Here is a 64,152-nt window from a genome sequence, read left to right as displayed (position 1 = left end):
TGAGGTTAGTTTTCAAATTTATTTTTGTTTTTGGAGGCTAATTTATCTTGATTTTTGTTTTTGGGGCTAATTTTCGTGTTGATTTTTGTTATTGAGGCTAATTTTCGTCTTGATTTTTGTTTTTTGAATCTAATATTCGTCTTGATTTTTGTTTTTTGGGGCTAATTTTCATCTTGATTTTTGTTTTTTAGGCTAATTTTCATGTTGTTTTTGTTTTTAATGGCGAATTTTCATCTTGTCCCTTTAAGGCTAATTTTAGTCTTGATTTTTGTTTTTTGAGGCTAATTTATCTTGATTTTTGTTTTTTTGAGACTAATTTTCGTGTTGATTTTTGTTATTGAGGCTAATTTTCGTCTTGTTTTTTGTTTTTTGAGGTTTATATTCGTCTGGTTTTTTGTTTTTTGAGGCTAATTTTCATCTTGATTTTTGTTTTTTAGGCTAATTTTCGTGTTGATTTTTGTTATTGAGGCGAATTTTCGTCTTGATCTGTCCTTTAAGGCTAATTTTTGTTTTGATTTTGGTTTTTGAGGCTAATTTTCGAATTGATTTTTGTTTTTAGGCTGATTTAAAGATTTCAGGATTTTCAAGTTTATTTCGCCATTTCTAAAATCATTTTTCTCTAGAGTGTACGAGATTTTTAAGAATGTGGTCAGTTATTACTAATAGCATAAGTAACAAAATAAACATAAGTATGACACAGATCGAGTTCGGTTAACGATAGTCTGTCGTGGAGTGATTGCGAAATAGGAACTTTCCGAACCGGAAACTCGTCCTTCCCTACTCTTTCCGTTGGCAAATTAGTTGGTTAGTTTGATGGCGAGAAATACGAGCGTACACGCGTTTAGGTTTGAAATTCCGAAAACTAACTTCTGAAATGGAGCCAGTGTTTATAATAGTTATTTTTATCTTCCGATTCAATAATTAATCATAATTTTTAATTAATATTTTCCAAAAGTTTGAGTTATTTACACTTTTGAAGCATTTATATTTTCAATAGGCCTTGACTGGTCCGTCGAAAAGGCTGCCGACGTATTATCGGAGATTTTCCGGCAATCCTCCAAAAACTTGTAACAATTCGTGAAGAGTTGTCAGTCCGTCGGTACGTAATGGTTTACGTTGTCATTGGCGAAACAGACTATCATTAGCAAATTTGCATTGGGTGAATAGGAAGTGTCATACTTATTTGTTATGTTACTTATGATACTACTAAGATTTTAATGATTACTTCCTAGTTCTAGTTCATAGTTTAAATCGCCTTTGGTTACTTATGCTAATAGCCATTTCTACTACGAGCACACATTATAGTGGATTTCAGACTATGGGTTGATTGAATCATTAATTAATCAACTTTAGGCCTAATACGTGATCTCTGTAGAACCGGGTTAGAGATATATTGATTTTTAAGTTGCGTATTTTCTCCAAGAAAGCGTATATTAATAAGAATGATAATCAGCAATGCTAATACCCAAGGCCCAAGTAATTTAATGCCTTTAAATCAGGTGAACGGGTTACAATGCTTAGGAGGGTGCTGGCAAGTAACTAAGAAATATGAACGATAACATTATCCACTGCTGCCAGAATGGAAACGCCCTAAAACTCTGTCCGTAGCGCCATCTGTACAATAAAAAAGTGCGATATTTTCCCACCACTCTGATAGAATTAGGATTCAAAAATGATAAGATAATTTTTTGATTTTCATTCGCTGACTGAATAATAATAATAATTATAATAATTATAATTTCAATTTAGAATTATAAAAATAAAAATAATAACAATAAATAATAATAAATTATAATTTATAGACTCCATTTTCCATTCTAGAGGGCGCCAGTCAATTGCCTAAGTTTGAAAAGTGCCAGCTTTCAATATTTTCTTATTTTCATGGTTCTTATTAACTTCTATACGTTCTTCGTATGACGTCAATGTGACGTCATTCTACATATAGCTATCATCAAAAGTGACATAATTACCATTAGTGTGTCAATGGAAATTTTTTTTCTAATGAATGTTACGAGCGAATTAAGAAGGGGGAGTGGAGAGGAGAGGGAAATAAGTTAGGAAGTAAAATTAATGCCACCTGGTGAGGGCTTCGAGAACTAAGGAAGCACTGAATAAGGCTAGCAAGCGTTTCGATTTTTTGCCACTCGACGGAAACGCTACTGCCATCTACCTACGTTTTAATACAAAACCCGAAAAAACAAACCAGAAAAAAGGTGCACCGTCCATCCTAGCCTAGCCCTCTATGTGGTCTATCTCGATAGCTACATTCAGTAAATCTTTAGCATTGGAAGGTATAGGAACTTGTACACTTATGGTAATTATGTCACATTTGCTATCATTAATTTTGACTATCTGACACACTTATGGCGATAGCTATATACTTACGTTCTTACAAGGAGTCTACCCGAGGTGTTACACCGATTTTGTTCAAACTCGGGAGATTGGTGTAACTTGAAAAATCCTAAAGGGATTTTATTCAATGGGCAACCGTTTTGCCATGGCAACGAAAAATGTTTTTGACAACATAAAATAACATGGGATTTTGACCAATTTCCCTGTGAAAAAAAAATTTAAAAAATTTATAAGAAATATGAGCAATTTTGATTTTTTTTCGTCAATTTTTATCAATTTTTTTATAATTTTGGTATTTTTTTTTTTTTCAATTTTGTAAAATGTTGGAATCGGTCAAAATCCCATGTTATTTTCAATGGGAAAATTTCCATTTGTTGTTGTCAAAAACATTTTTCGTTGCCATGGCAAAACCGTTGCCCATTGAATAAAATCCCTTTAGGATTTTTCAAGTTACATGAAGGTCTACCAATGCCCCGAGTTTGAACAAAATCGGTGTGTAACACCTCGGGTAGTCTCCTTGTTAGTGAAAGGGCTGACGTGATCTACGAAGTGCGAACAAGTCGGTGAGTTATCGTGAATAATGGATTGCTGGATTTCTAATCGAAAAGATGCTTTCAAAGGAACCGTTTTCCAAAACTTAAAAATAAAATGAAACGCGTTATATATAGAATTTTCTCCGCTTTCTAAACAAAGATATAAATTAGTATTTATTTAAATCTAAATGTTACGCATCGAAAACTCTCATTGTTGTATTACCTGCTATTTTGTTTTGAATAGTAGCTCTTCCATAAGCCCCCTTAACGAGATTTATTCGGAAATATTTCTTACCTGAAATAATTATTTGTAGATATATTTTAGAAAGAAGTATGCCCCTCTATAAATAACGTAATAAAATTTAGTATGACAATTATCAAAAATTATGACTGAACTGATTTTAATTTCGCATCAAGGTATATAATTATCAACACAGAGCTCCCTAGTGTCTAAAAATTCCTAAGGTTAAATATACGACTACTCAGTTCGGTGTCAGTGTCGAAAAAATATTCGGTCATAAAATGTGCATTAATGGAATAGGATGTGTCATACTTATTATTATTACGTTACTTATGATACTAAATATATTCTTTTGTAATACGCACCAGATTTTTCGAAATAAAAATAGTACTGGGGCGAAATAAGTCATTTTAAATAAATATCCCTACGTGGTACAATTTTAACATTTGGTTCCCATTGTTACTTTATGGTCTCCATGGATACGGACACATCTTTCATAATATATATTGTCAGAAGTAGATAATATAAGTCTTACGAGAAAAATATTTATCTACCTAATATTATTCGCTTGAAACATGTACCTACGTAGGCTCCGGTTGATTTTTCAAAAAACGTTTGGGAAGAAAAAATAGTGCGGTACAAAGACCGCCATATATTCAATTCCTAATACTATCAGAAATACATGAAAATATGATTTACGAATAAATAAATATCCTTACGCTGTGTAGTTTTATACATTTTACACCTTAAAGCGAAATAATAATCTCGGTAAATTTCAATGCGTAATGCGGTGTATACATCCGCTATTTGTCGGAATCCGCGTCGAGGCTGCGAAGGTACATGTTTCATTTTTATAATCTTGTAGAAGATATAGTATTCGCGACCGAAAACTATCGCTACGCCCTCTTTGTTTCGCCATTGAAACCTAGATTGGTAGCGGCTAAAGTAGACGCTATTAATTTTTCCTCATTTGACTTTATAAATAATGATACTTGCATTTTAGTATAATTTTTGTATCGTTTGCTTGGTTTGAGTCTATTTGATCGATTCCCAAATGATCGAATGGGTCCCATTTGTACTAGTTTTTGGGAGTAAATCGAAAAGGCAACGGTGCATACGCGCATACGGCGCGCGTACATCAACCTAACCTAACCTAACCTAACCTGACCTGACCCTATTTATATATATCAAAAACAACGGGCCGTTATCGTCGATGTCATAAAACATTCCATCATATAGTGTATAAAGTAAAAATCTCTTCATCTTTGTGGCTTAATACAGTTAAAGCAATGAATTATTCCATCATTATTCCTTCTGCGCTTAAGCAATGAATTATTCCATCATTATTCCTTCTGCACTTAAGCAATGAATTATTCCATCATCATTCCTTCTGCACTTCATATTGACATTCGGTAAAATAAAAACATACCAACTGGTACTATAAATACTTTTGAATTCGATCAAATAGTATTCGATCATTTGAAGGTTCGATCTTATGAAACAAATGACAAATGGGATTCGATCAAATGGAATTTCGATCAATTGCAACGTATAATGATCGACTGACGATCACATATTTTTCGATCAAATGGACCAACACCGTTTGCTTATATTTTGATAAGTCTCTTTAAGACAAAACGTTCTTATGACTTTTTAATTGGTCTGTAGCAGACGCTAGATCATAGGCGCTACCTCGGAGAAGCTAGCGCCGTTTCGTTCGCGAATAAACTTCTGATATAATATACTTTTGTCATTATTAATGGACGTTTGTCCCAAAGGGCACGCGTAAAGGTTAGAAACTAGGAAGATATTTCTTTACCGTCACCTCATGACCTTGTCCTATTCATTTTTTAGAAATGCCACTAAAGTTTAATGGTTTCAAATGGGAAATATGCACCCTAGCTGGCTCATTTCGTATTCAACAATTCGTTTTCCGAATCGGCGGGTTTTTGATTTCGCCCCTCGCGCGTCATTGGAGATCTCCCGTTTATAAAAAGAAAGAGCTCCGAGGTGAAATCGATTTGGAAATAGTTTTAAAGGTGACTTGGTACTGGTTCCTAAAAATTCCAATTACCAAAGACGTATCAGCTATCCGTAAAAGTTGGCTAAAAGACGCGTTTTTCTCAAAGTTGAAAATACATTTTTCGCGTCGAATCAGGGAAAGCATTATAAACGTATCAGCTATCCGTAAAAGTTGGCAAAAAGACGCGTTTTACGCCAAGTCGTAGAGTTGTTAATTTTCCGGAAAAATAAAATGCGGAAAAATTTCTAGAAAATTTTCAGAAAAATGTTCAGAAATTCGGAATAATAAAAAATTGGAACATAAATTAATTTTTAGGGGTTTTTAATGTTTTTATCTATTTATCAATATAAAATGTCTCGTAACAGTAAACATACTACCAAACATTAATAATGTTACATTGTTAATCAGTTTAAAGCTAGTCTAGAGGTTTAGTTTTACTTTTAGATTCGAAAAAATGCCGCTTTATTTAAATTGGCAAATAATATATTAGACTAATCATGGAATGAAAACGTTTTTCATTTATTTCGGAAAAATACGGAAGATTTTCCGGAAAAAGGCCTTGATCATTTTCCGACTTACAACACTACAAAGTCGCAGATACATACAGGGAAAGCGTTATAAATATACATGATTTAATATGGGGTTGGTATAAGCCCCCTTAACTGTTAAAAAAATTCAATACGCCCATAATTGAAAACGCGAGGATACCGACAATCGTTCATGTAATCCAGGTCGATAACGTTCTTGAACTTGAATTTCAAGTCGACGTAAAAAATAGCCCGAAACTATAAGATGGGGTTTTGTATATTTTTGTGTCGACGTACGTGACCTACATTGCTGCTCTGTGAAAGACGCGTCGGAGCTTTTGCGTCCAAAAAGAACTACTTTCGACGCATCGTAAACTTGATATTTTCAGTGTTCCAGATTTCAAGTTTTGTAATTTGCATTTTTAAGCAGCTGTTTACTGGCCCTAAGCTATTTTTTTAAAACACAATAGATTTTGATTATGAAATTAATTAATAGATTTTTTAACCGCTATTTTGCTTTTTATATATACGGAGAACGAGTTTCAATATTAACCACGCCATCTATCGGCTATAAAAAGAAGTATTTCTCAATGCATTATGGGATGGCTACTTTTATAGTGGGGTGGCGAATGAATCACTGCGCATGCGTAGACTGTACCACTGAAATGGTGTAATGATAACGCTCGCTTATTTATTTTTGTCACTACCATGAAACTAAATATTATAAGCAAAAATGAGAAATTCTTTTAATCCCAACAGTTAAAGGTCTACAGAATAATTTAAAAAAATTGAACAAATTTCGGGTAGCTCCACCTCTCAAAATTCAATTGATTCTGTGGTCTTTTAACTGCTGGAATTAAACGAATTTATAATTTTGGCTTATGTCATTTGGTTATCGAATAGCCAGAAACTGCTATAAAGAGTGCAATCTCAACCTAAAAAATGTTGATCTTTCAAACTGAAAGCCATAGCAAGCTCGAAAAAGGTCTGGAAAGGTAAATTTTTCAAGCTAATAATCCGTTATGTACTTCTGGTAATACCAGGAAACTATATAGGTATACACTTGGAATGTCTAAGGAAGATTTTTACGGCCGTGATGAAGCTCGTAGAAACGGGCGTGTCTTAAAGCTTTAAAACTCATGAGATAAACTCTCGCGCCTCGCTACCCTCATTCGACGAAAACTCGTCATTAAGCCTAGTCATGGTTATTATATTATTAGCTTATCCGATTATCTCTTTTATAACCACACAAATACCTGAAATTAGGTATCACTACACTTCTTTCGCGAAGAACATTATAATTACTTCAAAATATTAAGTACGATAACAAATTGAGGTTTTTAAATCCACTGATTTACAAGCCTTTTTTGCGCGGGAAGATCGCCTATTTGTTACCATGACGACGCATTCTTTTCGCGTCAAACCTCGAGCCAATGAATTTGAAATGTCGTGTTACGTTTTACACCTGACTTTTTCTCGACGCGCTTTCGTATCACCAATGGAACCTTAGACATTCCAAGTGTATACATGGACTAATTAGTCCATGGTGTATACCTCTATAGTTCCCTTGTAATATATATATATCTTAGAATGAAGTATTTGCTTGAAACATTTACGTTAGTATTATTGATTTTGGAGAAGGAAAATATGTGTGCTTCTGCGTAACATTTCCATAGACAAAATGTCAATGAGACCTTGTTTCACTTTCACACGGAAAAAACAATACCCAAATACTTAAAATTCTTATACTTCTTGTGCTAATAGGTGGTTTCTTTTAACTTGTTCGGGAATTTGGGAGTAGGGTATGAAGAGTAAGGCTATGACGTCATTTTACTCCGATACTGTTGTGTTGAATAGTTTGAGTCGGAGTAAAAACGTTTTTCCAAAATGGCTGGCTGTGGCCCTCGCCTTTTTAGCAGATAAATTCTGGCTAGCAGAGGACCAAATCCGTTTTACTCCTTTACACCTTCTTTTCAGAAGGAGTAAAAAGAGTAGCCCTAATACTCCGGAACAGGCGAATAAAACCTTTTTAGGGTAATAATAATAATAATAATAATAATAATAATAATCAGCTAGGCTAATAACCAAGGCACCACGTTAGGCCTAATCATCAAGCGACTTTTGAAGCCATTAATTCAGGTGGCCGGGTTACAACGCGTAAGAGGGTGGTGGCAAGCCCTGCATGCCACGCGAGCCAACAGCTCCCTACACTAACTATTAATTACCGAATTGTTGGAGTGGGAGTAAAAACGGTTTTCCAAAATGGCTGCCGGTGGCCTTTTAAGCAGATAAATTCTGGTTAGCAAACGACATAATAAGATTTACTCCTTTACACCTCCTTTTCAGAAGGAGTAAAAAGAGTATCCCTAATAATTCCGGACAAGCGAGTAGTTTATGGGGCGGAGTAATTAGCATGCCCGAAACAAGCGAATTAAACGTTTTCCGATAAAAAAGAGTACACTTTTAGTTCGAGAACAGGCCGAGGAACAGGCGAAAAGAAACCACCTTGAATTGTGGGCAGAAATCTTACTTAAAATTATAATTTCTTAATGCAACCGAAAAATTAGTTAAGAAATGATCAGCACCAACTACAAATATAATTTTCAAACAAGTCGGTCTTAATGTAAAAAAGTACGTTCAATTAAATTTGAAAATCACCCAAAATCACTAAAATGTGAACAATGCCGGCGATATGATATTTCTGACGTCGGCGGCGGCGGACACAGTACGTGAAATCAATACACACAAATCCCCAAGGGATTGTGTGTAAAGAACGACTATAAAACTTTGGTTACTGTACCAATGATCTTAAAGAAATAATGAAGTTAGTTAAGTATTGCGTTACGTCTAGTTACTTTGTATTTTATATATTGTCAAGTATCGGGATTGAGTATGGTTAACTAGTTGTGTAATATAATCATTAATTATATCGAAGCTGCATTGCTACAGTCAAGCAGTTCTTCCTTTAAAGTGTATAGAGGATACGTGGATGATTATTTGGTTATAACCGATAATAATTTTTTTAAAAATTCCAAATTTTGTTAAAAATACATTTATTGAAATAAATCCGGCAATAAAATTTACTCTTGAATTAGAAAAAGATAGTAAACTGGCTTTTTAAGACGTTTTAGTTCAACGGAACGAGTTCAATGTTTTGTTTCAGAGTTTTAGGCCCATAAAAAAAAATATTTTTCATTGGTTTTTTAACGGTGAAGCTATAAACACAATAGCAAATACTAAAAGTTAATTATTGTACTAGCAGAAGTGTGCTAAATCTTACAATGATTTTATTAATGCCAAGTTTCATTATTTAAAAGAAATGGTCAGAAAGTTTGTAAATAAGCAACTTGTACGAGGTGAATGCCAATTCAAAGTATTTTCCCAGATGGATGCTGGGATAGGGCTTCTTATTTTGGAAAGCGCACAAGAGCGAAATACCGGTGTTCAGGAAACGGAATGGTTTTTTACTGTTGAAGACACGGAATGGTTCTTGTTAGTGTTGAATACGCGAAATGGTACTTGCGAATGCTTGCAATTGCTTCCTTTTAGTAATCATTTGTTTTTTAATGGTGAAACGATAGTGACTATAACTGATGTCATTAATAAGTTCTACAATAGATAAAGTTTTTTTAAAGAATTGATATACATTTTAATTACTTAGAATTGAAGTTAGAAATGCAAATTTCTGTTTAATTAAAAACGTTACAAAAATTGTTCAAAATGGCCAACTTCGGTTCTAATACAGGTACGAGCTCGTCGTACAAACGGTTCTCGAACTCTATCAAAGATTTTAACTGTGTTGCGAATAGTTTCGAAGCCAACAAATATGCGTTGTCGCAGGTCGTCAACGTCCCGAACTTCAGTCTTGTAAATTAAGTCTTCAAGATAGCCCCAGAGGAAAAAGTCGCGTGGGTTTAAATTCTGGAGATCTTGCTGGCCACAAACTGGTCCACCACGACCTATCCACCTTAATGGAAAAGTCGCGTCAAGATGAGCTCTTACGTTGCGACTAAAATGGGGGGAGCTCCATCGTGCAGAAACCACATGCACCTTCTCGTTTCTAATGGCATGTCTTCAAGTAGCTTGGGTAAATTATCTTGCAGAAATTGTCAGTATGCCTGCCTACTAGGCGCAGGCCTATGGTCCCCCATCAACAGAAGGCCCCCACCAACGGCAATTTTTTTTAGTGTAGTGAAGAATCAGTGGACTTTTAGTGTTTCACTGGTTTTGCAGTTAAAATTTCACTCACTGATGAGATCAATAGATTTTTCAATGATTCAGTTTAAGATAAAAACATATCAGGGTTGTTGCTTGTCATTTGAAAAATTATTATTCTCGTGACATAAGCTGTGCTTTCCTTACATAGCCCCCCCCCCCCATCTTAGTGCCTAGGGCCCCACTTTCAATAAATGCGGCAATGCCTAGGTGGAAGAAAAAAAAGAACCAACTAAATGGTGACCAACAATACCACACCAAGCATTTAGGCTAAACTGCACTTGATGAAATCTAACACTAGTCGCGTGGGGTTAACTGGACTCCACTGGTGAGTGTTGTGTAAGTTGAATCATAGACGAAGAACGGGTTATACCATCACGGGAAAAATTGGCGTAATTGTCTGTTAACAGAATACTCGAGAACTGATGGTCACGACCTACTTTGTCAACAAACCACTGAGAAAAGTCAACATGTCTTGGATAGTCTGCGTTGTTCGGAGTTTGAACCTTTTGAAGGTGTTCAGGGTGAAATTGATGACCATGCAAAATTCGCCAAACCGTAACATGATTTACACCCAATTGTCTCTCAACTTGCCAGGTTCTTGTTCCAGGATCGTTTTAGACAATGGTAAGAACCTAAAGTAATTATTATTTAAATCCACTTTGGTAAAGTAGTTTACTTAACAAAAATGTAAGACGAATCATATCGAATAACATGTCTTAATCAAAAACTAGTTGAAGGAAATTTGATGTAAGTACCTGTTCCTCAAGGTCTTCTGGTACGTTTTGCACTCTCTCACGAGTTTGTCCTGCTTGAATTGGTCCGTGTTCTCTCAAGCAGCTGTCAACAGCGGCAAATGTGCGGAGATCTAGTAACGGTCTTTAACTCGATTCTTTGAAATAATTGAACTTTGCATTAATACAATCATTGTAGGACTTAGCACACTTCTGCTAATTCAATAATGAACTTTTGGAATATGTTATTGTGTTTATCACTTCACCGTTAAAAACAAATGAATAATAAATGGAAACAATTGGGCTCAAGGCAGAATACCGAACTTCACATTACGGGCTATTTCGTTGTTTTGGGGCCGGTTTTGTGGGCCTAGAACTCTATAAAGCATTAATAATAATCAGCTAGCTAGCTAATATGACATTTTTGACTCATTAAAACCCAAAGAACACGCCTTAAATTTATGACATACCTCTTGTATATGAAATAGTATGTCAGTAATGCGATTTTGTGTATATACTTACAATTTTTTATTGTTTTAATTTATTCATGCAAACAATAAAAGTGTTTTTAATATTAGTTTAATATCACAAGCATGAAGTTCCACACGATTTTTTTTACTTACGTTAGCAGACGATTTTTTGAAATACAAATCAATAGGTATGAAATAAAAAGCATTCGCGTTCACAATTTCAACTTGGGAAAATAGTGGACAAGATATTTGGTCCTTAAATATATTTATATCTCGATGGGAAACCAATATCACGGTTTGGCTGATTTGTTTTAAACAAGAGGGATCTGCAAAGAAACATGTTATGAGTAACATCAGCGGTATACGAAGATCAGGAAACTATATGTGCCACGAATGCGTCTTGAGAAATGGGCAAGATTTGAACCTGGCGCGTTTTTACAAATTGATTTTCTGGCTCGCTGGCTGCCGAAGCTAAGAAGCCGCGCCGCCGAAAGAAATTGCACGAAGGACACTCAGTCGGAAAATTGATTTACCACTAAGTTACCAGAAGCCGAATGTTTAAGAAAACCCCGATTAGTTCCCACACTGAAGATCGTGGTGAATCTGTCACGTTCTTCATGTTCAATTTCCGCGTAAAATCACGAATCTACATGGTTAAAAAGAGCACAAAAGTGAAGTGAATTCGAGACAATGCTTAACGCCAAATCGGTGCCGAGTTTAGCTTGCCACATCACGCCTGTTTCAAAGATAGTCATCAAAGCCACCATAGTTTTTCTTAGCCATTGCTCCTAAACGTTTGAGTCAATTGTTAGTAGTGTCACGACTCTTCTTCTTCTTGTAGAAGAGTCGTGGGAGTGTTTTTCAAAGTACACGCCATTAAAATCGCACATTTTGTTGTTTAAAATTCTAAACTAGTAGTTAAAAATCTTCTGACACTAATCTTGTTATCCAAATTTACAAACTTAAAGTTATATTCTATTCTATTCAAATTAACTTTAATTATAGTGGCTACAACGCCGCAATAAGAGGACGCAGCCTAGTTCTTTATAACCGTTTCACAATTGCAACCATGCGAGGAGCTCAACCAATTTTAGGTCACGTGACATGTTTTTCGCCTCATTTTTTAGCAGACGAGTGACAATGGCGACCGTTAAGAGATCCAAAAGGCTAATGAAACTGGACAAGAAAAATGAAAATTTATCGGGTAAGGCTGTAAAATATTTTATAAATTTACTGTTTATTGCAACGCAATTCGTTTTTCAACAAAATTTTGCCCTTTTTCTTAAAATCCAACGATAATCTAATGTTTTTAACTCACTGTTCTGCTACGTCGACTGCTATGGCGCCCTTTTTACACCTACGGGATTTGTGGGGGCTTACAAGGAAACCTTTCTACGACCCTTTAGGCTTAGCTAACGAAAAATTATCAGTTTTATGTGCAGACGACTATTTTACGAGTACAAACATCCAAATCGACGTTACTTATATTCAATTCCTGTGTGTAATAAATGTGAAATAATGTTAAGCAAAGAAGGTTTTTGTTCGTATAAGGAATTTCCTTTCATTATATTTTAATGGTTTGAGGGTTGAACCTAGCTTAATTTGCTCCATGATGTTGTTTGATAGGATTTTTATTTTGTACTTGATATTCTGTAAACTTTACTTAAATATGTCCAATAGTTAAGGAACCAAAAAAATGTGCCTTGTAAATGTTTTATGGTAGTACTTTTTTCTTGAAAAATATTTGTGATTAATGGTTGGTATTGTTGTAAAAAATTCCTATTATGAGTTCAAAACAACTTGGAACTACTAAGGGTGACCTGTTTGTAAAATTTCAGGAACAGGGAAAATTACACGTAAATCTCGCTCTGGAATGAGTAGGGCGAGTCGTAGTGATTTAAGTTCAGTTCCTCTATTGGATATGTTAGCCGAAGTCGCCTCAGCAACTCTTCAAAATGATCCAGCTTTCCACGCGAGAAAAAGAGCCGCAGCTGCGGCTGCCAAGAAGGCAAAATTGTTGGAGGCTAGAAACAAAACGGCGTTAACCGCTAGCGAGAAGCTCATGCTTCAAGCCGAGCTCCTCAATCTTGATCAAATTCGGGTGCTTTCTGACAAAATGCTATTGCAAATGTTTGCCGAAATGAAAAGCGACGAAATTCGGCGCCAATATTCTTATAAGTGTTATTTGGTGCCTGATAAATGTTCTGCAATGTTTAAGAGCTTTGGAAATGAAGCTAAAGCCAGGTTGCAAATGAAGTCCCATCTCCTTACACACATAGCGGAGCTATTGGCAGAAGCCAATGGTTAGTTTTCATTAAATGAAAGAAAGGAGGCCACTTCGTATATTAAAATTCTTATGTTTGTTTATCAGTTTCAACAAGAAGCCACAAAGTTAAATTTATGGCAGAACCTTTACAGGCTAGGATGAAAAGACTTCAAGGTTGATTTTTACGGTTTATGCTTGTGATTAGAATTATATTTGGTGTTTGTTTAGCTACTACGCGAGGACAATACAATTAACATTTGTGACATTTTATACTTTATTTTAACTTTGTGCAGAGAGTTTGCTAAAAGGAAAACGAAAAAGTTCAATAGCTTTGACACCTCCATCTACCACCACTACTCCTAAAAGAGCGACTGCAAATAAATCCAAAGATAAAAAGGACGAATCAGGCAAAACTAAAGTTTCAAAAACCAAAAAATCTCCAGCTGTTGAAAAAACAACCAAAAATGTCAAGAAAGAAACAACTAAAGTGTAGGTTTAAAAGGAGAAAATATTTTATTTATATTTTATGTATTATAAACTTTCTAACTAATTCGCAGGTCTGAAAAGTCAAAAAATTTAAATACAGAATATATATTGCCTTTTATTATAAAATCTGAGCCCACTGATGATGAGGAAAGTGAGCCTGATACTGAAGAATCTGAGTCCGATGATGATGAGAATCAAACTGATGATGATGACGTAGTAGAGGAAGAACAAGAAATATTTGAAGAAATTGAAGTGGATGAAAATGTTGATAACATGACTACGACGAACATGTTGGTTAATATTATACAGTTTTATTACTTTTTTCTTTGGATTTAATATTTATATGAATTTAGAATTATTGCTGGAGCTGCTTTGGAAGATGGAGGAGAACGGGAAGATGATTCAATTCGACACGTAATAGATACCTTGGAACAACCAGGCCACGACCATAAATATACTTCAGTATTGGGCAAAAAGAGAGGCATTGAAACAGTTCACTTTGAATATTGTGTCTCATCTGATGAAGAAGAGGCTAATCCGAAGAAAGATGCGGAGCCTCCTAATAAAACAAGGGGAATTATGTACGAAAACCCTCAACTGATTGTTGCAACTCCCTCATTTCCTTTTGTATACGTTCCACTACTTCCAAATATCGCTCAGATTACTGAAGTGAAAGAAAACAAACCAACTTCAAATCAAAAAAGTAAATTTTTTTATAGGTTGCTATTTAGACACTATCTAATTCAATTTATTTAAACATTTTAAGGATCATCTGCAACTGACAGTAGTGGAATGCTAAGAGTGTTAGATTCAACGTCTGAGAAACCTGTTCAAAAGAAAAAGCAAACTAGAGTTCGCAAAATGCACAAAATTATTGTGCCTGAGGAGATGGAACCCATTTCCGATGAAGCCCCTGAAGATCCTAACATAGTCGCAATGAGACTTTATCAAAATAAAATGGAAGAATTAGAAAAGCAAAGAGCTCTGGCTACAATTGATCAGATTGATGAAGACCCCCAAGGGATGTATGCAACAAATGAAGATGGCACTATTATACATTTGAATGGCTACCAAGAAGTGGTAGAGGCCAGTATTTCCGCAGAAACTATTACTCCCGATATCTCTTGCCTACCACCTCCGTTGACAAAATTTATGCCCCCAGATGGAGTGGAAGAGTCTGAAAGGGTAAAATCAAATAAAACTCATTTCTTGTTATTGGCTAAGAGTGCTATAACTACAATTATTCTTTTCAGAAATTGGCGTTAAAATACATAAGATTGTTAAGGACCAGACGTAAGGAAGAAAGGGGTGCTCTCGTATGCAAAATTTGTCAAAACAGAACTTTTACGGCCCAAGCCACGTTGATGTATCATTACCGTAGCCACGCTGGAATTAAACCATTTATATGCAGCATTTGCGGAGCCACTTTCACCAGGCAACACAGCTTGAACTACCACATGCTGATTCATAACAACAAAAGCCGGTTTGTTTGCGAAGATTGTGGACGTAATTTTCGTCACCCGAGTCATTACAAAGAACATCTTCGAAGACATACTGGAGAAACTCCTTATGAATGCACCGATTGTGGATTACGGTAAACATTTTCAACCTTAACTTTATTTGGTGCGTCTCTAAATATATTACTCTGTAGATTCAAAACAAGAAACACTTATAAAAGGCATTTGAAAACTCGTCACGGCAAAATTTTAACAGCACAGGGTATAGTGACCCTGTCTCTGGAGGAATTCTACAAAGTCCGTACGAACCCCCGTAGGAAAAGTGGAGCGAATTCGCCTTCTAAGCAAATGCCTATCATTTTCAATAACAGCAGCGCCATGAAAAAAGACCAAGAAACTCAATGGCCTGAATCAATGGCTACTTGTTTGGAACCTGAAGTTCATTTTCAAGAAATTGAGATCAGGTCATATTTGGAATCCCCTCCAGAGGCGGTAGCTTTTCAAGTCATAAATGAGCTTTCCAATGACTGAGAATCTACTTTTGTTATTTGTTTCTTATTTGATATCTTTTTTTAAATATACAAAACATAATTTTTCAATATAGGTGGTTAAACAGAAGCCTGAAAGTAACCGGTAGTTTGTGTTATATTAAAAAACATCTCCTTTTTGGAAGTAAAAATGTTACTTCAACGCAACCCCTTTTCCACTGGAAAAATTAAAATAGTTTTTTGAGAGTAAGGTACAATTGTATATATATAAATATTCAACAAAAGATTTTCTCATACTGTACAGAATTTACCTGTTAAATATTGTCAATGTTTATGCCTATTTTTTCAATTGCTCCTGTTTCTACCAAAATAGAATACAGGAAATCCTCATTTCTTTTTTGCGATATTTTTAAGTGCATTTAGTATTTTTGTTCTATTTCAGTACAGTTAAAAAAAAACTTAGAGTAGAATTATGGAAATCTGTACAGATAAAATGTTAGGATATCAAATTGTTACATCCATTAGAGCCCAATAACTACTATTTTTTTCTGCATTTGCAACTTATTAACCCTTTTCTCCAGGTTTAAGATAAAATTTCATTAATTTATTTAACCTTAAAAAGAAGCCAAATTCTGCTAGTAAAAAATTATTTACCCAAAAGTTTAATTTTCCAGTAGGCACTTTTTATTTTTCTATACACAAAAGATGATTATTAAATCATCAAAATATTTAAATTTCATTACCAAGAGTGAAATAAAAGTTATGATTGTAGTCTTTAAAAAAAAAGGCCAGTAGTCCATTTACTTTAGCTTTTTTCTCTTTAACATTATCTTATATTAATACATTTTTGTACATGTACACTACTAATATTGGTAGACACTGTCAATTAAAAATGTGTAAAACGAACTATAAAAAAATGTAAATTATGGCAGGGTTACAGTTTGACATGATTTAAATAAGTACATGTACAGAAATTTATACAAAACCATAGGGAAAGTAATCTAGTGGTTCTAAATAAGTTAACGGGGAAAAATCGTTGGTGATTTAATTGTACTCTTAACATTTAAAATATCTGACTTTTTATTTGTATATCTCATCACGCTTAAGTGAGTTCTCTAAAAACAGATCTATAAAATTCCAAATTCGTGCCTAAAGCTATATTATAAAGCTTTTCGAACCATTCGCTTTGATTATCCAATCATTTTAAAAGCTATAAATAAATATGTTCCTCTTTATACAAGATTGTTAGAACCACTAGTGTGTCGCGCAATTATTTGCTTTATAAAATTATTCCAGGACTCCTCGGATTATATACAAATATATGTTTAAAATAGGCCTAGCTTGTAATCAACTTGTTTTGAGCACCCCTCTCAAATCATCAGGCAATGTTTCAATGATGCCAGCCATATGCCCTTGGAGTTTTTCCACCGTAGACTCTGAAACTGGCAACTCTTCTCTGGACGCAGCTGCCAATTTATCTTTCAACCTCAAAACCAGATCAACAACTTCAACTTCTTCCTTGCCTCTCACCCAGTGAACTAAATCTGCATCTGACATGGCTTCCAGATGAAGAGCTTGTAGTTTCTGTGAAACTTCTTCGTAGCGAGCATTGAACCAACCAGCAAAATTGGTGCAACGGAAGAACTGACGATACAGACCAGCCCAGTCGCCTTTGATGCCTGTTGTTAACTGAGGTCCAGATTGTTCCAATGTTTTTAGAAAGTCATCTTGATTGAACGGTTTTGGAATTGGTGTTCCTCTATTGAAACAAAAAAAATAATCATAATCATCTTACAAGGAAGGTAAAAAGATTCGGTATATAAATTAATACTCTTACTTATAGGGAGATATATTTCTTTGCAGAGGCATCAAGCTAGCCATATATCGTTCAAGAGGAATGATGAAGCTCTGAGTAAGTTCTAAGAGATACCTTCTCAATAGAACATTTTGAACTTCGAGAGGTCGTTTGTTTTGTACTCCTTTCAATAGTTTCTTTAGTACCACTTTGTCTTTATGAAGAAAAGGTTTATAACAGGTGTAAAGTCCTGGCTTCGAGTCTAAAGTTTTAATACTTTCAGCCCTTTTTATTTTATGCTTATTTCCTGATGGAATTGATGTAGGATTAGAATTGCTTCCAAAAACTACTGAAGAATCATTGAGTCGTATAATGTGGGGCCAGTGATTTAGAGTCTTTGTAAAAAAAGGATTAGTCACTCCTAATATGACAGAAGGTGGTGCTTGAGCTTTGGTCGTATATTCCTTGAATTCACTATCGTGAATCGTGAAGAAAGGTCTATAGTCAGCGCAAAATTTTAAAGGCCATATTGTGCTCAATAAAGCCTGGACTATCATTGAGCACACTTGCGGTGATGTTGCCATTACTACTATTGGTTCAGCTGTCAAAACTAATTCCCAAAGCAACTGAATATGTGAGAGAACTGGGACGAAACAACCAAACAAATCAATATCGTGTAGGGCTTGCAATACAGTCGGGGCAGTTATCACAGATCTATTTATAGATGGTTGCGAGGGTGTGAAAGAACCAGTGGGAGAAGAGCCACCTGGTCTATCAAGACGACTAGGTATCCTCACCTAAAAATATTAACAAATGGATGATTCTCAATACATTACTTAATTAGTTCGCCTAAATATTCAAACCTGAAAAACAATTCCAACAATTGGAAGATTCAACGTAGTGCCAGGTTTAGGGGATGGCCAACGATCCATATTTTGGCAAGCAGCCTCTATGCTAGGTTCACCATGCTCAAAATACTGCGGTGCCAATATATCCATGATTTCAGTGAAGAGATTGAAGAAAGGAAGCTTGGTCAAAAGCACAACCGATTTTTGGAAATAGCCTCGTCGGATACTACGATCTTTGACTTGGCGAAAATAAACATAACCAAACAGATATTCGGAGTCCACTTGCAAGGCAATTTGACAAGACCTGTTATACTCCCGATGAGCTTTAAGCAAACCCAGTCTGTGCACAGCTGTTTTGCACTGACGCACGCGGAAGTGGAACTGAGTGTCTCCCATGCATCCTGAGTTAGAATCTGGAAATGCTAGATAGCAAATGCTCGTCTTTTCTTTCTCTGTAAGACGGATGTGGGAGGGGTAGACATACTCCAATGCCTGACCAAGTTCTAGATCGAAAGTCACAACACAAATTCCGTATACCCACTGGAAAAATCGGTCCCAAGGTAAAATGGAAGCTTCTGTCAAATCAACACTAGTTGCCCTAAGCCTTGGTTTTGATTCCATAATTATTTAGAAATTGTAGTTATTTTAATAATTTATACTATTTGACTAAAGCACCTTATTTTAACATTCGAAAAAATACTTATCCGCATCATTTTAAGGAAAAATGAAGGGTTTCGCTCTCCAATGTATAGGAAAATATTAACAACGGAGGAAATAACAAATTCCTTCAATTAATACGGAGAAATACTACAATATCTGGGATTAATCATACTAAAGTATCAATTGTGTTTGTCCTTTATCCAATGACTTTTTAATACTGAAGCCTGCAGCATAGCCTATACTACTATTTTTACAATTCCCAAGAAATTTCTACGCTACCCTGCAGATTCGATTCGAAGAAAGAAATACTCGAGAAAGTCCTTGAAAACAGCACTCAATAAGAAAATGTAAGTTAACTAAAAAATATTATATCGATAATTAAATTTAAAATTATTTCAAAAGTATGGCTTTTATTACTTATCTTTCATACAATTTAAGGTAAATCATTTAGGGTACATGAAACCAATCTAAACTTAAAGCTTATAGGCCTTGGATTTTGGTTTTTGTTTGACATTGTCAGTCATTGATGTTTTTGGCAGCTTATTTTGGCTTAGGGAAATCGTTTTCGTGCGTTTAAGTAGATCATGGCAAGACTTAAGTTTTTTTTACTTGTAGGTGGTAAAAGGAAGCTAAAACTATAAGGGAAATAGGCAGAAAATGTCTTCGGTTTGGAAACGATTGCAGAGAGTTAATAAACATGCTGCCAAGTTTCAGTTCGTAGCTTCATATCAAGAACTGATTGTCGAAGGATCTAAAAAATGGTTGTGTAACAAATTTCTAATAAAAACATTAAATTAGTACAAATTTTTATCACTTATTCAAGGCAACCAAACAAATTAAGCGTAGTGTGGACCCGAAGAAGCAGAAGATATTGCACTCCGGCAAGACCATGGGAACCGGCTTTGAGAAATCCACTTAGAGGCATGCTTGTATGGACTGTTCCCGAAAATGTTGAAGTTACCGTTACTCTTTTCAAAGATCAACGGACCAATATTTTTGAGGATAAAGAATGGACTTTTGTCATAGAAAATGTTAATTAATTTCTATAATAGAACTTTTTTTTTCTCGTGTAGCTATGAAACTTACATTTGTTGTGTATTGAATAAAGGTATCGACATCTGGGAAAAGGCAGCAGGTAGCTGTGGGCACAATTAATATGGCTCAGTATGCCAGCATCGAACCAACTCAAAATGAAGTTCGTCTTAAATTAAAACCTAGCTCAAAGAAAGTGACTGAAGCCACCTTAACATTCACGCTTTCGTGTGTATTTTTGAAAGAAGGAAAAGCAACGTGAGTTTCTGAATAATTACAATGTGTGTTTTAATGTTTGCCATTTTATTTTTATTTAGTTTATTTGAAAAAAATATTTTGGAATTTTCTGAATGACTTAAATTCTTAATAGAAAATAAAAAGAAAATTTCGAATTAAACGTTATAAGATAATTTGTTGAAAATTCACATGTGAAAAAGTTTAAACTAATTAGTTTTATAATATTAATAAAGGGATGAAGATATGCAAAGTATTGCGAGTTTGTTAAGTTTGGCGGCCCCAATAGACCATGATGTTGGAAATTTAGACGACTTTGATGATGACGCGGCTCCTGACCCACAGAAAGAAAAAGCTCAAGCTGAAATATCCCAGTTGGCATCTCAATTTGCGTTACTAGCAAGTGGAAAAAGTGATAGTGAGAAAGATATACCTAGTGAAACAAGTACGCTTAAAAGTTCTTTGTTTGTCGCTGCTGCATTCCATTTTAACAATATTTTTAACGTTTAGATAAATTGCCACCCGATATTGATGCAAACTTTCTTAAATGTGCACGAACGAGTGAAGAAGCTGCAGTTCAAAAAGACATTGAAATTTCAACCGGAATTACCTCCATTACTCAAACAACATCAACGGAAAATAGTAACACTAGTGAAGATTTGCTAAGCTGGTGCAAGAATGTTACTAAAGGGTATCGTGGGATTAAAGTGACAAATATGACAACTTCTTGGCGTAATGGACTAGCATTTTGCGCCATTATCCATAATTTTCATCCAGAACTAATATCATACGACACCTTGTCACCCCATGATATTAAAGGAAATTGTAAAATGGTTGGATTAACTTTATAATTTATGCCTCAAAGGTAGAAAATATTGATTTATCTTTTCAATTACAGGCTTTCGACGCTGCTGCGACTTTAGGCATTCCAAAAGTTATAGAACCAGCTGACATGGTGATTCTTGCGGTTCCGGATAAGCTGGCCGTCATGACTTATCTCTACCAATTAAAAATGCATTTTACGGGTCAAAAAGTCAAAGTGAAGCACATTGGTAGGAGAAGTGGCGAATCGACTTATGTCCTTGAACAGCAAGATTCTGTTGGTTCTGGTAGTCGCCGTAACAGCAACCAGCAAGAAGAGGACGTGGTTGATAATGCCAAAGAAATAATCAGGAAATTAGAGACTGAATCCATAGCAATTCCTAACTCCGAAAGCAAAAAGACTCCTAAAGAAAAGGGCTCCCTCGATTCGGAACAGAAAGAGATTAACAAACCTAATGAGACTGAAAATTTTGATAGTTCCTATAAAGAGAAAAAGTTTTATTTCGTTAATCAAGGAGTAAGCAAAATAGCTCTTCAATCTCTTTCACAAATAGTAACTCTGTGGTTTTGTTTTATTAAATTGCAGCGTTCGAATTCAACTGATTTTGACAATAGGTGTAAAGAAGAATCGGTGCCCCAGTCTCACAAAGATAACATTTCCTCAACCTTCTCTAAGCTTGAGAAACCCCTGAACGAGATACGCGGTCGCTTACCCAAGTTTCTTAACTCAAGGAAGGTTAAAAGTGTCAACCAAAGCTCTCCCATGTCCAGAAGCCAATCGGCCGATAGTTATTGCAATAAAGAACGTGATACTGAACAAAATACAAGTGTTCCTGAGAAAAAGGTTGGTGAATATTAACTGAATAACATTTAATATTTATTAACTTTTAACCTTAAAGGAAAAGAAAATTGAAGAAAAACCGAAGCTAATGACCCGCAAGCAATTAATGAATCCATTTGATTCTGACGGGGAAGAGGAAGAAAATTTGATGGGCTCACCCATGTCTCTTTCACCTGATCCTGTTACTAATCGAGAATTAGCTCCGAAAGACGTTACTGACGATTTTATTCTCGATCTTTCCCCAACAAGGATAGGCAAAACTCAATCGTTGAATAGTCAAGATGATTTGACCGGAAAAAAAGATGGTAAACTCGAACGTGAAGATAAGCTAAGGGAGACTGCAAAATTATTGATAGAAGAAGCCAAAAGGGGTAATTTCCATGTTTTGAGAGAGCTTAAACTCGCAAGTAATTCCAGTAGCCGTGGAGGCCTAAAATCATCTAGGAGCAACCATTCATCCCTCAATAATAATCCTGTAGTAAACAACAATGCCTTTAACAGTAAATCATTAGGTAACTACCTGCATTTTGTTTCATTTGGTGTCCATTAGTAATTTGTAGTTGTCTGGTTGCAATTTCACAGTTATTTTGTGAGCTGATTGGTTTTATTTAAATAAATTAAAATTACACAATCAGTATTTTAAAGAAATTAGTCAACAATTGCTAATGGACACCATTAGATAATTAGTTATAGATTAAATTGTTAATACATTATTAGTAGTTTTATTTGGTTGTAGTTTACTTTTTTTCAGTTTTTTGTTTGCAGTAGATTTTTGCCTGAATTTTGTTTTCTATTATTTTGTTCCAAATTTGTTTTTGTTCTGCTTTCCATCCGTCATTGTTATAATACGCAGCTGGTGGATCACTTGGTGTTTCGTTCTACCAATTCACTAAGCCAAATTTAGGTGAGCTGGAAATAAACAGCTTTTTAAGTGGCTTAAAAATATAATTGGGGCTGGTTTTTGTCATTTTGCTTTTTTTACTTCTAAATATATTTAATAAATGTTTAGGTTACATATTTTCATAATGGATTTTATTATCTAGAAAATGAAAATAGTGGAGGGACTATGAATAACTCTCGCAGTTCTTCGGCTTCTCCAAATCGCGAAGGCAAACTTTCTGATTCTCAAAAGAATGGCAATTCTACGAATATTAATCTCACGACACCCGATAGGGTAATTTTTAAATTGTGATGTGTATATTTTGAAGATTTTTAAATATCATTTTTACCGACCCGTAGGAAAATGCCAATACCACAATAAAAAACGAGAGAAGCTCCTTTTTTGACGAGTCTCGTAGCTATCTCGAAGATGAGGATGAGATTGATATTGACAGTGAAAGAACCGCTTTGGAGTTGGAGCAAGAGAGGATAACGAAAGAAGCCGCTGTTTTAGAAGCTAAGATAAAACTCGTGATGGCCAGTGAGAAAAGAGGTAAATTTTTTTGTGAGCTAATTTTTGAAGTTTTTCATCTATATGAAGTGGATTAGTTTAATGGCGGGCGCAAAAAAATATGATATTGCTTTGTTCAGTTAATCAGCTTAATTTACTGATTAATGGGGACCAATGAAGATTTTACTTTATTATTTAAAACAATTTTCTAAGCTAGATAACTTGGATAAGTCAGGCATATAAAAAATATCGTAAAAATTTTGGGATTTAAATAATATTGTAAAAAGTCAGGGATTTTCTTAGTCAACAAACTTTGCATCGCAGAGAAAATGAAGTCTCTTCTCTTGCGCGCTCATGGCTGGCACCTTTTCTCGAGAGAGGAGAGAGATGATCTCAGTGTTTTCTTATTAAATATAATTCATTTTGTGATATTTGAAAACATGAAATGATGAAAATTATCAAGAATATTACCAAAAAGGTCAGGGATATTGGCAAAAATTGATCAGGGATAACCTGGATAAGTCAGTGATTTGAAATCCGAAAATTTCGTACAAACCCTGGTTATATAACGTACATAGCTAAGCGATCTTATTTATTACATTGATTTGCCATAACAGTACGAAATCTGTATCAGTATTAATTGCACTATCAGTAAAGAAAGAGCAGTATAAATTCAAACCTCAAAATATGAAAAAAATATTGTTTTAAATGTTTCTCTACAGAAAGGAGGAATAGTGAGAATGAAGAAGATGAAGAGGACGAACCAAACAGCGCACTTTGTGACGATCTCATGCAGCAGTGGTTTGTGCTAGTAAATAAAAGAAATGCTTTGATTCAACGAGAAAATGAGCTAAATATTATGTAAGTATTCTTTTCTCTTGTTTTTATGGTTCGTATTTTGTCCGTTTTGAATTTCCCGGCGGTTTGTTGCTATACTTTTCAGACTTAGTTGTATTTAATGCCCCTAGATGTCACCTAAAATATAAGTCCTAGTCGGTTGTATGTTTTTGTAGCTAGATGGCGCGAGGGGTCTTACTTTAATAGGCAAAGGCCATATCTTTTACGAACCTTGGGCAAACATTTAAGGCGGAGTATGCACTAAAAATCTAAAGAAGCACCAGGGCTGGACATAAGGAATTTTTTTTTAGTATTCAGCCTGACTAGTGAGCCTCCAAATCTGAATTTATTTTAGTAGTCACTGACTAGTGGGTATAAAAACAAGAAAGACAGCCAACATTTTGCTTAACCCATCAGAATTAAAATAGGAATTTATTATCACTTGACTTACATAATATTTTTTTTATTTAGGTAAATTTTTCACTAGTCAATTTGACTAGTGAGCCCCCAGATTTCAATTAATTTTAGTAGTTAAATGCTGTGACTAGTGCCTTATGTCCAACCCTGTTTAGCACCCACCGAAAATTTAACAAAACGAAGTCGGGCGCCATTAAAGGGGAATTATTTTATCTTTGATCAAATTACGATCGAGAGCAAACGTACGACAACGATTATGACAAGTAGGCAGACCTTCGTTAATAACTTTGGTCCCATTGACGGTCAATCATGCTTGGCTGATTTAAATCAAGGAAATTTTCATCATTGTTTTAAATAACGCAATGTATTTAAATGGAGGAAATCCGAGGAATAAAAAATGACAAAAATAGGGAGCTGACAGTTCTACGTCACACGACGTCACCCATGCTTTTTCCTATTGATAAAAATTCTACCAAACATGGCAGCCACAGCCAAAGCTACGGAGTGTTAGTTATACATAGAAAAACTTAGCAAACTTAACTATTAAATAATAATTAAATTTAATTAAAATTTAATTTAATTCAAGATTATATACAGTATAAGAGCCATTAATTGTATAAAAATCATTAAATTAAATAGGGAACTAACACTCCCTAGCTTTGGCTGTAGCCGCCAAGTTGGGTAGTTTTTTTTCAATAGGAAAAGCACCGGTGACGTCGTGTGACGTGGAACTGTTAGCTCCCGATAAAATCCAAAAAATCCGATTTAAATTAAAAAAAATCGTATGATTTTATTTTTATTAAAATAATCAAAGAAGTGCCAACCCCGCGGCTAAAGTAGGAACTAAATCACGTAACAAGCGCCAATTAACCCTAGCTGTTGTTAAACCGGGCGGCATAAATGCGAAATTCGTTGATCCACAATAAACATGAAGTTCATATTCCGTTTCGAGCTAAACTTTCGGTAGAAGTTAGTTTAATCCCAAAAACGGACAATACCCTTCGCTCCAATTTCCGCGTGACAGAGGCGTCCTTACCTCTCAACTTTTAACTAGAAACGTCGAAGGTGGTCGCGCCGTGTCGCTATCCGAAGAAAAGGACTCCTCCAGAAATTGAAACCCGCCACGAGGGAAAGGTGTTCTTTTCTATCGAGATTCATCGGCACGTGAAATTAGTTTCCGCGACACCCGCGCGCCCTGGTGCCGATTCGCTCCCTCCCGCCTCCAATCCGACGAATAAAACGCTCGGCTGCCCTCCACGACCCCTGTCGGCCGCAAAACGAATTATCATTCTTTTGAAATTCCAGGCGTGACATTATACTTGCGTGCCGAGTATTAACGCTTGGCGAAATCAATTGTGTGTTCATCCCCACCCCTCTCGTTATTATTATTCGCTAGTTCCGGGCCTGTCCCCCCTCCCGCTGATGCGTGGGTGGTCTCTCAATGTCCCATCCAAACAAGAGTGTCGCTTTTTACGATCCAACTAGGCTCGTATGTAGGTTACGTTACCTCCCAAAAAAATTATATTCTTTTATATTTGAAATTAATGGTTTAAAATTAGATGTTGTCCTAAGTACCGCTACAACTACTGACTACTTATGGTAAATTGTGTTACTTTTATTTTATTCAAAATACGAACCCTTAACATCGTCGTAGTTAACTTGTACATCTTATTTTGGAGAAACCATTATTTTCACAATTTCTATTTATTTCTCCATGTTTTTTATTTGCATTGATTCCTCATAATGTTTTTCTGTTTTCCATTGATTTCTCAATTTTTTCATTCCATTGATTTCTAATTTTTATCTCATTTCCATAAATTTTTTATAATTTTTCTGATTTCCATTAAATTTTGACAATTAGTTTCTAATTTCCATGGATTCCGTAGAATTTTATTTTTGATTTACATTGATTCTTTACAATTTTATTTTTGATTTTCATTGCTTCCTTACAATTTTATTTTTATTTCCATTGATTCCGTACAATTTTATTTTTGATTTTAATTGATTCCGTACAGTTTTATTTTTGATTTCCATTAATTCCTTACAATTTAATTTTGATTTCCATTTATTCCTTACAATTTTATTTTGGATTTCCCCTTACAATTTTATTTTTGGTTGCCATTGATTCCGCACAATTTTATTTTTAATTTTAATTGATTCCGCACAATTTTATTTCTAATTTCCATTGATTCCGCACAATTTTATTTCTTTCCATTGATTCCGTACAATTTTATTTTTGATTTCCATTTATTCTTCACGATTAGCTTTTTCAGTGAGCATAGAGCCAACTCGAAAAGTTCACTGTGTAGACGAAATTTGATTAACTTCTCACGTTGGCTCTACCTAAACTGAAAGGGATTTTTTTAATTATTTGTATTGGTTTATCGCAATCGCGCTTACAATATCTCATTATGGACATGTAATTAGTAGTATCATAAGAATAAGTATGACATTTACTTTTGTCTCAATGCTAATTTCCGCACTACCTTTTTTCGACACTCACAACCAAACTAAGTAGTCGTATATTTACGCAATATGGGGCTCTGTGCTGAACGAAACTTTGATTGCGTATCGACTGAAAATCATCTCGGTACTAATTTTTGCTAATTTTCATACTTATTTGAATTGTTTACTTATGTTAGTAGTATTTCTTACGCCTTGGTTATATTTCGGCACTAGGGGTCTCGGTGCTGAACTAAATCTTGATTGCGCATCGACTGAAAAACAGGTTTATGATCATTTTTGCTTATTTTCATCCTTATTGGTATTATGTTACTTATGGTAGTAGTATATTTACTTATTTTGACACTTGGGGTCTCTGCTGAGAACTAAACCTTTATTGCGCATTAACCGTGAAAATCAGTTTGTTGATTTTTTTTGTAAATGACATACTTATTGTTATGTTTACTTATGGTACTTATAGTAACATAATTTTTGTCTTGGCAGAGAGCAAGAAAGGCAATTGGCGAAAAAACTCGAAATGCTCAAACAGGAACTCGGAGTCATGCTGTCCATTGAAGGTAAGAAAAAACATTAATTTCGCCCCATAATTGACGCCTCAATTTTTTTGTTTAATCCTAAAAAACTGGCGTCAAACGTTTTAATTTCCTTTTCTTTAATCTGAAACGAAAACATCTTTAAGAGGCAAACCGGCCGATGCTTGTAGGGATCTCGATATTTTGTATAAAAACTCTAAACGAAACCGTGGTCTTCTAACTTCAATTTAAAACTATTTAACTCGGGAAGGTAGCTTATGAAGAAGAAGAAAACGCTCTTTCATTGAGAGATGGTGAAAAGGACACGACTGGTAGCGAGGGGGTGCGTTTCATCCTAGGCGTAAAAGCGTGACGTTATTGTGGCGCAAACCTCGGATTCCTTATTACGGCCGTAGAATAAATAAAGGTTCCGCGGATTAAGCTTCCCCCGTAACGGGAGTCCCCGCTAATAGCTTCTCCCCGTCGACGAGAGAGGGCGTTGCTAGTGGGAGGATGGCGAGGGCGCGCGCCGAGTTGAAAGGCTCGTAATCCCCTACAATGACGCTCCTCCGCAGTAACGAGGGGGCTGACAGGGGGGGCGCGAGAGTCGGAGAGAGCCTCGCGGGGATGTTTAGTTTTTGGCGGCTCTTTACTTGGATGGCAAGAGTTGAGCGTGCTTTTCGCCTACTTCCTCCGTAGTCCGCTGGACGGGTGAAGTTTGTACCCGCCGCTGCCGGAGCGGGACGCCATCTAGCGGGCGTCGTAGTTTGCCATTAGCGCCGGCACGCGTTTTTCCTCTTTTTAGTCGGCGCTGCTAATCCTCGTCGATATTTCCCAGGAGACATTGCAACCCCGGAAAGGGCCGATGATGGAACGGACGGACGGGGGGGGGGGGTAACTCGCCTTTTTAAGATGCCAATCAACTTATCATTTCAGTTTTTCGTCCTATATCTTGGGAGATATTTTTCAGTCAACTTTTTACAACTCCCCAAAGTGTTCCTGCGCTTATAGAATTCTATAAGAAAACCGTATTAAGATGAAGAGATCTTTATAACTTTTAAAACTACCCGAGAACGGTATATCGTTTGGCACTAAAATAGTTGATTTTATAAAATGTCTTTACGCTTGTCCAGCTTGTTGAAATGTTGCCCTGGAATAGTTCAGGCAATGCCTAAGAATGAGTTCATAAGGTCTTTAGTGGGAGAGAAAACGGATCCACAGCTGAAGCGGGGAGGCAACATTTCAACAAGATGGCCAAGGTTATTTTATAAAAAGAACTATTGAATACATTAGGTATATTTTATCTATTAACGTCTTGCCATAGACTATATAAGCTATCGCTACATAGACTGGCGTCTCCGCGTCGTAGAAAGGTTGATAATTTAACACCTAGCGCCACGTTGTATCCACGGCAGGAACTAAATGAGTTGCACTTTTCTGCCATCTATCTTTGGTTTATAGAACTTGAAATGGGTGATTATAGCTACAGCTGATATAGTCTTTGTAACCATCCTACCGGCAGCGATTTTTTTAACGAAAATTTCCTTCCGCGACTACTTGATGGCGCTGATGCTTTTCTCCGCAGAACACGCTAGTCTATGTAGCGATAGCTTAGATAGTCTTTGGTCTTGCTTCACCACAAAAGTTCAAGTTTAAATTTAGGAACTCTAAATTTAAAATGTAGACCTTTTTCATTTAAACGTGGTCTTTTGGTGACTGCTAGGTCATATATTTTGGAACTTCCTACAGCAGGCAGTAAGGCATCAAGTTAAAAACATAAATAATAACTAAGCTTGAGTAATTTAATAAACCATAAGTATGTCACTGGGATTAATTGATTTATAAGTATGGCACAAGGATTAATTTATTTATAAGTATGTCACAAGGATTATTTTATTTATAAGTATGTCACAAGGATTATTTTATTTATAAGTATGTCACAAGGATTAATTTATTTATAAGTATGTCACAAGGATTAATTTATTCATAAGTATGTCACAAGGATTAATTTATTCATAAGTATGTCACAAGGATTAATTTATTCATAAGTATGTCACAAGGATTAATTTATTCATAAGTATGTCACAAGGATTAATTTATTCATAAGTATGTCACAAGGATTAATTTATTCATAAGTATGTCACAAGGATTAATTTATTCATAAGTATGTCACAAGGATTAATTTATTCATAAGTATGTCACAAGGATTAATTTATTCATAAGTATGTCACAAGGATTAATTTATTCATAAGTATGTCACAAGGATTATGTTATTCATAAGTATGTCACAAGGATTATGTTATTCATAAGTATGTCACAAGGATTATGTTATTCATAAGTATGTCACAAGGATTATGTTATTCATAAGTATGTCACAGGGATTAATTGATTTATAAGTCATAAGTATGAAGGTAAAATTTATAAAAATAAGTGCAAAAATACAAAATTTCCCCAGCCGGTAAAACGATAAGCAGACTACAAAATACCAAAATATGAAACCGGTTTGCGAAGTAGGAAAAATGTTGCAAAATATTTCTTTTGGGTATAAAATCTCCAAACACAAATAGAAGAGTATAACGATTTTTCAACTAAAAGTTTTAAAAACTAAATTTATTTTAAATTAATATTGAAAATATGCAAAATGTGTATAATTAAGTATGTTTCAATATCCATTCATCAAATATTTTATTATAATATTTGGGGAAATAATAGGTTATGATCACACTTATCCCCTGATCACACTTATCCCCTGATCACACTTATCCCCTGATCACACTTATCCCCTGATCACACTTACCCCCTGATCACACTTACCCCCATTGACCATAATTGAAAATTTTCTCTGATTAAAATTCATGCTTGAGGCATTATCATAATCCATGAGACTATTGTATTTAAGTGTTGCCATATTGTCGAAATTTTTATTTTAACTTTCGTTCTGCTAATTGAAACTGAAGACCACTTAAATTGTTAGACGATATTATATTGAAAGAATCCTATTTTGAAAATTGTTATACTTACTTGGCACTGATGAAATGGATAAGTAAAAAAATTGCATTGGCCATATAGCAATCACACTTGTAGTTCTTATACGCCTAGAACAAGTCTGGTTCACACGGTCACGAATCTGTTGTTTGGGTGTGAACCAGGTTTTAGTTAGTTCAACTATTCGGTTGCGGCGAAATATTTGATGTGATGGCATCCCATAGTTCCAGTAATATCCTATGATTGTCTAATGACAATATAATATCAAAATATCATTTTTCTATCTTGTATTTTCTATAGTATTATCAAGTTGGTTTGTAAACCAACTTAGGAAGAAAAAATAACTCCAACAGTAAACCGTTGCGCTAAAATATATCCTATGAAATTATTATCTATATTTTAATCATAGAAAATATAGAAGAGGAATAGCAACGATTTATCGAGGTACTTTAAGTCTATGACTTCCGGTTGGGTTATGACTTAAGCCTCGTCATTATATATTAACCGGAAGTGGCGGCTTCAAAGAAAACTCGTAGGATGCTTTTCCGTATTACACCAAAATGACCCCGTAAAGTATCGCCCCCTATCGTAGCCGAAGCGCGAAATGTTTTAATTTTATCACCCGTCGAGATTTCTCAGTTTAACCGGCGAAGATAAGTACTCTTAACTCTTTCAAAAATACTTAAAACTACTACAATATCTGTTGATATAAATATAAAAAGATGCGTACCTTATATTATTTTAACTTATTTTTTTTCAATTGAAAAGACATGGATTATAATTTACAAATAAAATTTGACGCTAAGCCTCGGTCGTAAAATGATGGACGTGATAAATAGATCGATTTCAATTTTTAACGGACAAAGATGACTTTAAAGGGGTAAAATTCATCCGAGGTAACGTGATGATGGCGTTATTTGTTAGTAGATGGCGCTCTGATAGCAACATGACGTCATAATTTTGATTTTCAACGATTGGTTTAAAGTTTTCAGTTTTAGTGGAGAACGGTTTGGTCGAGATTTAAAATACAAAATTATCTTCCCTGATTGGATAGTTTAAAATCGTATTATAGTGCTATCTATGGCGGATTGTGTTAACTACTGTTAAATTAATTTGTTAATTTAAATTACAAAAATTATATATTTTTAATAAGAATTTAAAGTACTATAATTTAGTAATTAATTAACTTTTTAAAAAAGTTTATTTTTCATAAACTTTATAGTGTCGCCATCTACCTCAAACATTATTAAATAGGAAGGTACCTCGGGTGGATTTCGCCCCTTTTTGCATATTTCCCTGTAGGCAATATGTGAATGCGTCTATACCAGAGAGTAGACGGTACAATCCTAAATCGCGTCACAGTTATGTAAGCCTTGCAAATCTCAACCAATCGGATCTAATATACATCGCCATCTATTCAGCTATCCAGGTACTACATTAGAGCTGTCACTTGCTTTAAAATCCAGTCAAACCTATTCTCTTCCCTGTTTGCCATATTTATAAACTATAAAACTATGATTTAGTTATTTTATTCCTATAATTATGATTTAGTTATTTTAATCCTTTAATTATTATTTATTTATTTTATTCCTATAATTATGATTTAGTTATTTTATTCCTATTATTATTTAGTTATTTTATTCCTATAATTATGATTTATTTATTTTAATCCTATAATTATTATTTAGTTATTTTAATCCTATAATTATGATTTAGTTATTTTAATCCTATAATTATGATTTATTTATTTTAATCCTATAATTATGATTTATTTATTTTAATCCTATAATTATGATTTAGTTATTTTATTCCTATAATTATGATTTAGTTATTTTATTCCTATAATTATGATTTAGTTATTTTAATCCTATAATTATGATTTATTTATTTTAATCCTATAATTATTATTTAGTTATTTTATTCCTATAATTATGATTTAGTTATTTTAATCCTATAATTATGATTTATTTATTTTAATCCTATAATTATTATTTAGTTATTTTAATCCTATAATTATGATTTAGTTATTTTAATCCTATAATTATGATTTAGTTATTTTATTCCTATAGTTATGATTTAGTTATTTTATTCTTATAATTATGATTTAGTTATTTTAATCCTATAATTATTATTTAGTTATTTTAATCCTATAATTATTATTTAGTTATTTTAATCCTATAATTATTATTTAGTTATTTTAATCCTATAATTATTATTTAGTTATTTTAATCCTATAATTATGATTTAGTTATTTAATTCCTATAATTATGATTAAGAATGTATTTGTTTGCTTCATGGTCTAATTTTCCCTCGGCACTAGCGGGGAAATTTGAGGGTTCAGAAAGTTTTCCGTAATGAGCACAGATTATAAGGTTTCTTTTAAAAATGTATCTACCTTTTTTCACAAATAATAACAATATTTGACTGGACTTTATTACACCTTTTATATGATAATATGGAACCAATTTAGTTCAAATGACAATCATGAAAAGAGCTAAACTTTAAATCTTATTTTTAATTGTGGTAATCTTGCACCTGGAAATATCCGTGGGAAAACCGGGATATATTAGGGAAATCGGGTTGCCAATTGTTGTATGAACAATGGTTAGGAAATTTTAAGAATTTATAAAAAGTCGGGTAGTTTCATTTTATTAATTTTTCAATAATCTGTTATAAATTCTGTGATTATTTATTATTTGGTTCATTGTAATACCGATCATTTTTTAAAATCGCCTTCAAACGTTTTGTTAAAAACTATAACCATAATTCTAAAATATGTATTGATTAAATTTCATAACTTCTGATAAATGTAAAATATAAAGTTTAAAAATTGTTTAATTTTGGGTTTTTAAAATCGCTTTTCCCTGCTGCTTGGTTTTGCGCTGATTGCAGCCTACTTCCAGGCGCTAGTAGGCCACACTTTGAAGCTCTCTGGCGCTCTTTTAACTCATCGTAGGAAAATGGAAAAAAATAGGCATACTTCTCAACTCTCCCCTTACAACTCCTTCAAATTTTTGCATAACCTTTTTAAACACCCTGTATATATTTGTGGGCAATATTGCGAGAACAATGTCGTCGATGTTTGTGGAAGGAATATTGCGTAAAAAACCAAGAATGGTTCTTTTCGAGACAGGTTTTGTTTTCTTTATTTTTTAATCTCTGCTGGTGGCGAACTCCGGTAATCCCCGACAGAAAGAGATTTAGACTTTTCGGCTTCTCCATTCCCACGTGACTCGCCTCTTTCCGGGGCGGGCGAACGTAAACAGAGCCCGTGGCGCCAGAGGGAGCCGCGGGAACCAGTGGCTAACGGCGACCCTCTTGTCACAGTCACTCTCGGAAAAGACTTTTCGCGTGTCACCAAGCATCCACTCAACTTTGCTTTTTCTCTCCTCCAGTTGCCTTTTCTCTTTGGTTTTTAGTTAATGGACTTCTAACCCGGAACGCCTACGGGGTAGGCTTCCCGGCGCGTATCGCTCTTCCTCCTCCTCCCCCCCCCCATCCCCATCCCCATCCCCCCTATTAACACAGCCTACGGCGAGAAAATATTCTCTACCCGGAACCACCTACCCACCCTCGAAACACGCGTTAGTTATATCCACGGCTGAAATTTGTTTATGGATATCGTTTCTGGCACCGGATGTCCCGGACAATTTTCCTTCGTTTTTGTGTCATTTGCAGACGGCATGACGCGTGATATTGTGTTGACATAAAAAGTTGTAACCGCTATTGTTTTGATTTGGAATTATTTATCAAACGGGATCCGTACTTAAGCGTTAGTAGGCCAAACTCCTGTAAATTAACTTCGCCCTGCACTCCGAAGCGCTGCGTGTCGAACACTTCTACAGGCGTTTTGGTCTATTTGGTATTTTGTCGCTGTAAAAGTGTAAATTGGCCAGCCTTGGTTGTCTGAATTAAATAACTTAATTTAACAGTGATTTAAGTCAAGTTCTTTTTTAATCATTGATTTAAGTCATTTTTTAATCATTGATTTAAGTCATTTTTTAATCATTGATTTAAGTCATTTTTTAATCATTGATTTAAGTCATTTTTTAATCATTGATTTAAGTCATTTTTTAATCATTGATTTAAGTCATTTTTTAATCATTGATTTAAGTCATTTTTTTAATCATTGATTTAAGCCATTTTTTTAATCATTGATTTAAGTCATTTTTTAATCATTGATTTAAGTCATTTTTTAATCATTGATTTAAGTCATTTTTTAATCATTGATTTAAGTCATTTTTTTAATCATTGATTTAAGTCATTTTTTTAATCATTGATTTAAGTCATTTTTAATCATTGATTTAAGTCACCTATTATACTTCAATATCAATTCAGAGAAAACTAAAGTTTAATTTTTAATGATTAATTTAAATTTTAGTTTACATTACCACTGCATTCAAATTAATAATCAGTTTGTCAAGAAAAACAGGCGTGTACTCTAAAAAATAACGGAAATAAGAAAAATTAAAATCAATAAAATAAGAAACCCTGAAATTGGCCGTAATTAAGCTTAAACAACCTTATAACAGGAAAAATATCGGTGAATTGTTGCCCAAAAAATATCACCCATTTCATCCGGAAAAATCCCAGTTGCTAGAATTAAAAAATCAATGTTGAAAATCGTTTACTTTATCGATAGATAAACATATTAACCTACCTTTTTAACTCCTAAAATTGCTGTTTTTCCGCAAACGGTACTAAACATAATTAAAGAATTTAGTATTTATTTTTTAAAAATTAGCGATATTTTAATATATAAAATTCCATTATTTTTAAGTAGATCACATGGTATCACGTTTAACAGTAACTAAGGATAACTCTTACTAAATACGTCAATTCAATGTCTATTTTTTAGTTATTTTAATTTGAAAACGCTTAGTACGCAGGGCTGGCTGATTTGAATCATGATTAAAATCAAGATTTAAATCAACTGATTTTTTTTTGGAAAAAAATCATAGATTTAAATCATACAATGTATTTTAATGTAGAAATAAAAAATTACAAAAATTGTTTAACAAAAATTAAAATACATAGAAAATCTGAGCAAACTAATATATTAAATAGTAATTAAATTCAATTAAGATTTCATTTAATTCAAGGTTAGCTAATTCATAAAATTGAAATATCCGTTAATTATACAGGAAAAGAGCCATTATTGGTATAAAAATCTATAAAATCGAAAAATACGATTTAAATAAAAAAAAAATGTTTTGATTTTTATTAAAGAAATCCAAAAAGTGGCAATCCTGTTAGTACGTCATAAGAGGGGAAAAAACGAAGTTTCTATCGTGATTCAACTACCGACGTAATAGGAGGAGGAAAAAAATGTTATTGTTGGCGTGTGATTCAACTTCTGGTTTCATTATCTATCGAAACAGCCATTTCATTGTGTTTCTGCTGCCCAATTGTCGGCAAACTGGAGGGATCTGCTAGCGCTAGATCCTATGTCGACTAAACCCCATTCCCCCCTTTGGTCGGAAGTATCGGGTTCGCCGTGACGGGGGGCGTCTCGGGTTGCGCGGGTTGGGAAAAGGCCAACGGATGTAATCTTATCCTTGGTCATCCTCTCCATTCTCTTCTCCCGGTTTCGCGGATTATAACCGTATTCGCTTATGAGTTCTCCACGATAATGTCGCTTCCTAGGCCAATAGGTTGGATCTTTTTTTCTATTTGACATCCTCCTCTACGCCCCTACCCGTACGCCCTTCGGAGTTGCGTCTGACGCGTGCAACTTTTCCTATATCTGTCCGAGTTCAGGAGCTGATTTAAATAAGCCTTTACGGCGATATTTTTCTATTCTGGCTCTCTTCCACTCTCTTCTTTTTTCTGTGGTGGGTTTTTCCCTCTCTATAGTCGTCTGGGGAAAGTGATGCATTTAGCCCGTGTTGTTTCCAGGGCTATTCAACTTTTAGGAGGTTGGTTTACGGTGTTGCCACACGTCAGTTAATTTAAAAATAGACCTAAAAAGTCGGGGAAAGGTCAGGGAATTTAAAAATAGGCCTAAATAGTCGGAGAATTTAAAAATAGGCCTAAATAGTCAAGGAAAGGTCAGGGAATTTAAAAATAGGCCTAAATAGTCGGGGAATTTAAAAATAGACCTAAAAAGTCGGGGAAAGGTCAGGGAATTTAAAAAAGGCAAAATAGTCGGGGAATTTAAAAATAGACCTAAAAAGTCGGGGAAAAGTCAGGGAATTTAAAAAAGGCCTAAATAGTCGGGGAATTAAAATAGGCCTAAATAGTCGGGGAATTAAAATAGGCCTAAATAGTCGAGGAATTTAAAAATAGGCCTAAATAGTCAAGGAAAGGTCAGGGAATTTAAAAATAGGCCTAAATAGTCAATGAAAGGTCAGGGAATTTAAAAATAGACCTAAAAAGTCGGGGAAAGGTCAGGGAATTTAAAAATAGGCCTAAATAGTCGGGGAAAGTGCAGGAAATTTTAAAATAGGCCTAAATAGTCGGGGAAATTTCCAATATGTTGATCAGCCGGGTTTGGCAAAAATGGTTATCAAAATAATTTTCGAATTAAAAGTATGACAAAATTGTTACGTGTAAAGGTCATACTATTCTCCCAACACTAATATTGTAGCTATAGTAGTCTTTAGCGAGGCTATTTTTCCAGAGCAGCCAAGGCTTATTGAAAACAGAAAAGCTTTCAAAAGTGAAATTACGGTTTATAATATAAAATAATGTCTAATTATCTAATCAGGTCGTTAACTTGAATATTTCTGAAGGTAGTTGAGATCTAAACAAAGATACGAGTGACGAATTTCCGGTTCCGAAACTTCCTATGTCGTATTCACTATGCTGACGTATTATCATTACCCGGTGCTGTCATAATTATGGCTGTTACTTATGATATCAGAGGGGAAACTACGAGAAGTATGGTATATTATTTGTAAATCTTCAATCGTGTTCCACCCCCCAACCAAAAATCTTGACTACACCACTGTATAATATTAGCTGCTCGTAGCTAAGGACAGATCACGATGCAAAACGCCAGACGATCCCGCGACTGTCATAGCCGACCTATACGCGTTACCATGGCTACGACCACAGGCCACGTCCACAAGCAAGCTACGAATACAATAAATAGAACAAAAAATTTAAGTACAAGAATGTTTATCTTACGTCACAAGACCGAGCTTAATTAGTATTATCATATAATAAAAATAAATATAACCCTAAATGTTATAGAAAACGGCTCTTCCGCCAGTGTTTATAGCCGTTTGTGGCGTCATCTATTGGCGGTACAAAGTACTACATTATTATAATTTATTAAAATGTTATAGTTAAATCTTTAAAGATCTAAAGGTAAATGGCAAGGACGTATATAAGGGGGGGGGGTTTAGGGGGTTCAAACACCCCCCTTAGGACTCGATTCCTTTCTTACGAAACGAGCGCAATATTAAGGAATAAACAGTAAGACGTAAAAATGAATTGAAATATCCGCAACGCAGCACAGTAAAATATATTAAATATATTAATATAGGATCATTAACTAAATATGTTTTAGGACTAACTTGTGCATGTTATAACTAAATAAAGAACAGAGAACCACTGTTGTACAATAAACTTTAAAACTTTATTAAAAAGCTATGCTACGGCCGTTTCGGCGCTAAAACTGGCGACGTCGTCAGGCAAAACTAATCTAGATACAATTTTTGGCCGAGAGTTATTGAGAGAAACAGAGTAAACACGGTTCGAGTGTAGGCACAAGAATAACAACAATACATGTTATACCAAAGCAATATTCCCCTGGTTAAGTAACTGTACATAGTGCATAGCAATCTCCTGGGCGGGGCCATCAATGTTGTTAATAAGTCGATTAGCAATTTTTAATTTCACAATTCCTATAGACTCTCTAATGTTCAATTTTATTGGGTTGTTTTCTTTGGAGATTAGTTTTGCATTATTGGTGTCTATAGTGTGTGAAACCCCCCGAACATGTTCAACAATGGCTTTGGGCCTTTTTAGTCTAAGATCCGCATTCTGGTTGCTCTTTAGCTTGCTATACGTATCGTCATTTAGAGTTTCGTCAACCGCTTTTTCATATTCACCTTTATCCAAAATGACTGTACACCCCCCTTTGTCTGCTTTACATATTATAATTGACTTATCATTTTTCAGAGACTTGAGAGCTGGAAAAACACAGATCGAACCAAAATAGCCCAAACTTAACACCAGGTGAATTTGCAGCTCTCAAGTCTCTGATAAATCAATTATAATCTGTAAAGCAGACAAAGGGGGGTGTACAGTCATTTTGGATAAAGGTGAATATGGAAAAGCGGTTGACGAAACTCTAAATGACGATACGTATAGCAAGCTAAAGCGCATCCCTATAAATAGTTTTCACAACAAAGTTAAGAGTACGGTGAAAAGTTGCCTACACCTAAACAATAAGGAACAGGAAGCGCTAATACCCTCCAAGTTTATAGCCCCCAGATTCTACCTATCGCCAAAAATACACAAAGAAGTACTAAAGTTTAGACCGATTGTCCCGAACATCAACTCTTCATCGGAACGCATCGCAAAATACATCGTCAAATGCTTCGGATATTTAGTAAATAAACATAAATATACTGTAAAAAATTCTAAAGAACTTATACAAGATCTAAAGAAATCGGGTTCTAGCTAAATGGAAACATAGTGTAAGCGATTTAAATGTATTCCTCGACTACTTAAACTCACAAAACCTTAATATAAAATTCACAGTAGAAGTGGAGTTAGGGGGTAAAATTCCATTCTTAGATACCCTAATTCATAAGAACGACACATCGTTTACCACGACCGTCTTTAGAAAACCTTTTGCAATAGTAGCACCACCACACTACAAATCCACACATCCCTTCTCTCAGAAAAAATCTGCGTTTCTCTCATACGTTGAAAGAGCGTTTAACATTTGTAGCGAAAAATTGGAATATAACCACGAAATTAATTTCATTAGAATGGTAGCACTTAATAGGGGTTTTGATTTAAATTTCGTCAATAAGATCATTTATTTTGTACAAAATAAAGCCGAAACCTTGAACCACACCAAGCTCAAACCGTTTGATAAGAAGGACAACTTCATAATATTACCCTATAGCAAACTCACAGAAAAAATAGGCCACCTGTGTAAAAATAATCACGTTAAACCGATTTTCAAACCCATTAACAAGATTGGAAATTATTTGCCAACTAGAAAAGACACAGTAGATAAGGCTGACCAGAGTGGAATCTATTTACTATCATGCAGTTGCTCAATGGGCTGCGTAGGCCAAACGAAACGTTGCCTATCAGCCAGATTAAAGGAACACAATTCGGATCTTAGACTAAAAAGGCCCAAAGCCATTGTTGAACATGTTCGGGGGGTTTCACACACTATAGACACCAATAATGCAAACCTAATCTCCAAAGAAAACAACCCAATAAAATTGAACATTAGAGAGTTTATAGAAATTGTGAAATTAAAAATTGCTAATCGACTTATTAACAACATTGATGGCCCCGCCCAGGAGATTGCTATGCACTATGTACAGTTACTTAACCAGGGGAATATTGCTTTGGTATAACATGTATTGTTGTTATTCTTGTGCCTACACTCGAACCGTGTTTAGTCTGTTTCTCTCAATAACTCTCGGCCAAAAATTGTATCTAGATTAGTTTTGCCTGACGACGTCGCCAGTTTTAGCGCCGAAACGGCCGTAGCATAGCTTTTAAATAAAGTTTTAAAGTTTATTGTACAACAGTGGTTCTCTGTTCTTTATTTAGGATCATTAATATTATAATTTTCTCGCAAATGTATTAAAAAACTTCGTTTGATACACATGCGGAAATGTCATTGTCACTCGTCCCAAGTCTAGCCAGAACTTTAAATATGCGTTATTGAACTTATTGCTAACGAAAAGCGAAGTAGGGATAGTATTACTGGGAGCCCGTTAACTTGGTTTTTAATACCGACTTGTTAGTGGGGTGGCAGAGTGGTTAGCACTTTCGCCTCGCAGCAAGAGGAGCCGGGTTCGATCCCAGCTTGTGGCACTGGGTGAAAACTCGGAACAACTCCTTCCGCGTTGAGTTTGCAAGTTCTCTCCCTACTAGTTTAAGGGGTTTTCCCCCGAGTTCTTCGGTTTCCCCTTCCATAAAAACTTGTTGAGGTTAACGGTAATAGTTAGTGTAGGGAGCTGTTGGCTCGATCGCGTGGCATGCAGGGCTTGCCACCACCCTCCTACGCATTGTAACCCGGCCACCTGAATTAATGGCTTCAAAAGTCGCTTGACGACTTAGGCCTAAGGTGGTGCCTTGGGTATTAGCCTAGCTGATTTAATTTGATTTTAAATTTAATACTTTGAAAAACGTTTACATTTTACTATGTAGGTAGAATCATCGCGGCCATAACGGGGGCGCTGTAGTCGGAAAACTCCTTTTCCCCGTTTGACCCCATTTTCCCCGTGGTACCTACTCCTCTCACACGGGGGCTCCAATACGTAAGCGCGCCAAGTTCGGGAAAAATGGCAGTGATAGACTTTCTCCCCCTATTTACTTTTGGTTTATGGCGGTGTTTGACTTTTAGGGATATTATTTTTCTTATGGTATGTCGTAGTACGCGCTCAAATTCTTAAGTCCTCGCGACTCCATCACGCGCTCCAAGACTTGTAAAAGTAAGATACAGGGACTTAAAGCAACTGTCGGCTCTATCATGGCCACCTGTATTATGAGAGATGGCAATGAATCTATCCGAATCTTCGAAAAAAACGACTTTACTGTAAAATTAAAATTGATATTGATTCGTTCTATCCTTTTGGGTCTCGACAATGGCATTAATACCGCCGAAACTAGTCGACCTCCATTAAATGTTTTTAAATATGTAATAAAGGAAAATATTTTAACTTACGCAATAATTCGTAAATGTTTTTATAACTCTTTTGACTTTACTGTAGAGCGTGGTGCCATCTATTTATGGTAAAGAAAGCTAAAATTTAAAATCCTATAATTTTGACCAAATAGTCCTATAAAGTCCTATAATTCTGAGTAACTAGTACTATTAAGTCTTATATCTTTGAAAAAATAGTACTATTAAGTCCTATATTTTTGAAAAAATAGTATTGTCCTATATTTTTGAAAAAATAGTCCTATAAAGTCTTATATCTTTGAAAAAATAGTACTATTAAGTCCTATATTTTTGGAAAAAAATAGTATTAAGTCCTATATTTTTGAAAAAATAGTCCTATAAAGTCTTATATAATTGAAAAAATAGTCCTATAAAGTCTTATATCTTTGAAAAAATAGTACTATTAAGTCCTATATTTTTGAAAAAAAATAGTATTAAGTCCTATATTTTTGAAAAAATAGTATAAGTCCTATATTTTTGAAAAAATAGTCCTATAAAGTCTTATATAATTGAAAAAATAGTCCTATAAAGTCTTATATCTTTGAAAAAATAGTACTATTAAGTCCTATATTTTTGAAAAAAAATAGTATTAAGTCCTATATTTTTGAAAAAATAGTATTCAGTCCTATATTTTTGAAAAAATAGTCCTATAAAGTCTTATATAATTGAAAAAATAGTCCTATAAAGTCTTATCTTTGAAAAAATAGTACTATTAAGTCCTATATTTTTGAAAAAAAATAGTATTAAGTCCTATATTTTTGAAAAAATAGTCCTATAAAGTCTTATAATTGAAAAAATAGTCCTATAAAGTCCTATAATTCTGAGTAACTAGTACTATAAAGTCCTATATTTTTGAAAAAAAATAGTATTAAGTCCTATATTTTTGAAAAAATAGTATTAAGTCCTAAATATTTGAAAAAATAGTCCTATAAAGTCTTATATAATTGAAAAAATAGTCATAAAGCCCTAAACTTTTGAAAAAATCGTCTTATAAAGTCCAATTTTGTTTTAATAATAGTCCTTTAAAGTTCTAATTTTTTAAAATTATAGAACTATAAAGTCCTAAATTTTTTAAATTATATTTCTATTTTCCTATAAAAAAATTTTGAGATCTGAGTTTGGGGCCCTGATAATATGATATTAGGAGTAGCCACGCTATGCCCGCATTGTCCTTCTTGTTGTTTTTTTAGCAGGCGGGAGGGTTTCTCATCTTTCGATTGTGGGCGGGGGGGGTAGATAATCTTCGCCTCTTTTTTATTTCCCGTTTCCCCCTCCGCCCCTCCCCCTCCCTGCATTTTTTGGCAACTGTTTTCCTATAGAAAAATAGTAACGGTGGGTCGCCCAAAAAAATGGGGTTTATAAGCGGCTTAACTTTCGGGGTTGGAATCCTCATACGTGTATATGCCGCTCTCTCTCACATTCGCTCAACGTTCCATCCGTATCTAAAAAATATATATTTTATTGGAAGGTACCGGTATAAAAAAAATGGCGTAAAATGTCATTGGGGAAAAACTCGAGCGCCATCTATATGTAGTATAAATAAATTTGTATTATTTTTTTTTACTGGGGAGCGGGATCAATTGTTATATACAGGGTTCATACAGACCTGAAATATCAGGGAATTATATTGTCGACAGAAAAGTCGGGGAAATTTATGATGGTTTGCCCTAAAGAGTACAAATTTACATCGATAAATTTTCTTTCTAATGATTTGCCTATATATAAAACTTGTTTAGGTTAACGGTAATAGTTAGTGTAGGGAGCTGTTGGCTGGCGTGGCATGAAGGGCTTGCCACCACCCTCCTACGCATTATCACCCGGCCACCTGAATTCATGGCTTTAAAAGTCGCTTGATGACTTTGGCCTAAGGTGGTGCTTTGGGTATTAGCCTAGCTGATTATTATTGTCTTATTTTATTAGGTTAAATGTCAATCATTTATTAATGACAATATACTTCTTGGTTAAAAGATTGATTAAGATAGCAATGACACAGAGAGTAATGAGATAAAACATTGGATGCTCTTGAGTCTTGCACCTGGATATATCAGGGAAATCGGTTTGCCAATAGTATGAACCCTGTATATATTTTTAACAAATATATCCTGATCAATATGGGTTGTCACGCGTCAGGGAAAAGTCAGTGAGTTTAAACATGGGCCTAAAAATCAAGGAATGTTAAGAATTTGTAAAAAGTCAGGGAATTCAATTTTCTCTTGACACTTTTTGAAGGTAATTTTACTATAGATCTATGACAAATTCTATTATTATAATTTATTTATTGGAAAGTTCTGCTAATTTTTCTACATTGCAATAACCTTTTTTACTGAAATATAAGTCCCATTTAAATTTATTAACTTCTGATACAAATAAAGTATAAAATAAAAATTTTGGCTTTAAAAAGTAAGGGAAAATCTCTTTAAAGGGAATTTGAATCGGAAATTTTGTGGCAACGCTGTCAAGGAAATCGCCTAGAAGTAATATTTCCGTAAACCAGGACCTGCAAGTTACTGTTTATTTGTTGCTTTTTGATTTAATGGAAACGTTTCACGTGTAAACAGAACGTCGTGTTTTTGCTAAGCCTTAATATGTCATAAAACAAAAGCTACCTGGTTAAAAGGAAAGTCTTGTTGCATACTGAACAGGTGAAAAGTTTCCATTATTTCAAAAATCCAGAAATAAACAGTAACTTGCAGGTCCGAGTTCTCCAGGGAATTTAAAAATGGGTCCAAAATATCAGGGAACAATCAGGGAATTATAATAATTTGTAAAAAGTCAGGGAATTCAGTTTAATCTTGTCCTTTTTTTAAGGTAATTTTTTACTCTAGATCTATAGCAAATTCTGCTATTATAATTTATATCCTTGAAAGGGTTTTTAACGTTGAAATAACTTTTGTACTGAAATATAAGTGGATATAATTTATTAACTTCTGATAAATGTTAAAGTGAAAAACTGTCTAATTTTGACCTTAAATGGTCAGGGAAAATAAGCTAAATGGTCAGGGAAAATACTCAAATGTATAGGGGAAAAATACTCAAATGGTCCGGGAAAATACTCAAATGGTCTGGGAAAATACTTAATTGGTCAGGAAAAATACTTAAATGATCAGGGAAAATACATAATTGGTCAGGGAAAATACTTAAATGGTCAATTAAAATAACTTAAATGCTCAGGGAATTTGAATCTGAGAATTTGTTCTCGGAAATATTACTTCTTGGCAATTTCCTTGAAGACGTTTCATTGAAGCGCCTATCGGGTCGATTTCTCGTAGCTAACATGTTGACTGTTTCTTTCGACAGACTCCGAAAAAACTGTGGCGCAAAGGTTGGAGGAGAAGTACTTACTAGAAGAGCTGGTGTCCGTCGTGAACCAGCGAGACGAACTCGTCCATATAGTCCATCAGAATAATTCGCTTCTGGAAGATGACGACGACGATGACGTCATCGTCGATTCGTCCACGCCCTCGCCTACGTCATAGTGAGTACACGCGCATTTTCTCTTCCCTATCTTTTTATATTCGAGATATTTTTTTGGGGCTAGCGTCTTTGCCGTAAGCCCAACGTAAGCCGATCACCTTGTCTGTGGGCTTCGGCTTGGATTTTAATAAGCCTACTTTTGTTGTCAGCCACGCTCGCTTTTTGTTGTTCCGCGTTAGGCCCGCCTTATTTTTTATTATCGGGCTAGGTTGGGTGGGTTCCTTTTCTAGTCGGGTGTCAATTGCGTTTGATCCGTCTTATCAGCTTTGGAAGAAGTTATCAGCGATTTAAAATTACCTCCTTTACGCGTAAAGCGAGAAACGTTTAAAGTATTAGCTTGCTTCTTAAATGAAAACGTGGCCTCAAATTTCAAAAGGGTGGCGAAGGGTTGTCCGTTTCAATCGCTTGAATAATATTATCTTTCGGTTCATGTAATGTCTATTATCCTATTTATTTTATTCTACTCGCGAAACGCCGTCAATTTTTACACTTCCTCCCACGAAACGCCGTCTATTTTTACACTTCCTCCCGCGAAACTCCGTCTATTTTTACACTTCCTCCCGCGAAACGCCTTCTATTTTTACACTTCCTCCCGCGAAACGCCTTCTATTTTTACACTTCCTCCCGCGAAACGCCTTCTATTTTTACACTTCCTCCCGCGAAACGCCTTCTATTTTTACACTTCCTCCCACGAACCGCCGTCTATTTTTACACTTCCTCCCACGAAACGCCTTCTATTTTTACACTTCCTCCCACGAACCGCCGTCTATTTTTACACTTCCTCCCGCGAAACGCCGTCTATTTTTACACTTCCTCCCGCGAAACGCCGTCTATTTTTACACTTCCTCCCGCGAAACGCCTTCTATTTTTACACTTCCTCCCACGAACCGCCGTCTATTTTTACACTTCCTCCCACGAACCGCCGTCTATTATTAAACACTCACCAACGGAACGGCGCCTATAATTTAGGCACCTGAAAAATGGTGTATTTATTACACCGCATCCCACGTTAGATTCGGCGAACTGGTGATTGAAAGCACAGCAGCGAAATTTATGAATTTCCCTTTCTAGAAATTATGAAGTTGTTAAGATATATGGCGGCATAGATTTAAACGTGATGTCCCTGTTGGGGAGAGAGCCACGCGGGATATTTATGCGTCCGATCAGCGAACGAGCGGTGGCTCCATCTTTATTACTTTTTTTCTCTTCGGAGCCTCTTCTCGTGGCCATTATTATGACGACGAGAAGCATTTGTTCCAAGGACGACGTTTTTTCCACCGAGCAGACATTTGTTTGCGATGAGCCGTTTCGTGCGGGCCTAGTTTGGCGCGGATTTAATCGTTATTAAGTAGATTTAATGACAAAGATTAAATCTTGATTAAAAATATTAAATAATTAAAAATAATAAATTTAAATCATGATTAAAAGATCAAAGCGTGATTGAGAAGATTAGAGAAAATATTAACAATATCAAATCTGGATTAAAAAGATCAAATCGCGATGAGAACATTAAATTAAATGGATTAATTAATAATTTAAAGTTTAATCAATGATTGAATGATTAGTAATCATGATTAAATTCTCAATTATGACACCCTAACAACGTAAAGCATAGTGATCTGCCACTCTGACCTTAGAACATTTTAACACTACGTGGTTTCGTCAAATATTATTTATAAATTGATACACTTTGCCAAATATTATTTATAAATTGATACACTTTGCCAAATATTATTTATAAATTGATACACAAATATTGTGGAACTGTCCTGTACATTTAAAACTTTAAAGAAATAAATAAAAACCACTATTGCACAGTAATAAACAAAGATTTTACTGTGCAATAGTGGTTTTTATTTATTTCTTTAAAATTGATACACTTTGCCAAATATTATTTATAAATTGATACATTTTGCCAAATATTATTTATAAATTGATATACTTTGCCAAATATTATTTATAAATTGATATACTTTGCCAAAAATATTATTTATAAATTGATATACTTTGCCAAATATTATTTATAAATTGATATAGTTTGCCAAATATTATTTATAAATTGATATACTTTGCCAAATATTATTTATAAATTGATATACTTTGCCAAATATTATTTATAAATTGATATACTTTGCCAAATATTATTTATAAATTGATATAGTTTGCCAAATATTATTTATAAATTGATATAGTTTGCCAAATATTATTTATAAATTGATATACTTTGCCAAATATTATTTATAAATTTATATACTTTGCCAAATATTATTTATAAATTGATATAGTTTGCCAAATATTATTTATAAATTGATATACTTTCCCAAATATTATTTATAAATTGATATACTTTGCCAATATTATTTATAAATTGATATAGTTTGCCAAATGCTATTTATAAATTGATACACTTTGCCAAATATTTTTTATAAATTGATATACTTTGCCCAATATTATTTATAAATTGATATACTTTGCCAAATATTATTTATAAATTGATAGTTTGCCAAATATTATTTATAAATTGATATACTTTGCCAAATATTATTTATAAATTGATATAGTTTGCCAAATATTATTTATAAATTGATATACTTTGCCAAATATTATTTATAAATTGATATACTTTGCCAAATATTATTTATAAATTGATATACTTTCCCAAATATTATTTATAAATTGATATACTTTGCCAATATTATTTATAAATTGATATAGTTTGCCAAATGCTATTTATAAATTGATACACTTTGCCAAATATTTTTTATAAATTTATATACTTTGCCAAATATTATTTATAAATTGATATACTTTGCCCAATATTATTTATAAATTGATATACTTTGCCAAATATTATTTATAAATTGATATACTTTGCCAAATATTATTTATAAATTGATATAGTTTGCCAAATATTATTTATAAATTGATATAGTTTGCCAAATATTATTTATAAATTGATATAGTTTGCCAAATATTATTTATAAATTGATATACTTTGCCAAATATTATTTATAAATTGATATACTTTGCCAAATATTATTTATAAATTGATATAGTTTGCCAAATATTATTTATAAATTGATATACTTTGCCAAATATTATTTATAAATTGATATACTTTGCCAAATATTATTTATAAATTGATATACTTTGCCAAATATTATTTATAAATTGATATAGTTTGCCAAATATTATTTATAAATTGATATACTTTGCCAAATATTATTTATAAATTGATATACTTTGCCAAATATTATTTATAAATTGATATACTTTGCCAAATATTATTTATAAATTGATATACTTTGCCAAATATTATTTATAAATTGATATACTTTGCCAAATATTATTTATAAATTGATATACTTTGCCAAATATTATTTATAAATTGATATACTTTGCCAAATATTATTTATAAATTGATATACTTTGCCAAATATTATTTATAAATTGATATACTTTGCCAAATATTATTTATAAATTGATATAGTTTGCCAAATATTATTTATAAATTGATATACTTTGCCAAATATTATTTATAAATTGATATACTTTGCCAAATATTATTTATAAATTGATATAGTTTGCCAAATATTATTTATAAATTGATATACTTTGCCAAATATTATTTATAAATTGATATACTTTGCCAAATATTATTTATAAATTGATATACTTCGCCAAATATTATTTATAAATTGATATAGTTTGCCAAATATTATTTATAAATTGATATAGTTTGCCAAATATTATTTATAAATTGATATACTTTGCCAAATATTATTTATAAATTTATATACTTTGCCAAATATTATTTATAAATTGATATAGTTTGCCAAATATTATTTATAAATTGATATACTTTCCCAAATATTATTTATAAATTGATATACTTTGCCAATATTATTTATAAATTGATATAGTTTGCCAAATGCTATTTATAAATTGATACACTTTGCCAAATATTTTTTATAAATTGATATACTTTGCCCAATATTATTTATAAATTGATATACTTTGCCAAATATTATTTATAAATTGATAGTTTGCCAAATATTATTTATAAATTGATATACTTTGCCAAATATTATTTATAAATTGATATAGTTTGCCAAATATTATTTATAAATTGATATACTTTGCCAAATATTATTTATAAATTGATATAGTTTGCCAAATATTATTTATAAATTGATATAGTTTGCCAAATGCTATTTATAAATTGATACACTTTGCCAAATATTTTTTATAAATTTATATACTTTGCCAAATATTATTTATAAATTGATATACTTTGCCCAATATTATTTATAAATTGATATACTTTGCCAAATATTATTTATAAATTGATATACTTTGCCAAATATTATTTATAAATTGATATAGTTTGCCAAATATTATTTATAAATTGATATAGTTTGCCAAATATTATTTATAAATTGATATACTTTGCCAAATATTATTTATAAATTGATATACTTTGCCAAATATTATTTATAAATTGATATAGTTTGCCAAATATTATTTATAAATTGATATACTTTGCCAAATATTATTTATAAATTGATATACTTTGCCAAATATTATTTATAAATTGATATACTTTGCCAAATATTATTTATAAATTGATATAGTTTGCCAAATATTATTTATAAATTGATATACTTTGCCAAATATTATTTATAAATTGATATACTTTGCCAAATATTATTTATAAATTGATATACTTTGCCAAATATTATTTATAAATTGATATACTTTGCCAAATATTATTTATAAATTGATATACTTTGCCAAATATTATTTATAAATTGATATACTTTGCCAAATATTATTTATAAATTGATATACTTTGCCAAATATTATTTATAAATTGATATACTTTGCCAAATATTATTTATAAATTGATATACTTTGCCAAATATTATTTATAAATTGATATAGTTTGCCAAATATTATTTATAAATTGATATACTTTGCCAAATATTATTTATAAATTGATATACTTTGCCAAATATTATTTATAAATTGATATACTTTGCCAAATATTATTTATAAATTGATATACTTTGCCAAATATTATTTATAAATTGATATACTTTGCCAAATATTATTTATAAATTGATATAGTTTGCCAAATATTATTTATAAATTGATATAGTTTGCCAAATATTATTTATAAATTGATATACTTTGCCAAATATTATTTATAAATTGATATACTTTGCCAAATATTATTTATAAATTGATATAGTTTGCCAAATATTATTTATAAATTGATATAGTTTGCCAAATATTATTTATAAATTGATATAGTTTGCCAAATATTATTTATAAATTGATATACTTTGCCAAATATTATTTATAAATTGATATACTTTGCCAAATATTATTTATAAATTGATATAGTTTGCCAAATATTATTTATAAATTGATATACTTTGCCAAATATTATTTATAAATTGATATACTTTGCCAAATATTATTTATAAATTGATATACTTTGCCAAATATTATTTATAAATTGATATAGTTTGCCAAATATTATTTATAAATTGATATACTTTGCCAAATATTATTTATAAATTGATATACTTTGCCAAATATTATTTATAAATTGATATACTTTGCCAAATATTATTTATAAATTGATATACTTTGCCAAATATTATTTATAAATTGATATAGTTTGCCAAATATTATTTATAAATTGATATACTTTGCCAAATATTATTTATAAATTGATATACTTTGCCAAATATTATTTATAAATTGATATACTTTGCCAAATATTATTTATAAATTGATATAGTTTGCCAAATATTATTTATAAATTGATATACTTTGCCAAATATTATTTATAAATTGATATACTTTGCCAAATATTATTTATAAATTGATATACTTTGCCAAATATTATTTATAAATTGATATACTTTGCCAAATATTATTTATAAATTGATATACTTTGCCAAATATTATTTATAAATTGATATACTTTGCCAAATATTATTTATAAATTGATATACTTTGCCAAATATTATTTATAAATTGATATACTTTGCCAAATATTATTTATAAATTGATATACTTTGCCAAATATTATTTATAAATTGATATAGTTTGCCAAATATTATTTATAAATTGATATACTTTGCCAAATATTATTTATAAATTGATATACTTTGCCAAATATTATTTATAAATTGATATAGTTTGCCAAATATTATTTATAAATTGATATACTTTGCCAAATATTATTTATAAATTGATATACTTTGCCAAATATTATTTATAAATTGATATAGTTTGCCAAATATTATTTATAAATTGATATACTTTGCCAAATATTATTTATAAATTGATATACTTTGCCAAATATTATTTATAAATTGATATACTTTGCCAAATATTATTTATAAATTGATATACTTTGCCAAATATTATTTATAAATTGATATACTTTGCCAAATATTATTTATAAATTGATATAGTTTGCCAAATATTATTTATAAATTGATATACTTTGCCAAATATTATTTATAAATTGATATACTTTGCCAAATATTATTTATAAATTGATATACTTTGCCAAATATTATTTATAAATTGATATAGTTTGCCAAATATTATTTATAAATTGATATACTTTGCCAAATATTATTTATAAATTGATATACTTTGCCAAATATTATTTATAAATTGATATACTTTGCCAAATATTATTTATTAATTGATATACTTTGCCAAATATTATTTATAAATTGATGTACTTTGCCAAATATTATTTATAAATTGATATACTTTGCCAAATATTATTTATAAATTGATATACTTTGCCAAATATTATTTATAAATTGATATACTTTGCCAAATATTATTTATAAATTGATATACTTTGCCAAATATTATTTATAAATTGATATAGTTTGCCAAATATTATTTATAAATTGATATACTTTGCCAAATATTATTTATAAATTGATATACTTTGCCAAATATTATTTATAAATTGATATACTTTGCCAAATATTATTTATAAATTGATATACTTTGCCAAATATTATTTATAAATTGATATACTTTGCCAAATATTATTTATAAATTGATATACTTTGCCAAATATTATTTATAAATTGATATAGTTTGCCAAATATTATTTATAAATTGATATAGTTTGCCAAATATTATTTATAAATTGATATACTTTGCCAAATATTATTTATAAATTGATATACTTTGCCAAATATTATTTATAAATTGATATAGTTTGCCAAATATTATTTATAAATTGATATAGTTTGCCAAATATTATTTATAAATTGATATAGTTGGCCAAATATTATTTATAAATTTAAAAAAAATCAAAATATTTCTATACGGTATTAAAATTGTGGCATAAATTGAAAGTGATTTAACCCCGTGTTTTAAAAATGTGTATAATAAAAGAGCCTGGGAAAGAACCCTTACGGGTTGTAAAGTTTGAAATCGTGGTCAGTCGCGATCTTTACGACTTTTGAACGTGGCACCGTCCGCGTACGCGATCGAGCGAAGATAAGGAGATAAATTTTAATGGCAATATAAAGAGAAGCTTGTCTCTGCACTTTTTACGAGTCGAGAAACAAAAGGATTGACGATCTAGAATATTTCCTCCTCGAACCAATAAAGATCGTTATCTCTATCGCTGCCGTAGGTGTCGCCCTCTGACAAAGTAATAACGAACTACGCCGCCACGAATTTCCAATCCTCTATCTCCATCTAGTTTTATTTTACGGTAGTGTTTCGCACTCGTAAAATAGTCGCTCTGGTTTGAAACCGTACTGACTACCTTATTTATTCCTCCCTACCTTGTCTGTAAAAGAATTTAACACTAGTTTCATGTTGCTGACCTTTGACCTTGGAAGGATTCGTTCGTATATTTGAAATGGAATCGATTATTTTTGGAACGGTATGACTTGTGGTCAAGGTCACGCTAGATTGATGATTAAATCTTCGGTGAATATTTTGTCGCGTGTGGAAATTCAAACTTTTATCCGACTTGATTCAGAATCCTTTTCGCTAAATTGAAAAATTAAATTTCTTTCTAGTTCATTGCATTCTGATAAATCATCAAAATAAATTGATAAGTTATTCCATTAATTCTAAAAAATTCAGCTTTAATTAAAGTTGTTCAAACCTAGGAGCAACAAACACAATGCAGGGCCCCCAGAGGTCCTATAATTCCTATAAAATCCTATATTTTCAAAAATGTCCTATAACATCCTATATTTTTAGTAAAATCCCCCAAAAGTCCTATAACATCCTATAATTTTGATATTTTGTCGATTTCAAATCCAACCACTCAAAGTGCTAAATTTAGCTCCTATACAAGGTCATTCTAGTCTATACTTTTGTTATTGTTAACAAGGTTAGCTACTAGTATATTTTTGTGATAAATTGGTTAAATAGTTTCTATTTTTTAAGTGAAAATCAAAGATTTATTTCTCTAAATATAGATTTTGTTTTTAAATGCATAAAGTTAGTAAATTAAATAGCATATACAGGGTCTTTTTTTTTGCTCGGAAAAGTGTTTTTTTTTCAAAAACTATTTATAGTACCGATTTCAAATTTGGAAGGTCAATTCTCTATACCGGGGGACATCAGTTTGAGAAATTTGAGCGTTTTCGGTAATGTTTTTCACCAATTTTGAAAAATTATTTTTCGACCACTAGGTGCGAGATAAAAAATTTCTATTATAAAGTTGTAGGCCGTCACCGAAAACCCTTAAAAATTGTTCACTCGACGAAAAACAACTTATTTATCAGTGAAAATTCGAGCTTGAAAAATTTACAAGTTGGTGAAGCCAAATTACGATTGTTTGAAACGATAATTGAAAAGGGAACAAGTCTAATACAAACGTAGTAGAGTTTTCACACTTGAAAAAATGTACACGTTTGGTTTTTAAATGCAGATATTTTATTCACATAAATTTTTACAAAACATTTTCAATAATATCACCATTGGCTGCAACACAGGTTTGTGCGCGGACAATTAAGTTCTCAAACGCTTTCTCTACCATTTCTGGTGTGACGTCTCGGCAAGCACTGATTATTCGTCTAATGAGTTCCTCCCTAGTTTCAATGGGCGTGGCGTATACCTTTGCTTTAACGAATCCCCAGAGAAAATAATCCAGCGGTGTTAGGTCAGGTGACCTTGCTGGCCAATGCACTGGACCATTTCTCCCTATCCACCTTTCAGGAAACTCGTTGTTGAGGTGCTCAGTTACTTGCCGGGAAAAATGCGGAGGGGCGCCATCTTGCTGAAACCACAACTGACGTCTTTCAGCCAATGGAAGGTCGTCGATTGCGTCACTCAGTTCGTTCTGTAGAAAATGTAAATACCTTTGGCCGTTGAGGTTCGTCGGCAGGAAAAAGGGACCAATCAAACGGTTTCCAACAAGTCCAACCCAAACATTGACCCGTTCAAATTGAACCTGGTGAGATATTCAAAACCCCAATGTGGGTTGATGTCAGACCAAAGATGGCTGTTTTGATGATTAAAGGGCCCATCTCTAGAAAATGACGCTTCGTCGGAGAACAAAACATGGCGCAAAAATTGTCTATCTTCTTGGACAGCATTTAGTAACCAGTTGCTAAATTCATAACGTCTTTGATGGTCTCCGTCAATTAGTCCTTGGTGGAGCGTAGCTCTGTATGGGTGATAGCGATTCTTACGAAGAATTTTCCACACACGATTTGCAGAACAACCCAAATCAGCAGCGGCGTTAGCGCAACTGTGACGAGGATATGCCACAAAGTACGCGAGTACATTGTTCTCGAAGTCTAAATCCGGTTGCAAGTGACCAAATTGATTGAAATCGTGAATTGCTCGTCTTACTGTATTTACAGATGGTGCTCCATTTGGATGTCTTTCTGCGAAGATTTCAGTCACTCTTCTAAGGTTTTGCGCTGCTTCTCCATAGTAAATGGCAACTATCTCGGTACGCTCAGCTACTGAATAACGAGGCATTGTTCGAAATATTATCAAACACTGATAATAATCTCCCAAAGTTTTCCTTTAAATACCCAATGCATGTTTAGGATTGACCTATAGCCTCGTGTTTTTTAAATCCGGTCGTTTTTTTAACCAAAGTTTCAACTGGATTAGGTAATTCGGTTTCAATTATCGTTTCAAACAATCGTAATTTGGCTTCACCAACTTGTAAATTTTTCAAGCTCGAATTTTCACTGATAAATAAATTGTTTTTCGTCGAGTGAACAATTTTTAAGGGTTTTCGATGACGGCCTACAACTTTATAATAGAAATTTTTTATCTCGCACCTAGTGGTCGAAAAATAATTTTTCAAAATTGGTGAAAAACATTACCGAAAACGCTCAAATTTCTCAAACTGATGTCCCCCGGTATAGAGAATTGACCTTCCAAATTTGAAATCGGTACTATAAATAGTTTTTGAAAAAAAACACTTTTCCGAGCAAAAAAAAAGACCCTGTATAGTCCTATAAAAACGTATAATTTTGTAAAAATATTCCTATAAAGTCCTATATTTTTAGAAAAATAATCCTATTGAAAATTTGAGTGGGGGCCCTGACAAGGAGATAGCAGCTAGCCTTGAAACATGCTAATGCAGTGTTGTGTACAAATTTCATTGGACGAGCCTTTACGCTGAACATTTTACGGAAAGGGGGAAGACAATTTCCGAATTTTCCCCTTCCGACGGCAGCAGGTGCTAAAGCGTCTAACCTAGGAGCAACAAACACAACACCCCACACAAGGAGTACGCAACCCGTCAAAAGTCGTGGATTTTTACCTCTCCGAGGGGACAAAGCCCCCTAGGAGGGGTTATCTTGTGTACGTTTTTCATTGGCTAGACGCTTTAGCGCCTGCTGCCGTCGGAAGGGGAAAATTCGGAAATTGTGTTCCCCCCCGCCCGTAAAACGTTCAGCGTAAAGGCTCGTGACGCTCGTCCAATGAAATTCGTACATAACCCTTCGTTAGCGTGTTTAAAGGCTAGCTGCGTTCTCCTTGTGTTTCTTGCTCCTAGGTCTAACCAATGAAAAGTGTACACAATAATATGCACGACTTTTGACGGACTGCATTCTCCTTGTGTGGGGTGCTGTGTTTGTTGCTCCTAGTTCAAACTAAGTTAAAGGTAGAATCTATATTTTTACTTTTTAGTGAGTAATTATCGAAGATCTCACCTGTACAATACGGTTTTTAGTAAAACTTATTATTCTTTAAACTTTAAAGAAATATTACCCCCGATATTATCGTCCCCGATATTACCTTCGATATATCCTCCAACATTACCCCCGATATTATCGTCCCCGAATAGCCGATATATCGGCTGTACCCATATCGGTGCATCCCTATTAAAAATTACGAATTTTAGTATCAAGGCATTTGTACCCCCCAAATAAAGTAAGCGCCCCCGAGTTTTGTCGGCTGGTGACGGGCCCGCAACAGCTTTCATTGTCCCAACGTTCTCTCACCTGGTCGGCACCATTCTTCATCCTTGTCAGGTACTTTTATCTCTCGGCCAAACCTCGGGACAGTAACTTCAAGCGAGAGCAGTCATATTTCGTGTCCCGAGTCCATCTTTCCCGGAGTCGAAGCGTAATAAATAGGGGGTCCGTCTTTCCCACGCCCGCCGCGGTGTCGCCCTCTGGCGCCGCGACCTTTCCCCGCTCCGGGAAGGTTAATGACGTCATTAGGTTGCGGAGTCGGCGTTGGCCATCCCCGACATTCCTGCGAGACACGATCCTCCCCGACAATGGCCTCTGTCCCCGCGGATCGGCTCGCTAATCATTTGTAATGCCAAAATATATTGTAGATCCTCTTCGGCCCCCCCTCCCGCCGCTTCCCCGACACCGACGAAGGTGTTTCGCGGTCGTAAATTTTGTCGCCGCAGCCTCGATACCAGATTGCCCTTTATTCTGTGGTTTCTTTCTTATCCGCGTCCGAAGATTTTCATCTCATTCCGGAGCTATGTTTTTATTTCGTCCGCTGTTTTGGGTTGCCGGGGTGGCTAGCGGTTTCGCCCCGAAGCGATTCCCCAAATGTCCTATAATTCCTATAAAATCCTATATTTTCTAAAATGTCCTATAATTCCTATAAAATCCTATATTTTCTCAAATGTCCTATAAAATCCTATATTTTCTCAAATGTCCTATAATTCCTATAAAATCCTATATTTTCTCAAATGTCCTATAATTCCTATAAAATCCTATATTTTCTAAAATGTCCTATATTTTCTAAAATGTCCTATAATTCCTTTAAAATCCTATATTTTCTCAAATGTCCTATAAAATCCTATATTTTCTCAAATGTCCTATAATTCCTATAAAATCCTATATTTTCTCAAATGTCCTATAATTCCTATAAAATCCTATATTTTCTCAAATGTCCAATAATTCCTATAAAATCCTATATTTTCTCAAATGTCCTATAATTCCTTTTAAATCCTATATTTTCTAAAATGTTCTATAATTCCTTTTAAATCCTATATTTTCTAAAATGTCCTATAATTCCTATAAAATTCTATATTTTCAATAATGTCCTATAGAATCGTAAATTTTTAGAAAAATGCCCAAAAAGTCCTATAAAATCCTATAATATTTTGCCCATTTCAAATCCCGCCACCCTATAGGATAAATTCCTATACCAAGTCATCCTAGTCTATACTTTTGTTATTGTTAACATGGTTAGCTACTAGTATATTTTTGTGATAAAATGGTTAAATAGTTTCTATTTTTAAGTAATTTATTTCACTAAATATAGATTTTGTTTTTAAATGCATAAATTTAGTAAATGAAATATCATATATAGTCCTATAAAATCCTATATTTTCAAAAAATGTCCTTTAACATCGCAAATTTATAGCAGAATCTCTTAAAAAATCATATAAAATCCTATGATTTTGATATGTTTCCCATTTCAAATCCTGCCACTCAGCTAAATTGCCAGATTTAGCTATAGGATAAATTCCTTTACAAAGTCATTCTAGTCTATACTTTTGTTATTGTTAACTTGGTTAGCAATTGTTATTGTTTAAGTGAAAATCAAACTTTTATTTCTCTAAATATAGATTTGGTTTTTAAATGCGTAAAGTTAGTAATTTAAATAGCATATTTAGGTCTATAACATCCTATAATTTTAAAGTCCTAAATTTTTAGAAATATAATCCTATTTTTCCTATAAGAAAATTGAAGGTTTGAGCTTGTGGAAATAGTTTCAATAGTGAGTTAAGGGAGCTGTTGGCACGAAGGGATTACCACGCTTTGAAACCTGGGAACCTGATTTAAAGGCATTAAAAATCACTAGATGATTATTATTATTATTAATATTGTTGTTGCCTATTCAAAAATATTATTTTTAGCACCTGAGTGGCCGGTAACTCTGTTAGTTTGTTCTAATAATCAAGATTAAATGTTTTATCGCAATTTAAACATGTTTAATCTTTATGCAGAAAAATGGTACAAATTTGATTTTAATCATGTTTAATCTTTAAAAAGCCAAATCTACAAATTTTATTTTAATCATGTTTAATCTTTACAAAGCCAAAGCTACAAATATTGATTTTAATCATGTTATAATCTTTACAAAGCCAAAGCTACAAATATTGATCTTAATCATGTTTAATCTTTACAAAGCCAAAGCTACAAATATTGATTTTAATCATGTTATAATCTTTACAAAGCTAAAGCATCAAATTTGATTTTAATCTTGTTTAATCTTTACAAAGCCAAAGCTACAAATATTGATTTTAATCATGTTATAATCTTTACAAAGCTAAAGCATCAAATTTGATTTTAATCTTGTTTAATCTTTACAAAGCCAAAGCTACAAATATTGATTTTAATCATGTTATAATCTTTACAAAGCTAAAGCTACAAATTTGATTTTAATCTTGTTTAATCTTTACAAAGCCAAAGCTACAAATTTAATTTTAATCATGTTTAATCTTTACAAAGCCAAAGCTACAAATTTTATTATATTCATGATTTAATTATTTTTTAAAGTTAATATTAAATTAATAGTTAATTTTAAATTTTATAGAAGTATGACTAAAAATGTAAAATTTAACTTTTTTATAAATAGTTATCGAGGTTTTCTCAGTATAAATAAAAGGTAATCCGATACCAGATTGTGGAAAATAAGAGAATTCCGTTAAAAAACAGATATTTGGTTCTCATTAACCTAAATACGTTCATGTTTTTAATTTCGTGTACCAACACGGGTTATCTTTATCCATAATTAAGATTAATCTGTAATATTATAGGCTCAAGTTACGTTATTTCGTCCGACCTTAAGCTCTGTTCGCCGAAGAGCCGGAGTGTTCTGTCTGGGGCTCGCGCGGCTTGTTTGTTATCGCGAAACTATGAAATTCGAGGAATGCCTGTTTCTTAAAATTTTGGCTCGTCGCGCTTAATTTGCGAAGCCATGTATCTTTCAGCGCGTCTGACTCATCTGACGGGCCGCTGGTCTAGCTACACGTTTGGCGCTTGTTAGTTTGACTTCAACATTTCGCGGAATGGTCCTTAGCATCGCTGTGGTGAAACGGTGTTGCCGTGGCTCAAATCAAGATTAAAAAATAATCGTTATTCAAATTTTAATTATGATTTAATATTTATGCAATCAAAGCTAGAGATTTTATTTTAATCATTTTTAATCTTTGAGGCCAAAGCTACAGATTTGATTTTAATCGGATTTAATCATTTTTAATATTTGTACAGCCAAAGCTACAGATTTTAAATTATTACCTATTTAACAAAATAAGGCAAACCATATCGATTGAGAATAAGGTTCACTATCCGTACAAAGGTTTCTATGAAGAAACTCAGAATATGCGAAACCTTCAACACGTTCTTTTAGGGATTAAATCAGCAACAAGCCACTAACAAAATGTCAAAGGTCGTAGGAAGGCACGTTCATTATGGGAGTCCTTTTGGGGGTGATAGTTTTTCGTAGTGTTGCTTAAAAGATGCTTTCTATAAAATAAGCTATAGCAAGTTCAGCAACAAGCGCAAAACCAAGCAGCAGGGAAACGCGAACATTAGGGTTTGGGTTCGTGTGATAGGTGAAAAAGGACTTTGTACACAAATCGAGGTAACCAGCGTAAAAAGGTAAACCTAAACAGTATTTCAAGTCCCTGCTGCTTGGTTTCGCACTTGTTGCAGCCTACTTCCAGGGGCTAGTAGGCCACACTTTGAAGCTCTCTGGCGCTCTTTTTACTCATCGTAGGAAAATGGGGAAAAACAGGCATACTTCTCAACTCACCCGCTAACACTCCTCAAAATTTTTGCATAACCTTTTGAAACACCCTGTATTTCCTAACCTCTAAGGGTCTAAGCCTATACTTACGTACAAAATTCCTTAAAATGTAAACTTGAGCAAATATTGAAATAATGTTTATTTGTATCGCGCAAAGTGGGGTCGACTACACTTGTGGCTTGCATCAAATTCGGTCCAGCAGTTCCTTCCGTCAACCGGCGTCGTCAGCGGGCGGCTCTTCCCTGGAGAGGAAGCGAGCCACCCCGTCGCACCCGCCACGTCACATCCGCGCCTCCAGGACGCTGGAAGGACATCATCACGGCGCCGCTTCCGGTCGGCACGCCGCGGCGGACAACCTCAGGTTCTCGAATCCCATCAGAGACTACGACGAGGGCAAGAGTTGCGTCCTGCAGTGAGTGTGGACCAACACTGACCCCGCGACTCCTCGTAGTGGGAACTAGCCTCAAACAATAATAAATATTATATAAGATTATTATAATTGAACCTTTCCCTTTCGGACAACCAATTCAACCCTCGCCTTTCTACTGAATTACTAAATATTTTATAAATGCTTCCCAAAATGACCTCTTTCGAAATCGCATTTTCACGCAAAATAATTAATTTTAATTATAAACAACCCAACTTTTATTTCGATTCCTCGCTTATTTTTCTTCTAATCTTATTAATTAATCTTTTCTTATTTATTTACTTATTTCATTATCGTATAGATTACTCTTTAAATAATTTAGTTTAACGGTATTATTATTATTATTATTATTACTGATAACAATTTACGAAGATTTATTATATCTTTAAAAAAATATTTTTAATTTTTTTTTCATTATGAAAAGTTCTTATAAATTTACTTATCCAGAATGTGAAAGTGACTTATCGGTCGATATTTGCGTTTTCAACATGGTTGACTGATTTAAATCCATTCTGAACAAACTAAAATATTAAATATTAAATTTAATTAAAATTTCTTTTAAAATTATACAACTAGATGAGAAAATATTAAATTGACTGAAAAAGAGCCACTATTAGCTTAAAAATAAACACAATCACGATTTTATTTTTATTTAAAAATAATGAAAAAAAAACAACCCTGATTGTTAATCAATATGGCGGCGACCTTAAAAACTAAATCTTCAATGGAAATGAAAACATAATTTATAATTCAATTTATGGATAAGTAGAACTTTTATAAGAACTGATTTAATTTCTATCTTTATAATATTAGTAGAGATTAACCTCTCAATTTTCTGCAGCACAATCTTTTTAAATTTAACGCTTTTAAAATTTTCTAACTTTTGAAGCAGTTTTGAGCTAAAATAGCCATCGGAACAAACGATTTTAAAGCGAAATATTAACTTGGGTTTGATCTCTTAGTTTTTTTTGGGGTTGTGCCTATTTTAGTTATAATAATAAAGATAATAATAGGATTACGGGAGATGAAAATAATCTAGGTTACGTTCGCATTTAAACACGTACTTTGACCAAAACTAGCTTGTATATTTCTAGTTGGCATTTTTGAAATAGTTCTAGCTTTATAGATTGTACAAATTACCAAAAAAAAATGTGTTGCGTGTTTTATTTTTCAAGTTGGTTTAAATATTATTTTAATATTCTCGCTAAATAGGGCGAAATTATCGATGGTCAGTACTTAGCCCCTCGTTTAGTTTTGTAGATAATGCGAACGAGACTCGAAGCTAATCTTAGCTTTAGAAATCTTCATCTTAAAAGCTTAAGAATAGAGAGAATGGATTTTATTTTTAGGGTTAGTTTATTTTTATTTTGTCGTGTTTGTTTGTTAGTTAATTAATTTAAACCCTGTCCGTCAGGTGGTTCAGGAATGTTATTATTGGAAGTTAGATTTCAGTTTGTCTGACGAAAGTTGTACCAATTTTAATTTTCACACAAGTTTGGCCAATAAAGGTGGCCGAGGGGCTGGTCACTCCGGGAACTCTGTGTACACTGTCGTACCTCTGACTGTGCTAATCAGAGTTCGTGAACTCTTTAAAATCCGTACCTTTAACAGTACTAAGTACGCGAACTCGGTGTACAGGTCATCCGAGAGTGACTTACCCCTCGAAGGTGGCATAGTGTGAATGTAGTTAAAAACGTGCTATTGGTATCAGGATAACAATGATATCAAAATTTGCCCTTTAACTAAAATAACTAACGTATAATTCACATTTTTGGTTGTTTCCTTGTCGAAAACGACTAAAAATATATTAGTTAAAACAGCTAAAATTTTGGTTAATTAGATTCGGACCTAGGTTTTCTTCGGCCTGTCACCCTTTAAATTTACTTTCCCTCTAAACAAATACCCTGGTGGTGGGCCAACGTGTTCCGCTGTTGGCCTACCACCAGGGTATTTGTTTGGCGGGAAGTAAACTTAAAGGGTGACCGGCAGAAAAAAACCTAGACCTTTAAAGAAAATTATAAATTAAAATTTGCCTTTTACTAAATTATCAAAATTGACTTAATTAACTATTAATTAATTAACAAGATGAGTGGTCCAAATTAAGACCATCGATGTACCCCGCGTTCTGTACATAGACAACACGTTATAAGCAAAATAATAATTAAAAGTATGAGAAGGGATGATAATCTGAGAAAGTCCTCTGTAAGGTTGGCTTCGCGGCCAAGTTGTTAAATTATAAAAAATCCTAATGGCGGCATTTGAGAACCTCTACACCGCTTTTATTAACTTAAATAAAAAACCATATTCTATGTCTCCAAAGTTTATGAAAAGAAAAATACATAAGAATATATATATATATATATATATTAGTTTATTTTTTCGTTGTTTTTTATGTGTATAAATGTGCTTTGTATAAGAATATATCACGTATATACTGTATATTCGATGGTTGTTATATGTACGCGTGGAATTTCCAAAATAGCCCTTTTCGAAGGAGGAAGGTGGGCTTACGGACATGGATTGAAGTGTACCGTATCTGGATAAGGTGTGATTCGCTGATAGATTTAGAGGCTATGTTGAATTGACCGTTCAATGGCTAGCTGAACTCTTCAGCTTTACTTAATCACCTCTAATAATTTATTTACATTCTCAGTAATTGTTTTTTGAATATTTTGAAAGTCACCCTAATTATGGTAAATGGTCTTCTACCCTTTTCTACCAAATTGGTATCAGTGGTCGGATAAAATACCGAACTTCGCATTGGTTTTGGGGCTGAGGATAGTTTTTGGGGAACCATATGTACCAAACGGCCCAATTTTGCACCCACGTTCAACGTACATTTTGGGACTCATTTTGACCCGAAAACACCCCCTGAATTTTCCACCTACTGTATTTGAAAAATTAGCTATAGAATACCATTAACAACCCTTCAATAAACTAAATTTAAGACTTAAACTTGGGGGTACTTAGAATCAAAACATTCTAATTAAATTAAAATAAAATTTTATTTTTAAGTTAATTCTAAACGTTTATTCTAATTATTTTTAAACTTAAAGGTTTTTTTAGTTAATTCTAAAATCAAACATCTAATTAAATAAAAATTAAGTTGCTAACCTACGTTCATTTATTTTTAGTTAATTCTTAAATTGAACGTTTATTCTATTTAAATAAAAATTAAGGTGCTAACCTAAAAGTTCATTTATTTTTAGTTAATTCTAAAATTGAACGTTTATTCTTATTAAATTAAAATTAGGTTGCTAAGTTAAGTTTAATTTTTTTATTTTAAAATCAAACATTGATCTAATTAAATTGAAATTAAAAGTTGCTAATCTAAAAGTTTATTTTTTTTAGTTAATTTCAATATCCAACGTTAATTCTAATCAAATTAAATTAAAATTTACAAAGTAAATTTTTTTAGTTTATTCTAAGGGTTAATTTTATTAGTTTTTCGCGTAATTAAATACGATAATGCAGGTCAATTTG

At 33.2% G+C, this 64,152-nt stretch overlaps 3 protein-coding genes across 8 annotated transcripts; 2 read left to right on the top strand and 1 right to left on the bottom strand.

Annotated features, from left to right (window-relative positions):
• Positions 1-12,198: 12,198 nt before the first annotated feature.
• On the top strand, positions 12,199-16,673 carry LOC149934747 (uncharacterized). Its single transcript, XM_090153301.1, has 9 exons — positions 12,199-12,299; positions 12,934-13,398; positions 13,467-13,535; positions 13,655-13,850; positions 13,919-14,137; positions 14,201-14,550; positions 14,614-15,032; positions 15,101-15,441; positions 15,499-16,673. Exons 1-9 carry the CDS (start codon positions 12,200-12,202, stop codon positions 15,833-15,835), a joined length of 2,496 nt encoding a protein of 831 aa, XP_090009427.1. The 5' UTR covers position 12,199; the 3' UTR covers positions 15,836-16,673.
• LOC149934746 (protein DENND6B) lies at positions 16,449-19,330 on the bottom strand. Its single transcript, XM_090153302.1, has 3 exons — positions 18,451-19,330; positions 17,630-18,384; positions 16,449-17,551 (listed from the first exon to the last, which is right to left on the bottom strand). Exons 1-3 carry the CDS (start codon positions 19,054-19,056, stop codon positions 17,140-17,142), a joined length of 1,773 nt encoding a protein of 590 aa, XP_090009428.1. The 5' UTR covers positions 19,057-19,330; the 3' UTR covers positions 16,449-17,139.
• A 14-nt stretch (positions 19,331-19,344) lies between these two features.
• On the top strand, positions 19,345-63,778 carry Ehbp1 (Eps15 homology domain containing protein-binding protein 1). Of its 6 annotated transcripts, XR_016472221.1 has the most exons (17): positions 19,345-19,442; positions 19,711-19,856; positions 19,919-20,126; positions 20,204-20,385; positions 20,598-20,806; positions 20,872-21,194; positions 21,260-21,700; positions 21,770-22,027; positions 22,083-22,536; positions 22,878-22,928; positions 23,068-23,198; positions 23,264-23,456; positions 24,137-24,275; positions 27,615-27,688; positions 44,796-44,973; positions 60,400-62,177; positions 62,337-63,778. XR_016472221.1 is itself a non-coding variant. In XM_090153296.1 (16 exons), the coding sequence occupies exons 2-16, from the start codon at positions 19,753-19,755 to the stop codon at positions 60,656-60,658; spliced, it is 3,204 nt and encodes a 1,067-aa protein (XP_090009422.1). In that variant the 5' UTR covers positions 19,345-19,442; positions 19,711-19,752; the 3' UTR covers positions 60,659-63,778. The 6 variants fall into 6 exon arrangements, 5 of the variants coding, with proteins under 5 accessions (XP_090009422.1, XP_090009424.1, XP_090009425.1 ...); XM_090153296.1 differs by having other exon boundaries at positions 60,400-63,778; XM_090153297.1 differs by lacking the exon at positions 19,345-19,442 and adding an exon at positions 19,558-19,610 and having other exon boundaries at positions 60,400-63,778.
• Positions 63,779-64,152: the final 374 nt, after the last annotated feature.

Source organism: Leiobunum rupestre, chromosome 7 (assembly GCF_980474605.1).
Source record: "Leiobunum rupestre chromosome 7, qqLeiRupe1.1.hap1, whole genome shotgun sequence".
Taxonomy (NCBI): Eukaryota; Metazoa; Arthropoda; class Arachnida; order Opiliones; family Sclerosomatidae; genus Leiobunum; species Leiobunum rupestre.
The sequence above is the reverse complement of the archived record's forward strand: the minus strand, read 5'-3'. Positions and strand labels throughout refer to the sequence as shown.

Coding starts and splice junctions, on each gene's coding strand:
- LOC149934747 (XM_090153301.1), top strand. CDS start 12,200: ATGTTTTTCGCCTCATTTTTTAGCAGACGAGTGACAATGGCGACCGTT. Junction 13,399..13,466: donor GCTATTGGCAGAAGCCAATG/GTTAGTTTTCAT, acceptor TTTGTTTATCAG/TTTCAACAAGAAGCCACAAA. Junction 13,536..13,654: donor TAGGATGAAAAGACTTCAAG/GTTGATTTTTAC, acceptor AACTTTGTGCAG/AGAGTTTGCTAAAAGGAAAA.
- LOC149934746 (XM_090153302.1), bottom strand. CDS start 19,056: ATGGAATCAAAACCAAGGCTTAGGGCAACTAGTGTTGATTTGACAGAA. Junction 18,385..18,450: donor TTGTTGGAATTGTTTTTCAG/GTTTGAATATTT, acceptor TAATATTTTTAG/GTGAGGATACCTAGTCGTCT. Junction 17,552..17,629: donor AGAAATATATCTCCCTATAA/GTAAGAGTATTA, acceptor TTGTTTCAATAG/AGGAACACCAATTCCAAAAC.
- Ehbp1 (XM_090153296.1), top strand. CDS start 19,753: ATGTCTTCGGTTTGGAAACGATTGCAGAGAGTTAATAAACATGCTGCC. Junction 22,028..22,082: donor CAAGTGTTCCTGAGAAAAAG/GTTGGTGAATAT, acceptor TTAACCTTAAAG/GAAAAGAAAATTGAAGAAAA. Junction 22,537..22,877: donor CTTTAACAGTAAATCATTAG/GTAACTACCTGC, acceptor TATAATACGCAG/CTGGTGGATCACTTGGTGTT.